At 54.3% G+C, this 69,485-nt stretch overlaps 2 protein-coding genes across 5 annotated transcripts in view; both read left to right on the forward strand.

Annotated features, from left to right (window-relative positions):
• Positions 1-29,322: 29,322 nt before the first annotated feature.
• FRMD6 (FERM domain containing 6) lies at positions 29,323-49,739 on the forward strand. Of its 3 annotated transcripts, none has more exons than XM_055790579.1 (14): positions 29,323-29,441; positions 38,538-38,713; positions 39,488-39,578; positions 39,848-39,990; positions 40,640-40,716; positions 41,419-41,605; positions 42,799-42,954; positions 43,765-43,830; positions 43,939-44,007; positions 44,189-44,363; positions 45,244-45,579; positions 45,696-45,821; positions 46,535-46,626; positions 46,747-49,739. In XM_055790579.1, the coding sequence occupies exons 2-14, from the start codon at positions 38,615-38,617 to the stop codon at positions 47,029-47,031; spliced, it is 1,902 nt and encodes a 633-aa protein (XP_055646554.1). In that variant the 5' UTR covers positions 29,323-29,441; positions 38,538-38,614; the 3' UTR covers positions 47,032-49,739. The 3 variants fall into 3 exon arrangements, with proteins under 3 accessions (XP_055646554.1, XP_055646572.1, XP_055646562.1); XM_055790597.1 differs by having other exon boundaries at positions 39,848-39,927; XM_055790587.1 differs by having other exon boundaries at positions 29,352-29,445.
• Positions 49,740-54,496: 4,757 nt separating this feature from the next.
• Positions 54,497-69,485, forward strand: part of GNG2 (G protein subunit gamma 2) — a 26,276-nt gene continuing 11,287 nt past the window's right edge. Inside the window, exon 1 of one of the 2 annotated variants that reach the window (XM_027794691.2) lies at positions 54,497-54,716. The gene's annotated coding sequence lies outside the window, so the exon portion shown is untranslated. Of the gene's footprint in view, positions 54,717-68,656; positions 68,805-69,485 lie in introns of those variants that run through there. The other variant, XM_027794694.2, reaches the window with a different exon arrangement.

Below are 69,485 nucleotides of genomic sequence, written 5' to 3' on the forward strand. Positions count from 1 at the left end.
CACGGCTTGGTTTTGCCAGCTGTCATAATGGGAGATATGCTTACAGTCACCATATCCTAGGTCTCTACCCCCACTGATGTGTTCCGTGGTGGCATTTCCCTGGAGAGCAAAACAGGGCAATACACCCTGAACAAACTGTTCATGAGTCAAAATAGTGAAGCATCTTCTGGGAAACATCTCCTCCTTCTGAAGAAGACCTTATTGGGAAGGCCCATCAGCCGTCACCAAAATGCTATTGCTCCTATGGGCAGCGTCTTTATTTTTAACATCATTAAGGACCATTGGGGTCCTTCAGCCATGCATGCCCAACGGGTAGGCGGCTTCCCGATGGACACGTGTCCAGGAGCCCTGCATGGGCAGAGGGGCTGAATGGCCGGTGTTCTGCAATCAATAAAAGCATCTGCTCTGCAACAGATGAGCGGGCTCTCTGCAATCAATAAAAGCATGAATATGTAAAGGAGGCAATGATGCAGAAAGAGGAACAAAACCAGACTCTGCGGGTTGATGAGACACTCAGGATTTCAGTGGGTCTTGCAGAGTTTGTTAATCGGGGTGATATTTTTCTATTAACATGAATGAGCAAAAGGATGTCAGAGAGGATGAAGTAATGGGGCAGATATGGATGCTTTTGGTGTAGGGGCCAAACCAGAAAACAGGGAGGGTGCTGGCGTAGGGGGTCCAAATCAACTATGCTTTAGAATTCTCAAAAAATCAGATTTTTGAGGGCTTTTTATTTCACTATTTTTAACAAAAGCTCTGAAAAACGCCTTGTCTGGACCCACCCAGAACTGCTCGTGGGACCAGTGCCGAGTTTATGCTTCTGGCGTCAGGCTCGCTGTCCCTTTTGTGCAGCAATTTTTCTTCCCACTGAGGTCAGCCACTGAACAGAAAGCTCTTGTTGTTTGGAAGCAGAAAGCTTCATGTAGCAAAACATCCAAATGAAATGTTTCAACACTGGGAAACCTTCCCTCCCACCCTGGCCTCGCTTGGTTCTCTGCGTGGAGCAACTCTGCTGCTCCCCAGCCCTGTCCCATTACAAACCCGCAGCTCATCCCTGTCCCCCTGCTCTGCTTGGGGCATGAGGAACTTTCCCACTGTGCAACCCTCTCGCCTAGTGCTCATCATGCCCCAGCCCTGCCACCCAGTGCTCCAGGGACAAGCACAGCCATGGCATGCCTTCCATCACGGAGACACCATGTTCAGTCACGGGTCAGCTCGCCAGGAAACCCAGTGGGGGTTTTTTTTGAAGTGAAGGCAGCACCCTGATTTTCCTTCCCAAGCTGAAAACAAGTTATCTGCCATGCTTGGCAGGTATCACAGAGGAAAACAAAGCCATCAGGCTGGAATTGCAACGGCTCAGGTAACACTGCACAGAAATTGTCTGTCCCCATGGAACGATACAGAGCAAACAATTCCCAGCCCATCTGTTCTCTGGATGGAGAGGAGATGGGTGGTGAGGAGCACAGTATGCCGGTGGGCTGACTGTGACGTTGGGAGCATGGCTCTGCTTGGGCTCTGCCAGGGCTGGGGACATCCTGACACACTGTGTGCGCATGGCTGTGTGCTCCTTGCCATCTGCTTGGCCACAGGACACAGTTTGCAGAGCCCCTCTCTGGGCACCTCCTCAGTCTGGAGTCTGTTACAGATGCAGGGGGAGCTGGTTTCCCACCTCTGCATCACTTTGTAGTTGTTCTTCTCCCTGGGTTGCATTTGCAGGTCACTGCTCAGCCTGGTGCAATCCTCCTAAACTGGTCTTGCTCCTTTCTCTGCTGGGACAGTCCCAGCTGATTGCAGGATTTCTCCTGGTGGGGCTGGACTTCGATGTTATGTTGCCATTACAGACCTCCTGGCTTCCTTTTCTCCAAACAGCAGTGGGCCATGGGAAGGACAAAGCTCCTGTGTGTTGGCATGCCCAAATCAACCCCTTATCTTCCCTTGATGCTCCCAAACCCAGAGTGGCTTTTCTGCCCCACACCTGGGCACTGCTGCTTCAAACACCATGCTGCTGGCTTGCCTCCTTCTCCTTGTCCTTGTCCTTCACAAGAAAGCAAAGGGAGGAGATGTCTCCTGGATGCATTGTCACCCTGCAGTGACTTGGACGTGGCAGGGCCACCAGCAGCCAAGATGGCTCGGCCAGGACGCGTGGGGCACTGCCCATGGCAATGAGCATGCCGGCAGCTCTGAGGCCAGCACAGACCCCTCCAGCAGCCAGAGAAGAGGCTGCAACATGAAAACTGGAGGCTGCTCCTCCACCTCCTGCAGTGTCCCATCACCCAGGGCTGCTGGTCCAATCCCAAGCAGTGCGGGTTGTTACCAGTGGGCTCCTGGCAGCACCGGAGGCTTGTAAGAGGCTTGAGAGCAGCAGAGAAAAGCACAGCATTAATGATGCTTTCCATGGAAATGGCAGCTTCATTCCCAAAGAGCATCTCCAGCCTCCAGCATGGCTCTGCCCAGCCACGTTTCCCAGACCACATGCTGCTTGGCATTCTGTAGTCCTCTGTAGTTTGCTTTTTCTTTTTAACTACTGCCTGTATCAGCCTATTTCAGTGTTTCAGCATCCCCAAGCTGAAACCTTCAGTGCTGCCTCTCCTCCCAGTCACAGCTGGAGCCACTGACCCTCTGTGAGCAGGATGGGTCCCTCTGTGCCACATGCCATTGCCCCATCATAAGCCAGAGCCATCTGGCAGAGGCTGCTGGGGCTCTCAGGATGCTGGGGAGCTCAGGATGCTGGGGCTCTCATGAGTCTCTTCTGATCTCCTGGACAAACACAAACCAAGGAGCTCATCCTTCCTGAAGCCCTCCATCTCCATCCTGTGGCATGTGCCACTTCTCATAGTACATGCCATGTAGTACATCTCTTCTGTGAAATACATGCCACGATCTCACAGGAAACCTGAAAACCAGACAGAAATATTTAGGGAAAAACTACCTTGGAATGATCCCCTTGATTGCATCTCCATCATCCTCCCATACCAGCTGCAATCCAAAGGAGGGGAGATGTAATAAACTGTTTAAAAAGCCATATTTCAAGTTAACTACCCTTTTCTGATGCTCCAGAACAGCCTGTGCTGGGCTGAGGACGGAGTCTTGGAAGAAAAGTGAAGGGTTGTTCTAGCTTGGTCTGAACTGGTTTGTTGAGTCATCCTCTTAGTTAATACCTGGCAGCAGCACAGCACACAGTCCTGCTGGAGGGGAAAAAATCACTCAGGGAAAGTTCAAGCCGTTTGCACTCCTCCGAACGGGGGGAACAGACAACGACTTTTTGTTTCGCAGGCAGGGGACAGAAGTGAGGGAGAGGCAGACGAGTAAGGGTGAGGGATGGTGGGCCTGGGCTGTTGGCTCGGGCTGGAGAGGAGGTGGATTCGGGATGCCTGCCTGCGGTGTACTGCTCGCTCAGCCCCAGCCAGCTGGGATGCATTTTTGCAATGCTTGAGCTGTGTCAGGAAGAGGCATTCCCCATGCCAGAGGGGTGAAAGCCTGGATGAGGCAAGATGAGACAAAGCGTACGTGTTGGTGGGATGGGAAGAGCAGGGTTTGGGGAGGGACGTTGGGTCCCTGGAGAAGAGCCCATCAGTGGTGCTGTAAGCGGGGAGAAGCTGGGATGGGAAAAGGGTGCTCAGTGCACTGGAGGCGGACACTGGGCAGCCAGGTCCATGGATGCTTCGTTGGTACAATGGCTCCAAGCCAAGCAGAGACTGGTGTCCCTGCAGAGCAGACACAAAGCACTTCCCCTGCGAAAATACTGCAGGGACCCTGTGTGGAAGGCTCCCAGCACCCTCTGCTTGCCTGGAGAGCCCCTTCCACCTGCCCCATCCCATGCAGGAAGAGGTGGTGGGAGAGGAGCAGCCGCTGAAGGACCCATGCCCACAGCACATGCTCCCATGCTGACCCGAGCTCAGGCACAGCGTGAGGTCTCAGTAGGTCGGGGCTGCAATGAGACACGCGTGGCAGGGCATCAGGCAGGCCAGCCTCCTCCTCCTCACCTCCACTCCTATTATCAAAGGGTGGCAGCTAGGTAAACGCCTCCTGCTCTGCTGGCTGACTTCTAGGGCTCTGTTAGGAAGGCAAAACTGGTTTAATTAGGGTTGCCTTCAAGCTGGCCATCAAGCAAGATGTTGGTGGGTCTCCAGGAAAGATTTATTAACTTGTACTATGGAGCATCACATAAACTGTTAGCCAAATGTGATCTAATAACCAAATAAATAATCTGCAAATCAACTGTAGCACTGGCAAGTTCCTGCACTTACCCATTGCCCTGGAACTGTTCAAGGCAGCGAGGTTGGGTAATTTCTCTTGCCTCAAATTGAAACCAGTATTGCCATATGAGGAACAAATCTGCAAAAGCCGTGGGAGAAAGGGGAATGGCTCTGTGAGCAGAGCATCGTACCAGCAGTTCTCCTGGTCACCCCATGCTGTTGCCCTTCGGCCCCTCAGGCTTCTGGTGAAAGGCACATATTGATGACCAGCTCTTGTCCTCTGCTCTAGCCCACTCCCTTCAGCACAACTGTACCCCGTGGGATAAACACAGCAAACCATGGGTGAACTCTGGCTGGGCAGGGACTAATATAAATTAGCCCATAAAATCATGCCACTGCATCTTATATTATCTTTACACCTCTATTGTCCCTCTCATCCCAATGTCACTAATCATCTGAGTCAAAGACTGCAACAACTTCTAGATCAGGTTGGAGACAGAGTGAATCATAAAAGTCGTTTTGCATTGGCTCGCTCCTTGCATATTACTAACCTTAAATCCTTGCTCAGCTTTAAGCAGGGTTTCCACATTTAAAAGGGGTGTTCTCTTCTTATCCCAGTATGCTTCCCAAGAAAACCTTCCCCAGTTGCCTCTGTTGGGAATTGGGGCCGTTGTGTGGCTCTGAGCATGTGCCCAAATCATGTCCACAACAGGCTTTGCATTTAATGACTGATAGAAAAAAGGAAGAACAAAGTGAAAGCTGTTCCCTTGGAAAATGGAAAGTCAATTCCAAGGCAATCCAGGGAGTGATGATCCAGTTGTGGTGGGAACAGAAGATGACCATGAAGCCATCAGAGTTGCACAGGGACATCAGGACAGCTTCGATTGCTCTGCAGAAACAGTCTGCCTGGTGCATCTTGGCGTGTCTGCTTGGGGAGGGCCAGTCAATAACAGAGATTTTCCCTGTGTGGAGATTAATTACAGCCTCAGCAGCCAGCCCTGCATTTTGGAATGGGCATCGTCTTGGCGGAGAAGTGATTATCCCTGAGGCAGGAAGGCTGTGCTGGGGGGACACGCTGTGATGTGTGGGACCACTGGGTTTGACTTCCAGCTTTGGGGCTGCCGTGGGGTGACGCTGAACACGTTGCTTAAGGCTCAGCCAGTTGGTGTTGCGTATGGGGGGGAATGTCACCCTGCCAAATAACCCCCTTTGGCAGGGTTATTCATCTGAACAGTTGGCTGGATAGATGACAGATCCTCCTGTTAATCCATTGTTTTCTTTAAATTTGTATCATTTAGGCTTCCTACCAAAACATCCTCCCACTGGTGTGGGTGCGTTCCGTTGCATGCATGGGGGATGCCGCACATCATTTCCTAGCGGTGATTTTGCAGCCATCTCCAGATTACAGGTGGAAAGGCTGACTGACAGCTGGCTCGGTGCCTGGCCCGGCGAACATCCCCCCCTGAAGCAACGTTCCACTTCATGGAGGCTTTTTGGCGGACAACTGCCTCCTGGGATCTCCTCACTAGTTCTTAATCCTTTCATGTGGGCTTTATTGATGCTCTATAGAGCTTAGGTTTTAATGGTGCATTGAGGAGCATGTCCCTGCTTTTGTTACAGCAATGTCACACCTGTCCCTCCTGGTGCTGGCAGGTAGGATCAGGGGTTGGCTCCTCTTTCCCTGCCCACCAGAGCTTATGCCCTTCTTGCTTTTGCCAGTTTTCTCTTTTTTTGTGGTTACTGGCTGGCTCCGTGGAATGGTCCAGCTGGACAAAGCCCCACTAAAAGGGGAAAACATTATCCAGCAACTCCCACCTGCAAGGCATTGGGTTTCCTGGGGCCTTTTGCGTAGCTAAACATGAGACTCCAATGCACTTTACAGCAAGGAGTGACACAAAGCAGGTTCTTCTGGTTAATTAAATGGCTGCTTTCCTGGGCTTTCTCTGAAGTGAAAATTGCAACCTGCTGCATTGCAACGCTTGGTCATCTATGGTGCGAGTCACTGGCCAGCTGCAGTGGGGTTTGCAAGGAATTCCAGGGTGTCAGCTTCCTTCTGTCCTTCGGGACAGCCCTTCCTGCAGTTTGCCAGGCTGTTCCTTGGACTTTGGGGCAATTTGGCAGCAAAATGGGTATAAAGAGCTCCTGATGTATCTGTGTTGCTCTCCTTGCACTGCGCTCCTCTCCTTGCGTGCAAGGAAGCCAAGTAGCTGTGACTGGCTTGCAAAGGAGGGTTTTGGTTTCTCTTTTTTTAGATCAGGGTCAGCACTAGGCATGATCCTCACGAGCTGTGGGGTGGGAGCCCCTGTTACAGCCACCAAAGCCTCCTGGGATGACAGCAGAGGACACCACCCCAAACGATGGAGCCATGGAGGGAGATCAGCCACCCCTGGGAGAAATTCTCTCCCTCTTGCCCCAGGGTGGCTTAATTATAACCTCACTTTAGTAGCTATGGGGCCCTTTGATGTGGGGAGCACCCCAGACCTCATGCAGGTATCTTGGAGAGGAGATGTCTCCACATCAGCCAGCCGTCTAGACTCCCTGTGCAGAGAGGACCAGCTGGGAGGGTGTGATTCAGCTCAGTTCGCAGCCAATGTCTGCATCCCACCCAAGGTGACTCTTAATAAACTAAGTGGCGATGAAATTGCAGCCCTGAATGGCAGCCATCCGGCTGTGAGACGCACCCAGGAACCCATCTGTGCCCCAGGCATGGGGCGACCTGCTCCGCACAGGCAGAGCTGGCAGTTTGCGCTGCCTTCGACAGCTGTTCCTGCTCCATGAACGCTTCCATAGGCTCCCAAATTCACTGCATGGGCGGTTGTCCCTATATCCCACATTATCCCTTTGCATCATCTGTAATGATCAGCGATACCCCCACAGCACTGTCCAAAGGGGGATTTGTCCCCCAGTTCCCCACACTGAATGTGACCTTTGAGCTCTGCCAGCCAGGGAGAAGCCATGCCAAGGTTCTGCACAATTTGGGGTGAAACCAAGACTTAATTTGAGCATGGGTGTCACCAGAATAGCTGTTGGCAGGCAGTCAGACTAATTAAAGTCCATTTAGGGGAAGGAGCTGTCTTTCCAATGGCAGGAGGCAGCAGCTTCACGCGCTCAGATAAAGTCAGGGAGGGTGGCATGGATGTGGCCACAGATACGGGGACACTGCTCGTTAGGTGCCTTTGAAAAAGGAACCATTGTTTGCTCAAGTAACTGGAAATAAAGGACCATTTCCCAGCTCACAGCAGGGAGAAGTGAGCTGATGGCATCACTGGTCTGTAAGGACATCAGCTGTGTGGTCAGCAGAGCTCCTCTGGCAGTGAGCAGGGAGGAGCTCTGCCAGCACTGGCAAGGGTGTCCCATACAGGGCCATGATGGCAAATACAAAATAAATGAATAAACTCTGTCCTGACCAAGGTCCCAGTTAGGACATGCATTTTCTCTGTGTGCTGCAGTGGCCCCAGCACACTGCATCCTTGCAAGGTCTCCCATGACCTGGGAGAGTGGTCCTGCATCCTTGGGTACCTCCTTTTTGGCTTTCCCAGCTCCACAAACCCCTGGCTTTGGGCATCTCTGCCAGTGTCTGGTAGCCACAGTGTCTCTGGGCAGTGGATGAGCCATGCAAATTCCCTGCCCATCTGGGTGCTGCTCCCCTGAAAGGACTCAAAGGCAGAACAGGACACCCCACCAAGCTCCTGGGTGGGCAGAGAGGCGCTTGCAAAGAGCACAGGGCTACCAGGGCTTGTTTTGATGTTCTCCATGCTCTCTGGGTGAGTGTCCAGGATTTTTTTCCAGACTGTGGTGATGTGGAGAGCTGTTGTGGGGGCCAGCCATAAACTTCACTGGTACCAGGCTGGGTTTCCTGGAGATAGGGTCCCTGGGGAGATCTGAGTATCCAGAAGATGAAGTCAAATTTGGTGGGTCCAGGGCCAAGAGGCAGAGGATCTTTGGTGGTCTTCCCTTTCTTGCCATGCACCCACACCCTCAGACCTGTTGGACATGAAAAGTACACCTGACCTAGGTCTAATGTTGATGGTGTCCTCCCCAACATCTCAGGCTGGTGTAGTACCCCTCCATGGCCATCACCATGCCAGGGGATGCTTTGGAGGTCCCTGTTTCTCAGCAGAGCCTGCTGCACCGTCTGCAGAGCCTTGCTTTCCTGCCCGTCGCTGCAGTGCTGGCACAGGAGGATGTGATGCGCTGGGGACTCTTCCACTCCAGCACTGTTTCTGCAACAATCTGAGGCCACCTGAGAAATTCCATGGATGCACAGGGGTGAAGCAAACATGGGACCACAGGTCCTGCAAAGCCAGGGAGGGGAGGCAGAGGAAGGGCTGGTAATTTGGCCAGTGGCAAAAGCCATGTTTCCTAAATCCAGAAAAGAGGCAGACTAGAGCCTCTCTACAGCTGGCTCCTGCACTCGGCAATACCTTCTCCACTTGCTTGGTGCTTTTCCCACTTTTGATCTTCAGAGGCAAACAAAAACACCCAACAAGCAAATGACACCATTCCCTCCCAGCCGTTCCCCACCATCTGCAGCATGTCCAGGGCATGTAACCGCTCCCCTCCAGGTGCTGCACCCATGACCTTTGGGAAATTGCCATGGCTGGAGGCAAAGAGGGAGGCTGAGCAGCAATTTCTTCCCCCAGTCTCCGTGGGCTTTGGGTCTGGTGTCCCTCGGCCACATGCCTTCCGCAGACCAGCCATGCAGGAGAGACCAAAACAAAGCAAATTCTGGCTTTCTAGAGCTGCCAGCCTTTTCCTGGGGAAAGGGCTCCTTTTTCCCCCCATCCTGCCCTCAAAGGGTTGGCTTAACCCAGATCCTGATTTCTGTCTCCCACCACCCGCCACTCCCCAGATAAAAAGCCACGTGAAATTTATCTTGCCATCTTTCATTAAAATAAACCAATTAGGCAATGCTCAGGAACCTCGATCTGGGCCAGCTCGGTCAGCCAGCATATCCGTGTTTCCAAAGCATCTTCTTGCTCTGGTTACCCTCACATCAAAGCAAGCCGGGGAGCAGCCCCATCCTTGGAGCGCTTCGGCAAAGTATGTCAAGAGATTTGGGAAACAGCTGATTTAATGCCGAGGAAATTAGTAACCAAATGAGTTCCTAGCCAAACGGCTCCTCTTCTTGATCTTGGGAAAAGTGGTGTTTAAATTCTCTATCTCATGGTTTTAGACTCAGGAAATGTGATTACACATCTGTCATTATTTTACTCTTCTGTGTTGATGGCTCATATTAAACAAACCACATTCCTGCATTGCTTAGTAATCTCTGCTGTTCTCTTTCCTTGCTGAGGAGACAAGTCCCAGCTTGACATCAGTATACCTTGTTGATCAGAGCTCCACTGTTAACCAACCAGCAGAGCTGTGTAGACACCAGATGCGGGGAGCGTTCACACCACCGGCCTCTTTTCTCCAGCTTGCTGCAACTTTGCATCCCCCCTTTTTCCTAACCCTCTTCTGGCCGAAGAGCAGGAGGAGCCAAGTGAGATCCACACCCTGCTGAGACCCATGTATTTCTTGGAAAGGTGCTCAAGCCTTCCCCCGTCTTCCACCGAGCAGGTAAGAACATGCGCTTTAGGGTTGGATACCAGTCAAAAAAGGGTAGGTCCCTCCAAAGGGAGCACAATTCCCAGGGAGCCTGTGCCTCACCAGCCCAGGAGGACGTGGAGAGCCCCACAGTCCCACCGGCTCCCACGGGATGGCCTCCCGCTGGCTGCGCAGGAGGAACCTGCCTTGAAGGGTCCCACCTCTGCAGGGACACTGAGCTTTTCTCTTGGTGGCTTTGCTTTCCAGCTCTGCTGAGATAACACTATGGAGCTGCTGGAGGAACCCGACTCGTAGATGTTCCCAGCACCAGGTAGGAAAATGAATACTGGTTTTTAATGGCATTGGGCTGCAGAAGGGAAAGGAAAGGTGGTGCAGATGATGACTTGGTGCTGGAGGGGCCATCTTAGCTGGCTCCCAGCAGAGACGCAGGGCTGCGAAGCTGTCTGAGAAGTGCCTGTCCGTCTGGTACCTGTGGCTTGTGAACGGTTGTAAATGCTTTCCTGCTGCTGGAAACTCAGCAGAGGATCTCAGGGCAGTGATGGTGTTATCAAGCTTTATCTTCTCCTGGTGAGGACACAGTTGGCCCAGCATTGGCAGCCGTGCTCCTTCAGGCCGTGGTTTCCTTTATCACAGCATGACAGGAATGGCGCAGGTCCCCGGGGATGCTTGTGGAGGATAGTGCTGCCTCGGGAAAACCCCGAGCTCCCAGTGCAATGCCACTCAGCTGGATCCACTCAGTTTTCCCTCGGTTTTGTTTGCATGATCTCCAGTGATTGCCTACACCAAGCCCTGGATTTCTCCTGTCCTGGCAGCTGCTGGAGGGGGAAGAGATGGGGTGGAGGGGATGTGCCCCCGGCCACAAGCCGTCACCTTTGTGCCGGGACTGCTTTCTATGGGAGAAGTGAGGCTGAGCAAGGTGCCTCACAGATTAAGCCATTTGGTTTAAAATAATTCCTTTTCTTCTCCGCCATGTGAGGTCCTGGAGCATTTTTTTTTTCCATTGATGCCAACAGAACAAGGGAAGGTCCCAGTTAAGGGGAACTGAAATGAAATGGCGGGGCATGGGAGGACAAGGCTTGGTGTGGGCAGTGGGACCACTCCTTGCCATGGGAGGCCAGGCAGAGGGCCTGGGGGCCACTGGAGAATTGCCATCCCTGGGCACCTCCACTGCCACCCACTGCACACCAGCAGCCAGGAGGATGCCGGTTCGTTTGGCGCAGGGCACCAAAGGCTTGCTCTTCCCCACCCACCCATCCAAGGGTGCTTTGGGGAGTGGGTGCAGCGCCCTGCCCTAGGGGCAGGGTGGGAGAGGTGGCAGGTCCCTGGTGCTGGTTGCTGCTGACAGCTCATGCATGCACCATAACCTGAGAGATGAGCTGGGGGTGCAGATTGCTGGACTATTAAGCTGCCTGTAGCTTTGGGGGTTTTTATATATACAGGAATCATGCCTTGGGTGATTTCGGCAGGCATCCTCTCTGGATTGCCCAAACCATCGTGACATGGAGAGCTGATGCTTGGGCTTACCGCTGGCCATGGGTATCAGCAGACTGGGTGTTTTGCTGACTATGCCATTGCAGTTTCAATCCCTCCTTGAAAGCCTGGTGGCAATGGAGGATCCTTCTAGCTGTCCCATGGGGACACTGCTCCCCTGGGCAGGGGGCTTGCCCAGACATAGTGCTGGGGCTAGGGCAGAGGATGGGGCACCCAATGGCAATCCAACGGTGGCAACGAGGGATGCCCATGGTGCAGAACTGACTCACTCTCTGGTCATGGCTGCCCGGGAGCCAGTGCCACATTGTGCTGGACCCAGGGCAGGATGAGGTCTTCCTCGAGCTCTTGGGTCACCTGGAAAGAGCCTGCATAAGGTGCTCTTCTTTTCAGACTGGTTTCATCCAGGGTCCCCATGGAACTGCCTACAGAGCCCTGATCACTCCCTGGGGAGGAGGCAGTGGCATGTTACTGAGTCCGTTCAGTTGCCCAATTTGGGGTCAGGGGTTTAGGAACACTTTACATCTCACTGCTGACCTTTGTTTCCTCGCAAGCACCTGCAAGGTGCAGGACTGGCACTGATGCTGGCAAACTCCTCCGGACCTGGTGAAACACGGGGTTGATCGCTCTCAGTGGGTAGAGCAGCTTGGAAAGAACTCTCTTTTAAACAATCAAGAGCTTCTCCAGCTCATTTCCTTCCATGCCCTCGCAGAGGAAATCAGCTTAATTAGCAGTCTTAGTGAATAATTAATTTTCTCAAGTTTTTTTGATAGCTTCTTTAAAGTGAGAGGAGAGCCCGAGCTGCTGTGGTAAGGCACCAGCTGCCACCGAGCAGCTCCTGGCACCGCAACGGCTCTGCCCATGAGCCAGTGCCCACAGACCCTGAGACACACTTGCTCTCTCATGGGTGCTGGAAATGGCTGAAAAATGGGGTGAGAAGTGACCAGTGGCACAGAGCTGTTTTCCTAGCAGTTTTCCATCCTCAGCATCCCAAGGAGATAACTGTTGCATATCAACGCCCTAGCACAGCATGGACATGTGGCCCTAAATCCTGCTGCCCCTCTTGATTAGCCAGCTTCTAGAGAGGGGGTTGAGGCTCCCTAGCCACAAAAATCAGGTTTTATTTTCAGCTTTGCCTCTCTGCTTTTAATAACAGGAGGGTCTGCTGTTGTTTAAATCTGAGCAGAGAGACTTTAATTACTACTTCTGTGCTGAGAAGGATGTAAATATGGACTCGGGGAAGCAGTGAGGGTTATTAAAGCGAAAAGGCTGTAATTGCTGTGCCCCTCCCTCTCCATCAGATTTTCCTCTCTCTCCGGTTTGGAGAGGACTGGCTGATCCAGTCAGGCTGTCTCTGGCCATGGGTTGCAGGCTTTCCCCGGGGAGCCCGCTTGCCGGGAGGTGACATATCCAGCCAGCACCCACCCAAGTTAGGGCTTCTATCAGCCCAGCACACAGCAAGGAGGGAAGCACCTTTACCCAGGCAGGAAAACACTGTAGGATCCCCAGGTTTTGGCATGGCCACCCAGAGATGTTTGCAGTTTGAGGAACAGGGCAAGCATTTGGGGTGGGTTTTCCTTGGGCAGATCCTTTTGCAGTTAAAGAAATTCCCAGCCCAGCTGTAAACAGCCTCTCTTGGATGCAAACAGTCTCATGTCTTTTTTTTTTAAACTTGTATCTTTGATTTCGTTTAATAATGGATGAATTATCAGAAATATGTGCTGGCAGGGAGCCCGGGTTTTGTCAGGAGGTGAAAGACTTCAGTAACACATTGGTTGAAAATATTTAAAGAAAAAAAAAGCGAGCAAGAACAAATAAAATAAAAGTTTGTGCCAAAGCCTCCAGGGGTGGGAAAAAACCAACTCAGCTGCAGAACTTTTTTTCTTTCTCTTGTTCTTCGTGCCTGTGTAGAGGGTAGGATGTCTCTTACCTAGCTCAGCTGTCTCAAACAGCAGTGCCAGCTAAGCCTGGTCCCTGGCGGGTCAGAGGGGGAAGATGGGAGCTATGCCCCTATGCACCCCACCACCCCCTGCCTGGAGGAGCCCCATCTCCTCCAAAACCTCAGGCACAGCCCCTCGGAAATGGGGGTGCAGAGAGGTGATGACCCCAGCCTTGAACAATGCTCTTGACTGCATCTAAACCTGCACCCCTCTCCTTGCCACACACCCTGTGGTCCCCCTGCAGCAGCACCCCAGGGAGCAGGGAACGGGTGGCGAGGGGGACCTTCACCCCATGGCCAGAGCCTGTGGGGTGAAGCAATCGCACCCAGTCATCAGGCAGGAATGAGGCGAAGCCAGGGTGCGCGGGAGCAGAGGGGAAGGCAGCACCTCCCCGCGAGCATGCACCGACACGCCAGGTGGCACGGCTGGTGGCACCGGCACTGCCTCCCTGCCAGGGTCCCTGCTTGGTAAGGCAGGCAAGGTTCAGTCCATCCCTTCAAAGCCACCTCTTTGGTCATCCCACTGGCTCTGGACATGTTTGCCGGCTTTAGGCTTAGTGTTTGGGATCCCTGCACTGGTGGTAACACCTTCTCCTCCCACAGCTGCCGTGGCTTTGGCTGTGCAGAGGGGGATTTCCCACCCACCCTGCACTTAGCCAGTTTTATGGTGAAAACAGGGAGACAGGGAGTTGCATCCAAAAGGCCTGGCTCCATCCAAGCTGCTTGCTCCCGCCGGCGAATCTGGCTTCGTTTCCCTCAAGAAAGCGATTTCCCTCCTGCAAAGCAAGCGGTGCCTGCGCAAAGCAGGTCCCTGCGGGGATGCTCGGGCCCCGGCAGGTCTGGGTTCGGTGCCTGCAGCCCGGCCGCGTGGCCGGGGCAGGAGATGCACCCGCGCCAGCTTTCAACCCACTCTTTGCAGACTGAGTCAGAGTGAGTCAGCCCACTGGATTGGATTGCTCTCCTGCTGCCCCCGAGCCAACCCAGCACATTCATTAGTTAATTAGTTTTCATTTCCTCCTCCTCTCTTTCCTTCCCTTTACAAAGAGCCCTCTCCCCATCTCACCTGCCCCTCTCGAAAACAGGCAAAGCATACCCCGGTGCTCCGGGGCCCTCCACCCCATAAGCACCCCCAGCACCCTCTCCCAAAAGCATCACCCTCGGGCTCAGCTTCCCACAGAGAGGCCCTGGGACACCAGCTTGTGGTCCCCTGTCCATGTAGTGGGCAGCAGAAGGGACCTGTGCTGCTCCTAGCAGGAGATCCTGGGGTCTCTGCCAGTCTTTTTCCCCCCTCAGACCCACTTTTGGCCTTTCAAAGAAGCCCAGCAATGTCGGGTTTTAACTTGTTTTTCTGGCCATTCTTTTCTGGCCCTTCTCAGCATGCTCATAGTCCAGCACGAGGCTGCTGGCCGAGGAGCCGGTGTGCCCTGTGATGCAGGAAGGGTGCACACTGTTATTCTGGCATCCCAACAAGTTATTAGCAAAGACAGACGAACGTTAAGGATTGCAGGGAAGAGGGGGAGTGCTCAGTGGTGTTGCAAACAGCTTGTTCCCAGAGCTGGTTTTGTTCTTTCCATTCAGGAGGTTTTCCCCCTGGGGAAGTGGCCAAGCGGGGCTGTCACCCATGTGCTGGGTCCCACAGACAGGGTAGGTGCCTGGCTGAGCCCTGCGCATCGACCACCCTTGTCCTACCTGCGAAAACCTGGCCTTTAGCTAAAAAAACAGATAAAAACCAGGGTTGGCTGCAGAACCTCTCACTCCGGCTGCTGGAGGAGAGGGTCTGTCCCCCCCAGGAAGGAGGATGGGGAAGGAGATTGGGACAGGCACAGGGGCAGGGATGGGGATGGAGATGGGAACAGGGGTAGGGGATGGGGATGGGGATGGGGATAGGGATGGGGAAAGGGAGCACCCTCCTGCCCTCGGTGCATAGGCTGCCTGCCATCCTGCCTGCTCACTGGCTCATCCAGCTCAGCTAATAAGCAGGTTAGCTGTGCCTCAGCTTCCCTGCTTGGGTGGGGAGGATTTTTCTAGCACTGAGGGTTTGCAACTGAGGCACAAGAAAGCAGACAGGAACAAGCAGGTAGTTTTTATCCCCATGAAGTAAGCAATGTCATTTCATTTGGAAAATGCACGAATTTTCCTGCTGTTTCCCGCCATTCTTTGCTCTTTGTCATAGTGTTTCAGACATGAGGGAAGGTGAGACCTGCAGGAGCTGGGGAGTTTTAATGGGGCATGTTTGGTCTGATAGGTAATCGGGTCTCTCTATATCTCTGCTGGAAAAAAAACTCAATTTCTTTGGCTTTGCTGATTAAAGTTTAATTACTTTGAATGCAAACAATTTAAGAAAGGAACACAGATTCTTTTCTTTAAGAAGTTCACGCATAGCCTGGGAAGCAAAGTGTTTATCGAGCTGTTCCTCTGAGGAGGGTCTGCTCAGTGTAAGGCAGAATGCTTGGGCAGAGCCAGGGAAAAAATTACCTTTGCTTTTTTCCCAGACTTCCCACCCTGTGAAAGATCTCCCTGAGCACTTGACAGCATCATGCAGCCAATTTTACAAGTGACTTACATTTTCCTGGTCTCCAGCTTTGCAAACTTATTGCTGGGAATTGCCCAGACCGGGGGAAAATGGGGCCTATGCTGGTTTTCCATGTTCATTGTGTAAGTTCATATGCTGGGAGATCTGATTGCAAAACCAGTCCCAGAGTCAGGGAGACAAAAATGCAGGTGTTCACACTGCACTCGGCATGCCTTTTTTTTTTTTTTTCTTTTTTTTTGGGTGGTGGTGGTGGTATTTGATTGCTTTGTCTTGCTTATCTTTCTTAAAGATGCCTCTTTAAGCCCTGAGCAAGACTTGCTGGGCAACCAGCAGCATTAGTATGGCTGATGTGAACTATCTGCTCCCCTAAAATTAAAGGGAATGGCAATGTAGGAACTCAGCTTTGAGCATATGAAAGTAGACTGTGCTACAAAAAAGCACCTCAGCTTTGTGTCCCAATGAATTTAAAGAAGCGAAATGGCAGAGCATTGCTGGGCAGTGGTCATTACCACCATGGCTTTTACTTACTGCAAGCCCAGGGGATCCCAGTGCCACAGCTGGTCCTGCTGTGACAAAGCTTTGAAGATGGAGTGGAAAGGATCACGCTGCACAGTTCTCCCCATTAAAGCCCCTAGAAATAGAAAACAAAATAAGTGACGCTGTGTTTCCTGTCCCTCCCAAAACCCCCATGTGCAGCATTTCCAAAGCTGCCACAGGACTGTGGGTTGCCCCGGACCAGTTGCCCAACTTGTCTCCAGCCTCTTGCAGATGGGCGCAGGTAGGAGATGCCCAGGGACAGCCAAACCTTGCTGCTAACCCCAACCCAGGAACGTGGGCAGTAGACGTGGCTCACCCCCAGCCCCAGCACAAGGGCATGGCACCAACCAGGTGAGGGGCAGCCAGGCAGTGCGCCGCCCCCCCCCCCCCCTCCCCGCCTTGAGGAACCAGACGCTCCCAACAGCAGATAAAAAGGATCATGCTGGCTACCTGCCGGTGGAAAGTCCCAGCTCGCTCACCACCCAGTCTTCTCACCTCGAGCTGTTTGCAGTTGTCTTCTCCCCAATTAGCATAAGCAAAGCTAAGCTGGCTGGATGCTGTCTGCAAACTCTTTTTTCGATTGCACTAAGCTGTTGCTCCTATTGGTATTGGAGGCTATTTTTATGCTCTTTCCTGCTCCGCCATGCCACCTAAAGCATTAACCAGCAGTGACGAGGCCAGCCCGGCATGTCTTGGCTGCCTGCATGGGCAGACAGACGCGTCCCGGTGGCTTTTCATCAGCCAGGCAGTGGCAGCGGTGGCAGCATCGCTGCCAGCAGGCTCAGCCCTGCCTCACAGCCATCGCCCAGTGCTGGGTCAGCTGTGGAAATTCCCGTGCCAGCAATCCCCTGGGCTGTGGACTCACGCTAGGTGCTGCGGGAAGGATTACCTGCTTTTGCATCCCCAAACATGCACCTTTCTAGCTCGTAGTAAAATAAAATATAATCCAAGCCCCAAAACACCACTGTACTGTGAAGTAAATGTAAAGGCATTAAAAAAAAAAAAAATCGATCTGAATAACATGCATAATCCATTTGTATGATGCAAAGATATTATTAATTGCCTATTAGTTGTCAAACAGGACTAATGGCACCCGGCACAGATAGAGCGAATGCAGCCTGCCCTCTGCAACTGGAAAAACACCCAGTGCAGTGTAATTAAATGTCTCCTCCATGCTCACCCCACCCGGCTGGCCTGGGCACTGCTGCGGGAAGCTTCCCACGCTGCTGGGATGGGGCAGTGCTGGGATGGGACCACGCTGGGATGGGATGCTGCTGGTCCCACAGATGCGTTATCCCTTCCCCGTGTCACTGGGATGGTCGGGGATGAATGCGTCTCTCCATCGCCTGCATTGAGCAAGCTGGTGTGGGTCAGAAAGGAACAGCACAAGCCCCGGTGCCGGCAGAAGAGCTTTGAGCAATTGCTTTGGAGGGGAATTGGGGTGTCTGATGGACAGGGGCAGGAGGAAGGATGGTATCAGCTTAGGCTGGGTGTGAAACCCAACACAAAAGAGGGCAGGCCTGGTATTTTTCATGCAACAGCTTAAGATCCAGCCCTGTCATAAACACAAACAGGGGAATGTGAGAAAGCATCTGATCCTGCTCCACAGGTAGTGTTGTTTGCTGAGCTCAGTGATGGAGAAATGGAAAAGGCCTTTTCTGCCTTGGAAACTGGCCTGATTATACCTGAAAAATAGGAATTTATACTTAGAAAAATACATTGTAAGCATTATTTTCTCTACTTTGTTTATCTGATCACCTACTACGATCACTGGCTGGGCAGGTACATGTCTGTAGCAACATCCTATAGTCCTGAAAAGCTAAGAAAGCCTCAGCTAAGGGACATATCGCTTCTTGGCCATGCTGTAAAAAGGGGGAAATCCCCTACTGAGGGATTTTTTGGGTGCAGCAGCCAGGGGGTCCCACTGTGGGAGGAACTGTCCTGCCCCAGCTCCCTGCACTGGTACCAGCATAAAAAGGCTCTTCTTGAAACCTGGCAGCTGGCGGGGGGTCTCTGATGGGGCTGACGGAGCCTGGCCAAGGACACCCACAGCCTCTCGGCATCAGCACATCCCACTGGCCCAGCTGGTCGGATGAGGGGGTGGCGGGGAGGGGCACCTTCACCCCAGGGACAGCCACCCTGGCAGAGCCAGCAGCCGCCGGTGCAGCCCAGGGGTCCAGCCTGTGCCAGGCACAGGGGTCCCGGCGGCTCCAGGGAATGATGCTGTTACTGTTTCCTTGCCTACAGAGCATATAATTTGGGTGTTTCTGATGTTTTAGGTTTATTTTGAGAGGCTTTTTTGTTTGTGGGTGGTGAGCCAGAGTGGCTGATGTCAGGGTAGCCCCAAGGACCCCCAGGCTCGCAGGAGCACTGTGGTACTGGTTAGTACCATCTGGTACTGGTTAGAACATCATGACCTGCTCCCACAGACCAAATCCTTCCCTTCTGTGGGGTTAATCATGGAAAAGGGAGGGGAAGGCCGAACTGGGAGAGGGGTTGTGCACAGGACAGCTGCCCTACTGTGCCGAGGGAGGAGGGTCCATCCCAGCAACCATGTGCAGGGGTGCTGGACCCTGCTGCATCCCACTGCAGGGAACCAGTGCCCATCCACTTAAGCTAGCAAGGGCCAACCTAAACCACAGACTAAAGGGCCAAAGGAGATGCTATTTCACATAACATGGCTGCAAGCTGCAGGATGCTCAGGCGTGTGCAGGCTCCTAGCCCACCTCCAGCCCTTCACAGGGGCAAGATGCCACATCCCACCGGCACTGCTGCCTGATGCTGGAGGGTCAGGATGCCCCAGCCACAGGAATGCGAAGCCACTCGCTGACAGCCAGATCCGGGGCTTGCAGACAGCCTGCTGCCGGCATCGGCAGCGCAGCTTCAGTTCCACAGATGCAAAGTGCCAGGTCAGCACAGAGTTCCCATAATTAATTATGCTACAGGGCAATGCAGAATCTGTCTAATCACCGGTGACATAAAAAATGTCACTCTGCCAGCCACAAGTTTGTGCTGAAGGGTCTGTGTAAATCAGGGGAGCAGGATGCGCTGCTTTGCCAAATGCAATGCAGGAGAGGTGTAAATCAGGGGGAGCTGGCGTAGGGGGCTCTGTTAGCCAGGACAGCTGTGCTTGAGGGTACCCCCTTCTCCTGCAAAGCACCAAAATGAATGAACCCCATCAGTGTGGGTCTAGGGGCTCTGTTTGCACAAGAGTGGGTGCAAAAAACTGCAAAGAGGGTGCCCTATGCCAGAGACAAGCGTGGCTGGACGTGAAGGAGGCATCTGCATCTGGGCTTTGGAGCAGGATGGGGGGTGTAGGTCAGCCAGGATGGGGGTTATTGGGTGGGATAATGCAACAGGACCCTGGTTGCTCTGCCCTGCACTGGAGGGGACAGCACTGAGATGGTGGAGGGGGAGCACCAGGAGAGCTGAGCCCACCTGCAGGGGTACGCACCCACAGCCTAGGCAGGTTCCCAGTAGATTTTAGGAGCCTGCCCAGCTGAGACAGAAAAGCTGCAATATTTCACAGCTGCAAGAGGGCAGGTGCTGGGGCAGAGCTGGTGTCCCAGCTGGGGTGCCCAGGTCCCTGCAGTGCCACTCTCGGCCAGCTCAGCCCTGGGGTCAAGCAGCACTGGGGGAGCAAACAGCAGCTTTGCTGCAGCCTGGGGTGCAAAGGACAGGGGGGATATCAGCTTAATGCTGAATATTTCTATATTTCAGCATGCTTTCCCCTGCCAGGCCAGAGCCCCTAGCCTGGCTTGGTGGCAGCAAACCCCATCCTGTGTTTGCTCCCTGAGGGTGTCCCTGGCCCCAGGGTGTGGCTTCAGTGACTGGCCACCCTCACCCCAGCATAGCAGGGTTACCCCTGCTTTAACTTTCCCCTCCCGCTCACAGCTCCAAAGTTGACTGCACTTCTCCAAAAGCCAAAAAGAGCAAAAATACACTAATCCTAAACACAGCAAGTGCTCACAGAGCAATCTGAGCTGGCAATAGTGCTGAAAGCAGGGGTGCAGTGAGGGTGACAATACTATTTCCCAGCCCTTTCCTGGGATGCCTGCAGCATCCTTCACCCCTTCACCTTTGTTTGGGTAAGGCCTTGGGCAAAGAAATGTTGGCACAGGGCAGTGTTGTGCAAACATGAGCCATGGCAGGGCCAAAGGAGAAACACCTGGGGTTTCTCCTCTGCTGCCCATCACTGGTTTCCAGGTGCTTTATTTTTACTATTCTCTTTAAAAAAAAGTTAATTGGAAATCAGGATCCTGGGGCATGGAGGCTCTGTGCACACTGACATGGTGGGAACTGCCGCAATCCCCATCCCTTCCTCCAGTTCCTGGAATGGATGAGAGTCAAGGGCATTGCATTTCATGCCCCTGCATTAACAGGTGTCAGCGCTCTACTCTAAACCAGTATTTCCCAGTACTTTATATCTGGATCATAAAAATCCAGAGGAGAGGGAAGGAAAAAAAAAAAAGAACCATGTAAAAGGAGGTAGTAGCCACAGCTGCTTTTGCTTTACTGTGCTCACATAGCTCATAAACAGCTTGGTTTTGCAAAGTGGAGAGTGCCCGGACCAGTGGTGTGGTGCTGGCTCCTGCCATGGCTGTAGGGTGTTTGTGGTGGGAACCCAGCTATGGGCAGCACCCCCAAAGCCTCCCAGGGATTTTTAGGGTGTCATGAAAATGTAAGTACACATGAGAGCGGATTGGGGTGTTGCTGATCAGGGCTTGCACCGATAACGCCCTGCCCGGAGGCACAGGTGCTGCAGTGCAAATACCCGCTCCGCCAGGCACGTAGGCGAGCGCTGCAGCACCCACTGTTGGGGTGGGAGCCCAAAAAAGGCATAGGGGGCTTGCTGGGGTGGTGAGGGGCTGGGGCATTTTTGGTGTGGTCCAGGTGGGTCCCCAGAGCAGTGGTACCTCCCTCCTGCCCCGCACTGGCTCCCAAACACAGCCTTGGGGAAGGGTGAGCCAGCTCTTTCCCTCCCAGTTTGCTTTGGCAAAACCAGAGTCTGGGCTCCCGCTGAGCAACCCGGCGTCCTCCAGCCCAGGGGTGACTGGGGAGCCCGAGGAGGGAGGTAAGGAGGTTGTCAGGAGTCTGAAAACAGAGAAAACTCCCTCCTGGAGATGTAGGACCCTAGGCTGATCAGCACTGGGTCCACTCCTCCATCTGCAGGATGCCAGGGGGACCCACAGCACCTGGTGGGTGGCCTGGGCACTGCGTTCACCCTGGGGCCTCCCATCCATGTCAGCCCATCCTGAAGGAATCCGGGACAGAAACCATCTGCTCCTCCCCAAGCAGGCTGGTCCCCGGCACATCCCCAAGCCTGACGCAGCCTCAGTATCCCCCTGACCTATCTGGGTACCCTGCACATTCCAGATGCAAGTGGAGATGATGGCATTGCAGGGGCTTGTTTTCCAGCAGTTTATAAATCCAGTGATGCTCTGAGAAGCGGTGCTCTGCCCGAGCCCGGCCTGCCCGGCCTATCCTGCCTTCCCCCATCTTGCTGCAGGGGCTTCACTGGCTTCCCAAGGGGTATGTGCTTTTCAGGGCAGAATAACCACACTGGGTGGAAAGCTGGGGTTGATCATGTTGGAGTGGGGCCATGCCTGCGCCTGACTCACCAGTTAAACATGTTCTTTTCTTTGTGCGATTAATTGGGAGTTGCATGTGCGAGCTGGCAGGGGAAACCCACAGCCGGCCGGAGACGGCACAGCTGCTGCTTCCCGGGGAAATGGCGTGTCTGGGAAATGTTTCCACTGAAAATTGCCCTTCAAACCAAAACAACACGGTGTGTTTCTCTGCTGGTGGTGCTGCAGAGAAAGGAGGGAAGGGCAGTGGGTGCTGGAAGCGCTGCTCTGATCTCAGGCACCCTCTGCCTTCGTGTCAGGGGATGGTCTGGCACCAGCATCACACCCAGTAATTTGGCAGCCAGTAATTGGAAGAGCAAGGCTGCCATCCTCCAGCAGTGCCACTTATCTCTGCCAGGGCGGCAAGCCCCCCTTGCACTCCAAAGCTGCCCTTGCACTGCTAAAGCAAAGCTGGGTCTTGGGGAGCCTGTGGGCTGGGAGAGCTTGGCTGGTGGTGGCAGGGTTCCCGGCACGCTGGCATGAGCTGCTTGCAAAACCAAGAGATGGGGGCATTGGCAGGGGAGATCGCAGCTGCAGATGCTGGAGAAATGCTGGGTTCCCTGGGTTTTATGTAATGTGTGCATATGTATATATGTGTATACACAAACACACAGGCATTCCCTGCGAAAGGAACAACCCAAAATACTGCCTTGGCAAATGCACTGAAATAATGCAGCATGGTTTTGCAATCCCTCAAATGTATTTGCTCACTTGTCAAAGGTTTACAAGCATGCTCAAGCCTCCCGTATTAATTCACAGCTAAATAATTTTAAAAAATAGATAAATAAAGCGTTTGCTGCAACAGTAGTGGGATATTTGCAATCAGTACCTAAAACCATGGGGCTTCAAACCTTTTGGGGGTTGGGGGGACAGACACGGAGCCCCCCCTTCAGCCTCCCCTGTGGGTGCCAGAGCACTTGGTGGTGACACCTCTCTGGTGAGATGTTCCAGGGAACCGGAGCCGGGTGCAGCTCAGCCCAAGCCCGTGGCTGTTTCTGTGCTGGTGCCTGGCACTGGTTCACCACACAGCCCCACAAATGGCTTTTTTAGCCCCAAGGGGTGATGGATCAGAGGGGGATCTCCTTGGGTTGCAGGTGGGGGTGGGATGGAGGCGGGGGGCGGGGAGAGTCGCCAGGTAGAGTGGGGAGAAAAAAGGAGGTGGCCAGAGCAAAGGGCTGCGGGGACCCCAGCAACATGCCTAGGGAGCTTGCCTGCAGCCGGCTGGTTCCCTCTACATCCTACATCTACAGTCCCTAATACAAAGGGATTAATAAGCTATTCATGGGAGTCCATTAGATAAATATTAGCCAAGCTATGGATCTTCGCACAGGCCTGCTCAATCCATTTCTTAAAAATCAATTTGTACTTGGCCAAGCATTTAAAGGATGCTGTGGCTGCTTCAAAAAGCAGAGTAATTGCACCAATCCTGCCCTGCACTGCCGGCACCTTTAGAACCCTTTGTGCGAGATGCTGGCTACGGTCCAGCCCCAACACGCCAGTGCCAGCACAGCAGGGATGGTTTGAGGCTGTGCTGGCCGCTGTGTCGGTGACACCGGCGAGGAGTGGTTCCCAGCTGCTGTCTCCAAAAGGGGGTTTTCATCCCCACCGTGATGCAAACCCTGATGAGGGCTCTTTGCCCCAGCCCAGTAACCCCTCGGGGTGTAAGAGTGGGGTTAGGTGGATGTCCCTGGCTGCCTTGGGGTCCTCAAGCACAACGGGAGGAGGGATACCTGGGATGAGCCCGTTGTGCCGGTGGGGTGTGAGGAGGTTCTGCTTTGACCCTGTTTCATGCCCACCGGCAGCATGCAGGTTCCCAGACACTCACCCCCGTGGCGTCCGCCTGTCCCTGAGCCAAGCTGAGCACTGACCTTGGCTGGGGCCACTGGGAAGCCCCGGCAGCACAAATAGCACTTCACAGCGGCAGTAAATCATTGATAGATGGGTGATGGATACATCAGGCCATGGCCAAGCTCCTCGCTGCCTCGGGCTCCCTGGGGTGCTTTGTCCCTGGGGCTTCTGGAGGGGACATGGGTGGCCTGGGCTGGCTTTTCCCTGCTGCAGTCCTGTGTAGTTATAAAGCACGAGGCCAAAGCCCTGTTTCCCTGGACAAAGAGGTGCCTGCCTGCACCCCCAGCTGCCCGCCCTCCCTTGGGGATACAAACAGCATCATTCACCTTGCAAAGCGTGCCTTAAACCTGCGCTAGCAACAGGCAGCTGTGGGTTGTTTTAAACCACGCTGTGCAAAGAAAAGCATCTCCATGAAATGCCAGGGCAGCCCCAGGGCACGGTGCTGGGAATGGAGGTGATGCCCAGCCCACGATGCCCCATATAATGGGGCCTTTCATGTCCTCTTGCTCTGGAGTTGTGATTTAAATATATTTATGGCAAGAGCCTAATCTAACTGGCTTTGGGCATGAGGGTGCAACTGGAGTTGCTCTGGCAAAGGAAGCGCGTTTTCAGTTTCCCCAGTGTGAATGGAGGCTGGTCCATGACCCCTCGTGCACAATTCATTCCTGATGTTGCTGCAGTTTGCACAGGGACAGAGCAAATCCAGCCCAGCTTAGCGCTGGCCCCTTACCCCAGTTTTATCCCAGCACGATGCTTCCCCCTTCCCGGGGAACCTCCAGATCAGATTTGCAGAGAAGCATGCAGCTTCATAACTCCATTCCCAGAGTTCACCCTGCAGAGAGGTTAGCTGGCTTCTGCAAGCTTGTAATCAAAACCCGCTGGCTCAGGGCTGTGACGGGACGCACGTGCATGCCGGCAAGCGCTGAGCAAGGAGCCGGATCGCTGGGCTGCCGGGGGTGGGATGCGCCTCCCGCACCTCCTTCCTCTACAGGACCTCAGGGTGCCCTGGGCCTCTGCAGGTTTTCATCACCCCAAGGGCATGAAATGCAATTATTTTTCAGCTGAGAAATTCACAGAGCAGTTTTCCTCCCACCCCACCACGCTGGTGTGGATTCTCTGATGTCTTGTAGCATTGGGGCTGCTGGTGACCCCCCTGGGAAGGGGCCCTTCCTAGGGTTTCACTCATGTTTCAGGGGACAGGAGCAGCCCTGAGACATCTGCCCCTCCATCAGATGCGTTTGAAGTCAGCCAAGCAGCTCTGAGGCTCGCTGAGGGAAGCCAGTGAGCAGGCACACAGACAGGCTAAAAATATTCCCGCACTTCTGTGATCTTCCGTCTGCCCCTCCCCGCCGGCCGCTGCCTTTCCTGCTTTATAACACTTTTCCATGGGCTTTTCAGTCTGGCAGGCTGAGAGCAAACCCTGGGACTAACCCCCAGGCCCAGAGGCCCAAAATGCCCCTTTAGGGCCCCAGAAAAGGGAATAGATGGGGGTGCAGGGACAGGGTGGGGGGCTTGGGCAGCCTGTGTTTGGCCATGCAATGGGCTGGAGGGGCTGCAGCAAAGCCACACCTACCCCTTGGCAAGTCCCTGCCCATCTCACCTCAGGTTTATCAATAACTTGGTAATAAAACACAGCTCGGGGTCCCAGGGTGGGCAAGGAGCCAGGGGTCTGGCAGGGGGAGGCAATCCCGCTTTTCCATCCGGCCATCCCAAGGAATCTCACAGGCTCTAATCGCATCCGGCTGCTGCAACTTGATGTTAAAGAGAATCCTGGTTATAGGCAGCTGTAAATACTGCAGGGTAGATTAGCAGAATATACTGGATCAGCACTACCAGCAGAGTGGCGAGCATGGGGGGATGCCTCCCTGCCGGGATGCACGCTTAGATTTTCTTGATGTTTCCAATACTTGTGTATTCAGCCTGGATTTTCTCTTTTTCCAGCCCCATTTGACTTAGATCTCATGAAACCACTTTTTATTTTCATTGTTGCTGACTTCCCGGGCAAAGAGAGAGGAGAACAGGGTAAATAGAGAGAGATTTGGGGTTCCATACTAACACACACTCCCTTGGCCAAATCCTGACAGCAGCACCGTCTGTGAGCATCCCCCGGGTCCCCGGGATACACCGGATGGCCAGGGAGCCAGGGGTGGTTCTGCATTGCTGGCATTCCTGCTCTGGCTCCAATGGCTGTGTGCCACCACCAGCTGCCCCAGCATGCTCAGCCAGCCATCCCACTCCTGTTCCTGGTCACCACCCAGCTATGGAGCTGGGGTGTCCCCGGGCCACTCCCCGCCCCCCCCCCCGCCCCCCCCCAGGAAGATGCTCCTTTCCCTAGGGCCAGCTGGGGATGCTCAGCACCGTTCAGGGCTGGGTCCTGCGTGCTGGTTACTGGCTTTCCCAGCTCGCTGGCTGTTCAGCTGGGATGGACTGGGATGAATGGAGTTGAGGCTGTCAGAGAGTTGCTGCCCCAGGGAGTCACACCCAGGCAAATAGCAAAGTGGGGCAACACCGGGGCAAAAACCCCAAGGAGGGGTCCCGATGTGTGCCCAGGCATTTCATCATAAACCTAATTAAAGCAGATGCTTGATTATGTCTTTGTAAAGTGGGTATTTCTAGCCAAAAATCAGACTGGCATTCTCCTAAAGGGCCCAGAAAACGCCAGAGGAAGCACCCACTCCCCGGAACGCAGCTTGGGTCCCTCGGTCCCAGTTGCTGCTGAGCCGGGGTGGGGGGACGTGTCTGCCCCAGCCTGGATGGGGCGGGAGGAAAAGCTTCCTTGGAAATCCCCCGTGAAATGCAAGAAATGGCGCAAGGTCCAGCTCCTCGCTGGAGTTTATAGCAACGCGCCGGCTGTTGTGGCTCTGTGCCGGGGGTTATTTATTTATTTTCTTCCCCTTATGGGCTAAGAAACCATTCCCAGCCTGAGCACAGCCCGTTCACAGTAGCTGGGATTTGTTTTCCTATCTGCTCTAGGGAAGAATTTCTAAATCTCAAGCTGTAGCCAGAGCCGGGGCCCTGATGCCATGCCAGGCATCGTCGAACAGCAGTGACAACCCTGTCCCCGAATGCACCCCACAAGGCTGGTTGGCTGCCTTCCCAAAAGCCAAGCATCACGGGCAGATGCTGAGGTCCCCATGCTGCTGGTCCAGGGTAAATTTTCCCAGCAGGAAATCCTAAAAACCCCTCGGGTGGATGCTGAGCACCAACAGCAGCACACCATGGGTCAGCACAGCCCCAGGGCATCTGCAAAGAGCATCAGCCCTTGGGAAAGGGAGCGGGATGCTGAGATCCAGAGGGATTTAGTTGTTACTCTGTTACTTTGTTTATAATTTTTATCCCATTAGCAAAATCGTAGGGAAACTATGTATGAGATAAGAGAGTGCGCGCATTGGTGCAACCATCCCTGCCACTAACAATGCTGTTATTGAAATGCAGGAATGGAAGATACTCGGCTGGTGATAATGCAGGATCACAGTGAACAGCTGCTATTTCCCGTCCTCTTAATATAAATATATCTAGTGTGAGAAAAATCTGTATATTTTATGTGAATGGTATTTTCAGTCATAACCACAACACCTTTTTTTTTTTTTCCTGAGATATGCCTAGCAATGCAATTAGCTCAGTTAAACCTTGTCAAAAAAAAAAAAAAAAAAGAAGTGCATTTATTACATTTTCCATCTGTGTTTCCGCTTCTTGGGACTCTGAGCAAGATTAATCCCAGAATTGTTGAAGAGAAATGTCACCAGAGTCTTTGGGCTTTTCCTTTCACAGAGAGGCAGACCAGACACTGGCTAATGTCCATCTTTCCGAGCTCTCCCCACGTTGGAGCCTGGGGCAGCTCATGCCAAGCGTGGCTTTTCCCAGAGACTCTCCTCTGGCCATGGGAGCATCTCACGTCGACATGAGACACGGCATTTCTCTTAGGCTATATAACAGCATTAGCATACGTGCCATCCACGTACATGTTTATATATCGCCTTGCTGGTATCCAAGAGCTCTTCCTGCTGCTTTATTTAGCCTCTGCGGCAAAGCAGGCGCTGTGTTACTGTATTTCTGTATTACATGAGGCTGTGGGGGTGCGAGCGATGGGGCAGGGACAGTGTAGGACATGCTCAGCAGGACTGACTCATCCTCCTCAGCGACACACAAAGTGACAGGGCCATGTCCTGCTTGTGCCCTCCCCAACCTCTAATATGTTTTATGAGTTGGACTAAACAAGCCAAATGGCATCTCTGCCACATGCCTGGCCCCTACCTGGCTATCCCCCTGCATTCTCTGCAGGAGGGGTCTTTCCGGAGTGAATTCTGTGGGACAAAAAGAGATTTTTGGCTGGCCTTGGTGGTCCCTACTCAGCTGTGATGCTGCCTCTGCCCTCGGCCGTGGTGGCATTCGGCACGAGTGGCTTCACAGGGACTCAGCATGACATAAGCAGGGGCGAGCTGCTGGGTGGAAATACTCTCCAAATTGCTCATGGCATGGATAAGAGCACAAGAGCAAGCCCAAAGCTAAGGGTTTTCCAGCCCTGGCTCTGCCAAAAGCCAGGCTGTTTTTTTCCATGAGGAGAGCAGCACTTTGGATTCCCACTGCCGGTACCGTGCACTCGCATAATGTAATTACCCGGCACGATCTGTTGAGCTGCAAACAGATTTCAGAAAGGAGTGTCAGGGTATTTGCAGCAGAGCTGCTCTTTATTTAGGTCTGGGAACAAGCGGCTGTTCTCTCCTGGAGCCTCGTAGAGACTGTGGGGGCAAAGCCGGCCTCGCAGGTCATCCCGAAAAATGCCTATAGACACTTAAAAGTGAGGAATAAATAACTACTCCAAAAACAATCTCACCAGATGGCACTTCTGAAGAAGGAGTGGCTCAGAGATGCTTTGCTGCCAATTTATGGTGCTGCTGCTGCTGCTGTTGCTGCTCTTCCCATCCTGGGTCACCTATGGAGAGACCCGTGTGCACATTAGCTCTGCTATGTGTGCTGGGTGGTGGCTGGCCCTCGCCCGAATGAGCCCAAGTCACCTTTGATCCAGCTGCCAGCACGTCAGTAGAGGCTTTAATGGGAACAGGATTTAGCCCTAATTCTGCTCCTGCCTCAACCCAGCTCTTAAGTACTGGCTTAATATACCAGTGGCACAGCCAGGGCTGGGGATACTGGGCTGGGTGCTGCAGGTGCTCTGGCTGCCCTCCCCAGGGATGCTCAGGTCCCCACAGGGGCCATGTGGGGAGATGCGAGGGACCCGCAGGAGGGAGCTCAGCTCCTCTCCCTGGGTGAGTCTGGGTGGCTGTATTCTCTGGGGAGGCTTTGGGCCCCCTCCCGGGAAATGCGCACGTCCCCCAGGGAGGGTGCCCGCGCCCCTTCCAGAACAGGTTCGTGTTCACCGCGGGGAACGCGGAACCCCCGGGACCGGGGGCTGCCCGACCACCCGCGGCCCCTCCGGGGCAAATGCTGGCCGGGGTTGGGGGACAGGTGCTCGGCCGTCGCCCCCGGGGCTGCCCGGGTCCCCTGGCCGGGGCTGCCCGGTGCCCCCACGCTGTCCCGGAGCCCGCGCTCAGGCGGGAGGCGGTGCCGGTGCCGCTCGGGGCGGTGCGGCCCGGAAAGGGGCGGGGGCGGCGGGCTGGGCTGGGCTGGGCTGGGCACGGCTCCGCTAGGCTCGGCTCGGCTCGGCGCGGCTCGGCTCGGCTCGGCTCGGCACGGCTCGGCAGGCAGCGCGGTCCCCGGAGCCGCAGGTAGGTGCGTGCCCGGCGCCGCGCACCGCGCTCCCGGCCCGGCTTTGCCCGGCCCGGCTTTGCCCGGCCCGGTTTAGCCCGGCTCGGCTCGGCTCGGCTCGGGGGAGCCGCCGCGCTCTCGGCCCGGCGTGCCCCCCCCCCCGGGGTCTGCCGCGGGTGGGCCCGGCGTGGGGTGGCGTGGGGCCGGCGCGGCTGCTTGTTGCGCTTGGGGGATGAGTTGGTGCCGGAGAAGTGCGAGAGGCTCCGGCTGCAGGAATGCGAGTCATTTCCTCCGCCCGCCCGCGGGGAGGTGAAGGCGAACAGCGGCCGGGGCTGCTCCGCCGGACCCGCCCGCCACGGCCCCGGCCCCGGCCCCGGCACGGCCCCGCCGGCTGGGTGCGCCCCCGGCGCCCTCGCCCGCGGGTCCCCTCGCTGGTGGGTCACGCTCGCCCCCAGATCCCCTCGCCTGCCGCACCCCTCGCCCAGGGGTCACGCTCACCCGCGGGCCCTCGAGCCTGCCGGACCCCTCGCCCCGGGTGGCACTCACCCACCGGTCCCCTTGCCCGTGGGACCCCTTGTGCATGAGTCACACTCGCCCACAGGTCTCCTTGCGCGTGGGTCGCACTCACCCACTAATGCCCTCGTCTGCAGGACCTCTCGCCTGAGGGTCGCACTTGCCTGAGGGTTCCCTCGCCTTTGGGCTCCCTTGCGCATGGGTCACACTCGCCCACGGGTCCCCTCACCTGTGGGAGCCCTTGTTTGTTGGTCACGCTCACCCACAAACCCTGTTGCCTGTGGGACTCCTTGCCCCTGGGTCACATTCACCCACAGGTCCCCTCACTTTTGGGTCACACTCACCGACAAATCCCCTCGTCTATGGGACCACTCACCTCAGGATCACATTTGCCTGAGGGTCCCCTCACCTGTGGGCCCTCTTGTGCATGGGTCACATTCACCCACAGGTCCCCTTGCCCATGGGATCCCTTGCCTCTGGGTCACATTTGCCTGTGAGCCCCCTTGCCCATGGGTCCCCTCAGCTATGGGACCCCTCACCCATGGGTCACACTCACGCATCCCCTTGTCCCTGGGTCACACATGCCCGCAGACCCCCTTGCCCGTGGGTCTCGCTCACCCACAGATCCCCTTGCCTGTGGGATCCTGTGTTTGTGCATCACACTCGCTCACAAACCCCTTCACCCCTGGGTCATGCTCACCCACAGATCCCCTCACCCCAGCGTCACACTTGCCTGTGAGTCCCCTTGCCCATGGGACCCCTTGTTCATGGGTCACACTCACCCACGGGTCCCCTTGCCAATGGGGTTCCTCACCCCTGGGTCACACTAGCCTGCGATCCCCTTGCCCATGGGTCCCCTCACCCCTGGGTCACACTCACCGACGCATTCCCTTATCTGTGGGTCACTTGCCCACAGCTCCCCTCACCCATGGGTCACACTCAGCTGTGGGTTGCCTTGCGCATGGGTCCCCTCACCTGTGGATAACACTTGCCCATGGGTGACATTCACCCTGAGGTCACACTCACCCATGGGACCTCTTGCCTGTGGGCCACACTCACCAGTGGGTCCTTTTGCCCATGGGCCACCCTCACCTGTGGGTCCCCTCATCCGTGGGACCTCTTTGTCTGCAAGCCCTCTTTTCTGTGGGTTGCATTCACCCATGGGTCCCCTTGCCCATGGATGCCATCATCTGTTGGTCCCCTCACCCGTGGGTCCTCTCATCCATAGATCCTCCTGTTCCTGGGTCACAGTCAGCCGTGGGACCCCATTGCCCATGGACCCCACTCACGTACGGGTGCCCCCACCCACGGCTCAGCCGGGGGGGGTCGGTGGCTCGGGGCGCGGGCTGCAGCCTGGCAGTGCCACTAATGGTCTTCTCCGGGTTTCCCACCAGGGATGCGAATCCCCGCCAGGTTCTGGAAGTGGTGAGGACAAACCCACGCAGCTCTTAAACAGGGCTTTAACTGACATCGTGCCCTCGTGGCAGGGAGGAAATCGGGGCCGAGGTTTCCCAGGTCGGAGCTGAGCTTTCTCAGGACCGTGCTCCGTGTTCCCATGTCCTTTAACTGGTACATGGAGGAAGGTGGTGCCCAGTCCCACTGTACCCCCTGGCCCCCTGCCACCTTAGCTGTCGCCTTGCAGTCCTGAATCAGTTTTTTTCTGCTCACAGCCAATGTGTTTCTGGTCAGGAGGATGTTTTTCCCTCTGAGCCCAACTCTGCTTTTCCCGGTGATGCTTCGGCGTGGCGTTGATGGAGCTGAGCATGCGGAGCTTTGCTGCTCTGCCTAATTCCCGGGCTGGTTTGTGGTGGTGTTTTTCCACGGGGCTCGTTTGCCCTCTCCGATTCTTGGGTAGAGCAGGGATTAATTCAAGCTCTCTTGCTTGAAAGCGATGTTGTTTTGTTTAAAATTCCCAGTCCTGAAGGCGTATTGGGGTTTGGTTATAGGTACTGGCTTTTCACTATCATTTTGTAAAGGGGTTTCTTTTTTTAAACTGAGTTTATTCAGGCTCTTTAAACCCAGAGTCTGTAAGCAATTATTCCATTACATGAAAGTCAGTACGCTGAAAAAGATTAATTCAGACCAGATGTAAAAATAAATGTGAATTTCAAATTAAGATGATGTCAGCTCCCTCCTGCTAAAAAAAAAAAAAAAAAAAAAGCAGCCTTTGGACTCCAGATGGAGTACACAAATGATGGCGGTGGTTAAAATATCTGCCTGCTTCTTAATTGAGTTTTATGCTTTTTTTTTTTTCTCCCCTTGTCTGAAAAGTGTGCTTAGGATATTTTTCAAAGCAGGGAGGGGAAAAAAAAAAGCTTTTCCCCATTGCTGCTGGGGCAGAAGTTTATGGAAGCTCTGGCGGAGGAGCAATCCCAGACAGAGAGCAGCACTGCCGGGGGGGAAGACAGATCCCCCTCTGCCCGCTCCAGGATTAAAAAATGTAACTTGGTTTGGTTTCGTTTTGCCAGATTAGGAGGTGGAAACGAGGCTGCCGTGGACTGCGGTGGGGGCAGAGCGGGCTCTGGATAGTCCCGGTGCTGTTATGTGCGTTTTGGCATAAAATGGAGCTGGTTTTCGGGCTCTTGGCTGTTTGCAGAGTGCTTCGCACCCTTTATTTTTTTACTTTCCCCATGTGCACAAAGCACTGCATGTTCCCCAGAGCAGGGAGGGGTTGGGGCACTGATCCCCTGTATGGGAGTGTGCCCTGTAGCGGGGTGCCAGGGATGGGGCTTCCCAAAAATGCTTTCTCCCGGGAAGGAAGGGTTTGCCCAGGGCTGGAGCATCCTGGCAAGGTTATTAAATAGGGAGGTCCATGGTTTGGAAACCTGGGGCTGTGCTCTCTGTGGCGTGTGGGGATGCAGGATGGTGCCACTGGCCCTTGCAGCTGCTTTGTGGTCCAGGGATCCTGCAGCAAAGGCCCGGAGCGAAATCCAAAGGGGTTTAGGGATGCTGCTGCTAGTGTGGGCTGCAGCCTGCCTGCGGAGCGGGGAGCAAAGGCAGTGCTTCATGTCCACATGCATCCTTCACAGTGATGTTGGTGGTCCGGGAAGCAGCATCTGAGCTCTGGGAGGTTTGGGCTTGTTGCTGATGACACTGGGAGATGGTTCATAAAGCCCCCAAGAACATTGTGGGGGACAGGATTCAGAGCTGGATGGGGGAAGCTGGGGTGTCCTGAGCAAGACCTACCCCAACCCAGTCTTGATGTAACTGGATGCTCTTTGCAGATATTTCTCTAATCCCAAAGGCTCAAGGCAAAGTTTTCCGGAAGGAAATAAAGTGTAAGGGGCCGGTTCAATAGCAGAAGAGGGAAGAGGAAGAGCAGGCGCCGTCCCTCCCTTGCTGGAGCCTGTGCCAGGCGAAATCCATTTCTGTGTGCATCCTCAGCAGAGGCCAGGCTGCTTTATTTATATTTTAGTGCGCCAAAGTAAGGGAATGAAGAGGCCTGGGCTGGCTCAGCTGTGGATTGCAGGCAGGTGGTAAATCAGCACTTCCACACCAGATTGGGCTCCGTGTGTGCCGAAGAACGGGCAGGGGGAGCGGTTTCCCGAGTTGCTGTGGTTCGGCCTGTGTTTGTCCGTGCCCTGATGTGATGTCCCATGGGGCTCATCCCCAGCACTGGCTGCGATTGCAGCTGGAATGCACATAGGAGGAGACAGAGGAGCCATTATCCCGTCTTTGGGACGATGCCCTTGGCTCAGCCCTTTGCGACTGTCCCTGGATGTCCCCAGCATCCGCTCTGCCCCTTGCTGTTGTCCCATTGCAGTAGCCAAAGGGGGGACGGGGGAGGAGGAGGAGGAGGAGGAGGAGGAGGAGGAGGAGTGTTGCAGAGGTGGGGACAGGCGAGCTCCTGGGGGAACCTTCCTTGCAGAGGCTTTTTGGATGCCTCCAGCACTCAGGGGTATCTGCTGGGGCTGGTGGGGCTGGCCCCCGGCTGCCCAGGCTGTTTCCAGCATCCAAATAGCTTTTGTGGTGGATGAAGTAATGTAATATTTATAACCGAGTCCTTTTTCCCAGTGAAGGTCTCTTTCATCTGCCTCTCTTCATTAGGAGGAAACTGTTGAGTTCATGAAGAATTGGAGACGATTTTAATTATGGGGCAACCACAAGCAGGAATTAATCTAGCTTTTGGGTTAGTAGAAGCTGCATTAAGTGTTGGCCTTAAAACTTGTAATAACAGCTCGCGCATACCTGCGCCCTGTGATGTGGGGTAAAACCGACTCTAAACTCTTAAAAACAAGAAATTCCTGCCCCGTGAATTCATCTTCCCACCTCGCTCTGCACTTTGGGTAGCCTCTCGCTGCAGGACAGCCTGTGCCTACATGTGGGTCCTGTGCTGAATCCCTTCTCTCGCCCCTGTTGTGGCTCAGCAGCGCTAGAACTAAAGCCTGGTGATGGGTTAAATATCTGATACGACAGAATTTAAAAAAAAAACAAATGGATATTTTGGCAAGGAGGAGATGAATCTGGGTGATGGAGAAATGGGCTGGGTCTGTCTAGGGGCTGCAGACTGGGGCTGGGTGGAGTGGTCAGCGCTGGGATGGTCTGGTGGGTACCACGGGGCTATGAGCTGGAGCCAAGACCGTGGGCATTGAGGCTGAGACACATCTTTTAAATGTAATGAAATAACGTGTGTGTGGGGGGGGAAGAAATGGTGCACATGCAAACCAGCCTCACTTCTCATGCACAGAAGCTGCACGCTTGCTTCTTTGGAAGCAAAACCCATCTCAGCCGGCAAGTTCAAGCGATGTTAAATCCCTGACACTGGAATTGCATCCAAATTTATATTTCCTATGAGAGCCTGGCACGCTGCTCCGGCACCTCGGCCTGAAGCGGGCCGTGTTTGCAAGACCTCGTGCTGAGTAAATCCCCCGCCGAGTCAGCAGCGACAGCCCGAGCTGCTTTTCCAAGCTGCGCCGGCCGGCAGGTTTATTGCGTGATGTTTTCTTTCCAGCAAAGCTTTGCAATGGGGTTTATCCCGTGGCGTTGGTATGAGGGAGGAAGATGGTATTCCAGCAGCCTGGCTGTGAAAAACACGGCGGATCAGGGAATTTTCTGCACATAGCCCGGGAGTTACAAGGCACACAAGGCACTTGCAGTGCCTTCCTATGGAGGTTTAACGCTCTTTTCCCTATGGCAGGGAAAATGTGGCTGGAAGACCTGGATCTCCTGGTGCTGTGGGGGCTGATCCGTGCCCAAGTCCTCATTCCCAGTGTTTTTTCCAGCTGTCTTTGCTCTCCCTATAGAAAACCCCTTGCAAAACTCCCAGGGTGGAGGTTCCCACTCGGGCTGCGGGGCGACCTGCGTCACCCCCCTGGCATGGTATTCCTGGGGGGCTCTCCCTGCAATCCAGGCTCTTTCCAGCTCAGAGCTGGGCATGTTCCTGCCTCATTGTCAGTGCTTGCACCAGAGCAGAAGCGACTCGGTGAGGGCAGCAGCGCGGGGTCCCAGGGAATCAAAGCTGACATTGTAGGAATGAGCAGCAGATGCTCGGAAAGAATTTGCCGGCGTCTGGCTGAGGCTGCTGGAGGCACATCGCCCTGGAAAGGGCTTTTTGTGCCCACTTGCTAAATCTGCAACAGCTCACAGAGATCTGGTAGAGCCCCAGGGGCAGCTCCTGGAGCTCAGGAGGGTCGCGCAAAGCTGCTGGCCACCCCTCTAGTGCTTTGTGTGTCATCTGATGGGGTGTTATATCATTCAGCAGCCAGAACTGGAGCATTTTCTATACAAATACCAAAATATATGAGGTTGTGGGTTTTTTTCCTCTGGTGTTTTGCTTGCTCTCAGAGGTAGGGTCCTGCAGAGCTGCTGCTGGGGGAGATGTTTTCTTTGGCTCCGGTGGTGCAGTCCCCACCGAGCCACACCATGCCCATGCTCTGCTGACGCCAGCTCATGTGCTTTAATCCCCGATGCTCAGGGACTGATTCACACTGCAGAAAGAGGAGTAAATATACAGACCGGCATGGGGATGAACAGCCCCAGGATGCCAAGAGCAGCATGGTACCACAGGGAAGCTCTCCTGGGGGACACACAAGCTGCACGGTGGGGCCTGATGCCTGGCCTCTGCCTGGTTTTTGAAGACAGCGAGGTGATAAGCTGTGACATTGGGGTCTTTGCCAGTGCCCTGAAGACTTGGTTTCATTTTCAAGTGCTCTTAAGAAGGGGTTTTCCTCGGGGACCCTGCTGCAAGCAGGGCTTGGTGCAGAGGCTGTGGTGGAGGAGGGACCCGTTCCCGATGCTCGCTGCTGCAGCAGGGGTGCTGCAGGGCCCTGGGTGTGCAGGGCCAATGCTGTGGTGCTGACAGCACAGAATAACCTCCGGGTGACGGGTTTACCAAGAAATCCAAGGTGGGTTGTGCCTGTGGCTGTAGTTCTGAGCCAGCTGTAGCCCACAGGGCTGCGCTGGGAAGATGCTGTCATGCACGCGTTGGGGCTGCAGGAGACTTCTGGGTGGGAGCGGGGTGCAGAGTGTGCTGGATGGTGCTCCAGGGCATGGGTGCTTTGCTGGGGATGCAGCACCCTCCCTGTCAGGGCCCACGCAAGTCACTTCACGCCCAGCCCTGTGTCGGTGCACCAGAGCTGCCGGGCACCCGGCCGGGGTGAGGATGTTTGCCAAATACCTTCAGCCCCATTTTGTTCACTGCTGTGATTTGTAATGAACCTTGAAACCGACCCATCCACTGCGCTGTTTGCTCCCAGTGGGGATCAATCATGTCTGGGCATGGCTGCTATGCATAGCCGTGATGCATGGATGCAATGCGCAAATGCAGTGCACGGCCACAATGAACAAATGCAATGCATGGCCGCAATGCGTGGGCACAATGCACAGTTGCAATGCAAAGCTGCAATGCATAGCCACAGTGCACCATCACAACGCATAGATGCAAAGCATGGCCATGTTGCATGTCTATGATACACACATGCGATGCATGGCCACAATGCACGTCTATGATACATAGATGCAATGCATAGCCAAGATGCAGTGCCAGAATGCATGGGTGCAAGGCACACAGCCATGATGCATGGATGCAATACCTGGCCATGATTAACAGATGCAATGCACAGCTGCGATATGTGGTTGTGATGCACAGGTGCAATACCTGTCCATGATACACCACCACAATGCAGGGATGCAATGCATGCCTATGATGCACATCTGTGATACATGGATGCAATGCATGGCCATGAGGCACTGCCACAATGCACAGCCATGATGCACGGATGCAATACCTGGCCATGATGCTCAGATGCAATGTACAGCTGCAATGCATGGTGGCAATGCATGGGCACAATGCACAGATGCAAAACCTGGCCATGATGCACAGCTGCAGTGCATGGCCATGATGCACATGCAGGGATGCAATGCGTGGCTATGATGCAGGGATCCAATGCATGGTTATGATGCACGTCTGTGATGCATGGATGCAATGCATGGCCATGAGGCACTGCCACAATGCATGGCCGCAAGGCACAGCCATGATGCAAGGATGCAACGCACAGATGCAATACCTGGCCATGATGCACTGATGCAATGCACAGCTGCAATGCTGGCCGCAATGCATCACCACAGTGGAAGGACGCAGCGCATGGCCGTGTGGCATGTCTGTGATACACAGGTGCAACGCGCAGGCATGATGCACAGCTGTGCAAGGTCTTGGTGGTGCAAACCCAGAGTGGTGAGGCCAGAAAGCATCACCTCTGGATTTCCCAACTTCTGCAAAACCTCAGTAACTACCTAACAAAAAGTTACCTCGGGGCACTTTTTTCCCTGCTGTACAAATATGCAAGTTAAACTGTTTTGGAAGCCAAAGGCATTTTTATGTAGACCAAAGCAAATATTTGGTGAAGAGGGAGACGCTACACTGTCCTCGGTGCCAACATAAATCTATGGGTTAGAAAAAGGGTGAACTAGTTTAAGGATCCTTTTTTATGGTGTCATGTGTGCGTTTGTGCCCCTGGGGATGGTCAAGGGCTAAAAAATGCTTAAGGAATATTTGCCTGTGAGAATAAGAATTGCCTGGGGTTAATGCTAGAATGGATTCACCTGCTCGGCCCTGGTATGGATTTAGGCAAACACTGGGAAATGGCAAGAGATGATAATTCCCATCTCCAAATCACTGCTAGTGTGTGGGTTGTTTTATTTAACCCCCATAAAGAGCTGGAGCTGGGGGGAACGATGTTGGAAGGGACATGGGGGTAATGCCATAGGACCTGCCACCAGCCCCTTGCCTTTCTGTTGCTGACAGCAAAACCTCCCACACTGCCACACCGCTCCTCCCCAGCACAGCCGAGTTTGTTCCCAGCAGATAGACTTTTTTTTTTTTTTTTTAATTATGCCAGGAAAGCCTTTCCTGAGGTTTTTACGAACCCAAGCTGGGAGAATAAAACTGCTGGGTCAGGTTTTTTGGGCTCGGCTGCGATCCTGCACTGCCCTAACCACGGCGCCGGGGTTGGGATGTGCAGTGGCTGTGGTGGGGTGCGCTTTGGGGGGTTTGGGGGACACCCGGCTTCTGAGGGGACGTGGCGATGGGTGGGAAGGATGCCTGCATTGGGGTGTGGGAAGCTGGGGGTGCTGTGTGGAGGGCTCAGCACCCTTCTAACCCACAGGGATGGCGCCCACGGGGACTGAGGCCGCCCTGGCCCACTGGTGAGGTGCCTGCCGCCTGCCCCGAGCCCGGACCACGATGAACAAACTGACCTTCCACAACAACAGAGTCATGCAGGACCGCCGCAGCGTTTGCATCTTCCTCCCCAATGACGACTCCCTCAACATCATCATCAATGTAAGGCAGCGCAGGGGCCAGGGAAACCCCCTGAGCACCAATGTTTTCATCACGCCAGGGGCTTGCCACCAGCTGCATTTGCAAGCTCTGGTTTTGCTTCTGGTTTTAATTTTGAGCCTGCCTGCTCTCCCCCTGCCAGAGAAATGCACACAAGTTATTCCCCCTGAAGGCTGCGGCAGTGTTTTACTCCCTCTTGCTTCTTCGTGACTCGATGTGCTGCTGGCAGTGCTGTGGTTTTCGGCAGGTGACCTGCTGCATGCCATCCCACAGGGCAGCACCACGAGTTGCGGGCAGTCCCTCCTCCTTTAGTCCTCACTCCACGCATCCATTGTGGGTGGCAATTCAGCCTCATGTACCCCAGCAAATAAACAGGAGGGGGTCTGGCTCTGATTCGGATGTAGTATTGAATGTGGAAATTCCCTTGCTTTTTATGTTTTTTAATTCACCACCAGCCAATATTCTGTTCTTTGTCCCCAAAGCCATCTCCCTGGTGCCAGGCTGGTTTGCGGTGAGCTCTCTACCACCGCACTGTTCTGGAGCTGCCCCGTGGTCCCCTGTGTATCCCATCCCTGGGAGAGCTCTGGTCCTGCACCCCAGGGGGGACCCTGCTTTTGGGGACTTCTGTGTTGGCCCCATGGAAAAATGAGCCTCACAGCCCAGCCTGTCACACCCGTGGTCCTGCCTGGGGACCCTGTGTGGGGGGTTTGGTGCCACCTGCCCAGCTCAGCTGGGAACAGATGGAGCAGGTGCCATGTGTGGGGGTTTTTTTTGCAGGTGAAAATTTTGTGCCATGAGTTACTGGTGCAGGTGTGTGACCTCCTGAGGCTGAAGGACTGTCACCTCTTCGGGCTCAGCGTCATCCAGAGTAAGTCAGGGGCTTACACTGTGGGTTCAGTGCCTGTGGCTGGTCCAGCCTGATGCCATCATGGCTCAGCAAGGTGCAGTGCCACCAGGGATGTGTGTTTGCCCAAAGGGGGGTATAGATTTACCCAGCCCTTTGGTGGCCTCTCATTAGGTGACAAGGTTATGGGCCCCCATGCACTACCCACTGATGGGTTGTGGGGGCCAAGGCAGGGCTTGGCAGGATGCAGGGGACACGCAGGGGGATGCTGATGCCACCTTTGTCCCATCCAGACAATGAGCACGTGTACATGGACCTGGCCCAGAAACTCTACAAGTACTGCCCCAAGGAGTGGAAGAAGGAGGCCAGCAAGGTCAGCGGTGAGGTCTTGCATGGAGAGCTGACGGCAGTAAGGCCACCTCTGTCCCCGTCGCAGGTCACTTCCAGGACATGGGAACGCAGCTGAGGGGCGGCGGGGTGGGGCACTTGGCTGTTAGCCTGCGCGGAGCGGTGGGGCGGGTGTGCAAAGTGAATGAAACCTGGATGATGCTTGACGGCTGTCACCCCATGTGCCACCAGGTGCCCCAGCTGGGGATGCATCCTCCACACTCCCCACCCTGGAGCTGTGGGTTTTTTCCTCCCTTATTTCCTTGTTTTTCAGGAGAATTTTTGAGGTGTCCCTTCTTCCAGTTTCTAAAAATCAAGATTTGGGTTTTTTTCCCTCCAAAGCACCTTTTAATTCTTTCAATGCAATGTACCAAGAGGGTTGGTGTGATGGCTCCTGTGCTGGTGCTGAGATGGGGACTAGTGGGTGATGAGGTGGGAGAGCGACAGCAGCAGTGGTGGGGGGCTGCTGGCCCCCTGATGGTCTTGAGCCCAACCACTTGCTTCTTTACATCTAAATCCCCTTCATGTTTCAGCATATTGAGGGGAAAAAATGAGTGTCAAACTCTTAATTCAGAAAAAAATGCCATGGTGGGGCAAGGGGTGGTGGTGACAGACCTGCCCCTGGGTGAGCCGAGGTGAGGGGCCGGGGTACGCTGCTGGGGTCTCTGCAGAAGCCCTGAAAATCTCCTCCGTTCCAGGGGATCGACCAGTTTGGCCCCCCGATGATCATCCACTTCCGAGTGCAGTACTATGTGGAAAACGGCAGGCTGATCAGGTAGGGCGCACCCACCCATCCCCACCATGGGGGCACCCCCCGGGCTCGGCTGGGGCAGGTGGCTGGCAGGGGAGCACCCTGGGGTGCCCCTGGCTGGGGGGCTGCTTACTGCAGCTGCACAGCCTCGGGATGCCGCGGGATGCTGCCTGCGTCCCAAAAGCTGGGGCTGTTTGTGGCTGGGTGCTGCCTGCTCCCTGCCACCTGCTGTGCAGGGGCAGGAGGGGACACTGCTCCCCGCCAGCGATGACAAAGCCTTTTAGGGGGCTGAGGATATCGTATTTAGGGGTTTATCAGAGCTTAACCCAGGGAACAGCCTGATATAAATTCACGTATGTGCCTGTGGCCGGGTGGGAGCTTCAGGTCCTGTTTCAGGGACAAAAAGATTTTCAGGGTGTGGGGGGTGTGGGGAGACGGTGACGTCTGCAGCCCCATAGGGATGCTCTCAGGGCGGGTTGTTCCACCTGCGGGAGGCACCAGCTGGAAATTTCAGCTCAGCAAAGCGGCTGTGGTTTTGCAGCGCCTAGTGGGAGCCCCGGCTTTAATGAAGGGGGAAAAAGGGAGCAAACGCCTGAGCAGCCAGCCCTGCTCCCTCTCTAAGAGCTTCCCGCTGGGAGGAAGGTGTGAGATTGTCTCCCACCCCCTGGTCTGGGTCACGGGTGGGTGACTGCCCTTTCCTCCCCTCTCTTCTCTGCTCCCTCACAGCGACCGGACCGCACGCTACTACTACTACTGGCACCTGCGGAAGCAAGTGCTGCACTCGCAGTGCGTGCTGCGCGAGGAAGCCTATTTTCTCCTCACCGCCTTTGCTCTCCAAGCTGACCTGGGCGACTTCAAGCGCAACAAGCACTATGGGAAGTACTTTGAGCCTGAAGCCTATTTCCCTGCCTGGGTAAGCGCACTGTGACGGGATCCCCACTCTGAGCTCATGTGAACCCCCATGAGGCTGCTGATGCTGGGCTGCTTGGAGGCTTCCCGGGTGGATGGTGTTCCTGCTGCCTCCCTATCTCTGGCTTAGTCCCAGTTATTAATAACCTCTGACAACTGGAGGGCTGCAAATAGCTGCAGGCAGGGAGGGTTGGAGGCGGTGTGGTGGCTGGAGCAGCTCATATCGCTGGTGGGGATTTCCCTGTGTGCTGCAGGGATGCTCATGGGGGCTTCCCTGCATGCCACGTGCCATCAGGGTTTCATCCCACCATCATCCAGTGCACCCCCTCAGGCCTCTGGGAATTGGTGTCCTCTCTACTGGCAGCAGCCATGGGTGTAGGCAGCTCCTGGCATAATCCTGGAGGGAAACTGCGGCAGGGCACAGGGTGACATGCAGCCCCAGGTCACCTCGGACTGGCAGCAGAGCTGGGGCAATACCATCCTAATGATTTTGCGCAGGAATGGGGTAGGGAACAATCCTGTATGGCATGGCAGCAGCATAGACAGCTCCTGGCTGGGACCCCTTGCAGCAGGGCCACCCCTCCTCATGGCGAGGGCACGTCCCCAGACTCAGCAGGGTACCCAAAAACAAGCCCAATTATTACCAGACGGGTAAATACTAGTTAGTGGGGAGCAATGAGGGGCTGCATGGCCACATGTGATGTGCCCTTGGACCCCAAACAGGCGAACCTCCCCAGTGGCTCCCCACAGCCGGGACTGCCAGCAGATGCTGGCAAGGGGAAGATTAATAAAAATGCTGGGCACCATTGCTCACTTTATGTGTTTTCTGGGTTTTGCCCCAAAATCTGCCAGTTTCTTGCTTTTTTCACACATGTCACTGTGGAGCGCTAGCCCAGCGTTGGTGTCCCCAGCCACGCAGGGACCCCGTGCATGGTTCTGCCTGCCCCGGCATGGGTGTCACCAGTGGCACGAGCTCCCCGAGACGGGCACACAGAGCAAACATGTGCTTCCCAGTGGGAAATCCTGCTGATGAGAAGTTGTTGGCTGCCGTATCTAATTCATTTTTGCTTGTAGCTCTCTATAACGGAGCATATTGCTCCCATTTCCCTTTTCCCTTGAAATCACCGGGGCTGGTGTCTGGCCCCAAGCAAGCATGGAGCAGTTCCCCCAGACAAGCTTCTCCTCTCCTCCAAACAGGTGGTTGCAAAAAGGGGCAAGGACTACATCCTGAAGCACGTCCCGAACATGCACAAAGATCAGTTTGCCCTGACGGCCTCCGAAGCCCATCTTAAGTACATCAAGGAGGCTGTCCGGCTGGACGACGTGGCGGTGCACTACTACAGGTTGTACAAGGTGAGCCCTGGCCACAAGCCCAGGCTAGGCTTTGGATTCAGGGATGCTTTTTATTGAAAGGAACAACTGCCAAGTGATTTCTAAGGTATTTTGGGAAGAGCTGTGGTTGAATTGGCACTCGCTGGCTGGAGCAGAGCAGTCTCGAGGGCAGTGCTTTGCTCCCAGAGGCAACTTTTTATACTTCTGCTATTTTCTACAAGTGAAGGAGAGGCAAGAGGTTGGCCAGGGTGTGGGGAGGCAGCTGTGAGGTTTCTGGGATCTTATTTTTTTGGCATCCTAAGAAATATCTGCTGGGTTTTTCTCCTGGGCACAAAGCACTTTGTTCGCTGGGAGGTGGTGCTTCACAGACCACTTTGTAGCATCCTTAAGTTAAAGAGGAGAAGCCTTTGGGAGAGCACAGAGTGCCAGTGTAGCAACAGGTTGTTCTCAGGCATAGAAGTGCCCCAGCTCTGTTTCCGAAGGTTCTTCCAATTTTTCTGAGGTTAAACTGCTTTTCCAGACCCTTAAGCCAGGGTGTTTCTGGGTGGAGAGGTGGGTGGCAGGCGCCTGGGGGATGAGACTCAGAGGATGTTAGAGGATGTGACTGGGCAGTGTGTGTGCATCATTAATTAAATGGTTGGACTCAGTGATCTTAAGGGTCTTCTCCAACCTAAATGATTCTGTGATTAACACAGCACCTACCGCATGTGGCCGTTGCTGCTGCGTGGGAGATGAGGTGACTACAGGAGGATACCTGGGCTGGGAGGGCAGATTTATCCACTTCATGTTGCAAATTGTGTGTTTAAAAGCATCTGATTTTTCCTCCCTTAGGACAAAAGGGAGATAGAAGCCTCCCTGACACTGGGGCTGACGACGCGGGGCATCCAGATCTTCCAGGTAGGTGGCTGAGCAAGGGCGATGGCTCGGCTCCGTGCCCGCTGCCAGGCCGGCATGGGCAGCCCCTGCTGGCATCCTCAGCCATGTCCACCTCTCCTCTTTTTGCAGAACTTGGATGAAGAAAAGCAGCTGCTCTATGACTTCCCCTGGACAAATGTGGGGAAACTGGTGTTCGTGGTGAGTGCCGCCATCGCCAGGCAGAGCATCCCTGCCCGTGTCGCTCCTGGGCTCTGCCGTGGGCATGGGGTGTTGTTGCACAGACCTCAGGTGGGGTGGTTAATAGGTGGACAGTGGCAGGACTGGGAAACAATTAGGGTATTTTTCTCTCTGGGGCTGCTGTCCCCCCTCTCCCACGCAGGGCAAGAAGTTTGAGATCCTGCCGGATGGGCTGCCCTCAGCCAGAAAGCTCATCTACTACACGGGCTGCCCGCTGCGCTCCCGCCACCTCCTGCAGCTGCTCAGCAGCAGCCACCGGCTCTACATGAACCTGCAGCCCGTCCTGCGCCAGGTCCGCAAGCTGGAGGAGAACGAGGGTAGGTGCCCCCCAGGGCGTAAATCCCACCAGTGCCGGGCTCCCATCCAGCTTTTCTGCCCATACAAGCGCCTGGTCCTTGTGCCAGCCCCATGGCTGGGGGCATGTTGGGGGTGGCTGTCCCTACATCCCTCTTGACCGTGCATCGGCACACCCTGGACTTGCCTGATGGGCAGACCTCTCCTGGCTGGGCTGAGTGCCCACAGACACCCCTCCCCGCAGCTGCTTAATCCAGCACAAGCCTTGCTGTGGTCCCTGGTGGCCCAGTTCCTCCCAGTGCCTCAGTGCAGCACTTCCCAGTGCCCCACACCCCATCTCCAAGCTCAAAAAGCCCTTGTGCAAGTGTAAGGTCTTCCTCTTTCTCCTCTTTCCCTTCCTCATCTTCCTTTTCTCTTCCTTATCTTCTTCCTGCCCCTCCTCATCCTCCTCCTTGACCTCCTCTTACTCTTCCTCCTCATCCTCCTCCTTGACCTCCTCTTATTCTTCCTCCTCATCCTCCTCCTTTTCTCTCTCCTCTTCTACCTCATCTTCTTCCTCTTCTTCCTCCTCCTTGTCCTCCTCAACTTCTTCCTGCTCATTGTCCCTCCTCCTCCTTTTCTTTCTCCTCCTCCTCTTCCTCCTTCTCTTCTTCCTCTCCTCCTCTTTCTCCTTTGGAGGGACAGCACAGCACAGAGCACAGCAAGTTTGAGGCCCCCTACTCCACCATCCCCATATGCCACCGGGACAGGGCTGGCTCCTGGTGTGCCACCGTGACTGGGCTTTGGTGACAGTGCCCCTAGGTGCTGGGGGAGGGGCCATGCCCCATCCCAGGGGGGCCAGGGCACCTGGAGGGGTTGGGGTGCAGGCTGCTGTGTGCCAACGGTGTGCCGCTGGCCTTGCAGAGAAGAAGCAGTACCGCGAGTCGTACATCAGTGACACCCTTGATCTGGACATGGAGCAGCTGGAGAAGCGGTCGCGGGCCAGCGGCAGCAGTGCCGGCAGCATCCGGCACAAGCGCCTCTCCCGGCACTCCACCGCCAGCCACAGCAGCTCCCACACCTCGGGCATCGAGACCGACCCCAAACCCAGGGAAATGGGCCCTGAGGACGGCTTCTCAGGGGCCGGTGCCCACCGCAAGCTGAAGACGTGCAGCTCCATGACTAGCCATGGCAGCTCCCACACCTCCGGGGTGGAGAGCGGCGGGAAGGACCGACTGGAGGAGGACTCCCAGGATGATGGTGAGACACCAGTTGAGCATGGGCTTTCCAGCTTGGGTCTCACCAGGTGAATTGGGGTTGGAGGGTGCTCTGAAGGTGCACATCAGTGACTTGTCCCACCTCCTCCTCGCCTGCAGAAATCGAGATGCTGGTGGATGACCCCCGGGAGCTGGAGCAGGCTGGTGAGATGGAGGTGAGCCCTGACATGTGCGTCTACATCACGGAGGACATGCTGCTGTCACGCAAGTTCAACGGGCACTCCGGTAAGGTGGCAGCCACTTTTCTTTCCAAGTCTCCAATTCAAGTCACACCTTTGGTGTTCAGCAGAACAAAATTAGCCCAAGGCGTCTGTTTGGGATGCTGGGAAAAGCCATTTGCCCCATGGGTCAAAGGAGAAATGGGATAAATTTGGTGAAACTATAAAGAGAAGGGGTTGCCCGGGAAAGGTGCAGGTTTTACTCTGAGCAGGACTGATGCTCCATGTAGCCGCCCCGTGGCACAGAGGTGTACGCCCAGGCATGCTGGCTTATTTGGAGATACCAGGGCCCGGGGGCAATGGACATAATTTCAGCAATGTTCTCAGTTGCTGTGGCCCACTTTCAGTTTCTTCACAACGCCTCGCTTGTTCCCATGAGCATGGGTGCTGTTATCACATGTACGAGCCAGGCTTCTCCAGAGCCGTGCCTGCACCCAAAGAGTCGTCTGCATTTCCAGCTCTGTGCTGGGAGCTACTGGGAGGTCTCTGGGTGCCAGGCTCCCTGGTGATGGCTTTGGATGCTGTTTTGTTGCAAATTTGGGATGCTTTGTAGGTAACTCTGGTTGCAAGTGGAGCCATTGGGGTGGGTGATGCCACCCCATTGCGCTGAGGGTGCCTTTGCCCAAAAGCAAGGGCAAGCCGCCAGGGGCAGCAGGCATGGAGAGCTGAGAAGCCTTGAAAGAACCTTCACACTCTCCTCTTCCTCCCTCTCTGGCGCAGGGCTTATCGTGAAAGAGATCAGCTCCTCCACCTCCAGCTCCTCGGAGACAGTGGTGAAGCTGCGGGGGCAGAGCACCGACTCCTTACCCCAGGTACGTGGTGTTGGGGGGGCTTTGGGGAAACCCGGAGCTCTGCTGGCACTGGCATTTTGGGTTTCCCAGACCCCCTTGGCTCCCCGGCAGGTCCTGAGCCTCCTCTCTGCTTTGTCCTAGACGACATGCAGGAAACCGAAGACATCAACGGACCGGCACAGCCTTAGCCTGGATGACATTCGGCTCTACCAGAAGGACTTCTTACAGCTGGCCAACCTCTGCCAGGACACGGCCCAGAGCTACACCTTCGGCTGCGCCCATGGACTGGAGGAGGAAGGGCTCTACTGCAATGGCTGCTTGGCCCAGCAGTGCATCAACATCCAAGAGACCTTCCCCGTCAAAAGAACCAGTAAATACTTCTCGTTGGATCTCACCCATGACGAAGTCCCCGAGTTTGTCGTCTGAGCACCGCGGGGGGGCAGGACTGGCTGCCCGCCCTCGGGGGGAGGCTGGGGCTCCCTGCCCTGCACTGGGGGCTGTCAGCGCTGCCTTTCCCCGGCCCTGCACCGCTCCCTGCAAACCGGGGCCGTGGAAACCATGGCACTCACAGGGTCGCTCTGACGGCGGGTGGGATGGAGGCCCCCGGGCATGGCGGAGTCCCACCGGTGGTCCCCCAGCATTCTTTCTCCTCTGGATGAGTTTGTGCCGAACACAAGTTGTTTTATTTCGACTGGGAGAAGCACAACTTGTTTGAGCTAGCAGAAGCCAACCCATGTTTTCTCATCACCTCATGGTGAGGTGGCCTCTTCTCCTCCTTGCCCCCATCTTCAGTGCTGCCAGCAGCTCCAGCAGTGGCTTGGTAGCAGCCGATGATGGAGAGAAAGTGCCAGAATGTTGTGTTCAAGTCAAGCCAAAGAAATGTAAATACCCTAAAGGCCAGTATGGGGAGGGAGAATTAAGCAATAACCAGCCAAGGATCTTTGGGCACTGGTGATGTACCGTGGAGGAAGGCATGACCAGCGGCTGCTGGGGCAGAGCATCAACCCAGTTCTTCCAAAAACACATGATGGAGGTCAGACCAGAGCAGTCCTGGTGAGGCAGCTGGCAGCTGGGAGGTCTCAGAGCCGTTTGCAGCTTGTTTTTTCTCTTTTTTTTCTTTTTTTTTTTGAGGAAAAAAACCCAAAACCAAAAAACAAAACACCCAACCCAAGAAAACAGCAAGCAGAGGAGGATGGAAAAGAATAAGTCACCTGTAAGGATATTGCAATAACGCATCCCAGACTTTGAATATATAGAGATTACATATATAAATATATTGAGGTATGTATGTTTATATATGTCTGGATCTTATAGACCCATTTGCATTTTACTTCTGCTCTAAAATACCTTTTATACAAAGGATCTGCCTCTCCTTTAATGAACTGTATAAACACTCATATTTTTTTCTAAGCACTAAGGTGAGAGAATAGACTTTCCTCTCGAGAAGAATATGTATGCAACCATGTTGTAAGTGTGGCTCTTCCCGGCGCAGTCTCCGTTGTATTTTACCAAGGCTTTTCATGCGTCTTTAGGTCACTTACAGTTTGAATAGTTCTGCTAAAGGATGATGGTGATGTGCTAGAAAAACCCAAGGGCAGCTTCTGAGTGTGTCCTAGGGAAGCCAGCCTGTCCAGGTGTAATATTTCCCATCGGTACCGGAGGGTAAAGCATTACAGCAGCTAATATTCACAGCACAATGCCTTTTTAGTCGATATTTTTAATTAGAGTTTAGTGATTGACAGCCAAAGTTTTGCCATATTTTGATATACCACCTTTTTTTTAACTGGAAACTTTTCTTAAAAAAAATTAATATTATTTTATAAACAAGCACAATCTTATTTTTATAAGAAATGTTGGGGAAGGGGGCCAAGAAAGGGGAGCTGGTACCAAAAGAAGTGGAGCGTAGCTATTGGCACAGTGTAAAAAACCTCAGCATTACTGATGCGGGAGCTGGTAGGGGAGAGCTTTGGGTGCTGCCACAGCTCTGCACAGTGTGACTGTGGCACTGGCACAGTGTGTCCCCACCCCAGAGCTTGGTCTCGCCTGGCATGAGGGATATTATGGGAAAATAATATAGACAGCCAAATGCTGGCAGGGCAAGCTGGAGGACGGTGGCCTCTAAAGGCTCTCTTTGTCTCCCCTAGAGCTGTCCAGGCAGCCAGAGGGATGCTGCCTGGGGGCTCAGAGCTATGTGCCCTGCTCTGGTTTTGGGGGGAACCCCAGCAAACCCCCCAAAAGCCTCTCTTGTGAGCACTGTGTCCCAGGCTGGGATGCTAGGGTTTGCTAGCAGCGGCATCCCATCCATGGCTGCGTTTGCAGTGTGCAGCAGGATTGGTGTGCACCAGCAACATGTGTCTGCCCTGCTGGAACTGCGTGGGCTGGTACAGGCAGGAAAATCCCCTAAAATCATCCCCAGCCTCTTTTTTTTTCTCCTCTGCCAGCCCCTGTGAGGCAGCAGGGCTGCAGCACCCAGCTGAGGCGTCTTGCTGGCAGCCCCTCTGCCAGACAGCCCCAGGTGCCCTCCATGGGACCCTCAGCCACTGCTCTGCCAAAACACATAGCTGGAGGGAGAAAAAAGGGTAAATTGTGTAAAGAAATGCTTGACGCTGGTCAGAAAGCATTGCAGGGTGGGGGGCAGCTAGACCAGGGCCTCTCTGTTTCTTCCCCCACCCTGTTATCCTGCAGCTGAACCCGGACCGAAGTGTCCTAGCCAGGGTTGGAGTGATGTCGGGGGCTGCAATGGAGCTCACCCCTGGGCAAGCAGGAGCAGTGCCCTGCGAGCCAGCGGGGGCGTGCCAGGGAGCAGGGGGACACAGAGGTGCCCTTTAATTGCATAGGTGGCCAGGGTGGCTGCACAGGTCCTGTGGGGGACAAGGGTGGCCGTGCTCGCCTGCCCTTCCTGCCTCTCCCCCTGCAATAATGAGCTATCTGTCTGCACGAATGAAATAGTCCTTTCTGTGAAAGGATCTTCCCGTCGGGGCGATGGGAGAGCCAGTGACTGTGCTGCAAAAGAAAAAACACACGGAAAACTCTACTAAAACCCCGCAGCAAAATTATTTTGTACCAATGAAGTTTGTTGTGTGCCTTTTGCGGTACAGCTGGAAATGACAATAAAGTGACAGTTGTTTGCATTACTTTGACTCTTGGCAGTTTAAAACTTAAGGGTGGTCAAGCGTTGGAAGAGGCTGCCCAGGGAGGTCGTGGAATCACCATCCCTGGGGGTGTTTGAAAGACGTGTAGATGCGGTGCCTAGAGAATGAGTTACTCGTGGGCTTGGCAACGCTGGGTTAATGGTTGGACTGGATGTCAAAGGTCTTTTCCAAACTAAATGATTCTGTGAGAATGCTCCCAGGCTTAAGTGAAGGATGAAACACTTAGGAATTTCACGAACACATAACATTTATTGTGCTCTCCACTCCATCATCGCCCTGCTGCAGAGAACCAGTTAAGGCAACTCCAGCCGTGGGCAGAGGGATGGATGGGCTGATCCTTTCACTCCTGTTTTTTTGATGATTTCTATAAAAATAGCATCCACTTCCAGCACTCACTCCCATGTTGGGAGGAGGTGTGGGGGGACCTGCAGGAGCTCCTGATAGCAGTGAGGGCACAGGGGTGTCCATAGGAGGGGTTGCAGATGGGAATGCCTGCTCTCCTTGCAGCTGTGCTACGTCGATGGCTCTTGCCACACATCCCAGTGAGCCCCCCGTGTGGGCTGCTCAGGGGGTCCCCAACCTGTAAGAGCTGGAGCAGGGCTCTGCTCTGGGATCAAGGGCTGAGCCCCTCCTTGGTGGCTGCCATCGTGGGGCTGGGTGGCCCCAGCAGTCCCAGTGGGAAGTACTGGGGGGTCAGCAGGTTCCAGTGTCCCCATGGGCCAGTAGCCCACAGCTCACTGTGTCCCCATGCTGGCCCCGGCCAGGGTGCTGAGCAATATGTGATTTGCTTTTTTCCTAATGATTCCCCTCAAAAATACTCCCCTGTTTCCAGAGCAGAGAAGCTCAGCAGGGGCATCACCCCTTAGCCTGGGTGGGTGGCGGTGACAGCAGAGCCCTGGGGTGCAGGGACCCCGCGGGCTAGGGGGGGCATAAGCCTATCCCCAGCCCCACTGCCCCTCAGCCCAGCCAGCAGGGCTGAGCAGCAGCATTCGCTGCCATCCTGGGGCTGGGGGAAGCTGGCAGCCATTGCTCAGATCCCCACCTCAGGCAGCAGTCACCAGTGTGATGAGCAAGACCATCCTCCGCCTGCCATGCTCCATCCCTTTAGTCCCCCTTTCTCCCTCCTCTGCTTGGACCATGCTCTGCTTAGAGGGGGTGGGATGAGTAGCTGGGAGAAGATGCTCTGCTGTGTTAGTGGAAGGTGTGATCCTGAGCCTCGGGCCGAGTGCAGGGATGCTGGCAGAGCTGCCACCTCCTCTCACGGTGCCTGCTGGGGACTTCCTGAGGCCCCGCTCTCTGCAGGCATGTGGGCAGGGGAGACTCATTTTCTCTTTCCCGAGCTGATGTTTTTGGGTGAACCAGTATCTGATAGAGGCTTTGTGCTGCAGCCATCCTCTCTCCAAAACCCAGGGCCACCCTTCCATCTCCCATGCCACCAGCATTGATTAAACTCCTCAGAACATTATTAGCCAGTTCTTTTCTTCTTGATTTTGCCAGGCTTGCTGATCCTGGCACCTACTTCCTTCAGCCAAGGAAAGGAGGTACTAATAACCACAGTCTTTCCATGTCCCCCTTCCCAGCTACCCAAGCAGCTCTCGATCCTCAGCCTGTTTATCCTCTCACACCCAATACAAGTGGTAGAGAAGGAAGATAAGGGCTGTCTGCTCGGTCTGATGTGGTGAGTTCACCATTATTACCAGCAAAATCCTGATTTCCTGCAGGAGATGGAGATGTGAAGGTAGATGAAGAGCCTGTTCTCCCACAGGGAAGCAGCATCAGTAAAGTTTGCTGAGTGGTTTCTCCCAGCACATGCCACCATCCTGCAGGCCTGGAGGTGACCATGTGCCACGCTAATGCTGGGACCAACAGGGCTACCGCCACCCCCCAGGAGCCTGGGGCGTCCCTGCACCCTGCACTGGAGCCTGCCTGCCTTTGCCATCCATCCCTCCTCCAAACACCTTGGGAGAGGGGCGGGGATGGAGACGTGGGGCTGTGCCCCTCTGGCGTGGGATACCCTCACCGTCCCCCACTCCTGGCACCCTCGGCACCTGTGGTGGAGCGGTGCCAGGTCATCCTGTGCCTTTTCTACAGGCTCCGAAAATAATTGCATGTTACCAGCGATTTCCCTTTGTCCTTTAAAAATAGTCCTTGCCCTCAGCGAGGCAGGCGCTGACCTTCGGATGGCCGTGAGTCTTGGTGCCTAATTGCTGATTGCTGCTAATGTTGGGCATTTTTGGGGCAGCTAATTGCCTCACGCAGGAGGGAGGAGCACAAGGGAGCGAGCAACTTCTGGGAGGGGGACTGCATTGTCTGTACTAAGAATAGCCTCCAGATTTCATCCTTGGCCTATAAAACCCCTACATTTTCCTAAAACCAGATGTTGAATGGGTTTTTTTGCAGGCTCTCGCAGAGCAAGCCAGCCCTGCCACCGAGGGGGGGAGAGGGAGGAGGCTCTCCCCTCCCCGTAGGCTGTGTTTAGCAAAGCCTAGTACCTCCAGCTATGTTTTTAAATTAATTCCCCTCCATTTGAAGACATACGATGGCTTGGCCTCCGTTGCTCCTTCATCTCACCGCGGGACAGGTCCCCAGGGGGAAAGGTCCTCCAGTTCCCATCCCGGCATGTCCCCAGGCAGCCTTGCACCCGTACTGGCCTTTTCCCTGAGATGCTCCCCAGTGCCGGTAGCCTTTCTGCTGCTCTGCATTACCGTTTCATGAATTTAAGCTCTCACAAAAAGGCTGCTCTCAGGCCATTTCATCTCCAGTTGCTTCACTTCCAGATTTTTGCATCTCCTGTCACCTTTCCATGGCAGCACAAGAGGTTGAAGACTTGGGATTTTGTAGGGCGACCACATGCAAATGCCAATTTTATGGAGCCAACTGCGAAATGTACTTTAAAAAAGGGAAATGTAGCAGTATCCTTATTTATGTTTTTTTTTTAATTTTGCCTCCAGATCAAAGCAGGCGGTGCTTTCTCCTGCCTTGAAGTAGCAACAGCTGTCCCCAGGTGGGTGCCTCGCAGAGCATCCTCTTTTTATCAGCCCTTCCAAAACATCGCTGGACATACCCTTTGACATCACCCAGTCAGGCACCACCAACTAATTGGTGATAATTGCAAAAATACCCCATGTGTTGGTGTCTCTTTCAGCTGGGGACTTTCTGCACCCTGAAATTATCTTTGGCTGCAACACTTCTATTTAAAGCAGCATCACACATACCCTGCGCTGCATTTGGGGTCAGTGGCTCAATGTCTATAGGGTGGGGGGACCCTGCCACCCCCAGCCCCATGTGGGTGCTGCCCAGGGGGGTGCCAAGGCCCCGGGGGCAGCTGCGGGTGGGCTCTGCGGGTGTCAGGGTGGCATGTTAGGGCTGAGCTCCTGTGCCCCGCTTATAGGGCAGTGAAGGAAATCAGTCATCGAGTGTTGCTGTGGAAACAGGAGGGGAAACCCGGTTTATGGCAGCCAGCATCTCTCTGCCAGGAACCCTGCAGAGCTTGGGCAGCGGAGGGGGGACACGCAGCCCCCCATGCCCACTGCTGCCAGCCCCAGGGGGCTCCCGCTGCCACCCTTTGTGGGATGCCCATGCCTACCAATTGCGGGGAGCTGCATCCCATTGTGCTGCTGCTGCTGTGGGCACTGGCACGGCTTACAGTGCCCTGTTCTGGGGGCCTGAGCTGCACCCCAACCCTGCTCTGCCCCCTGCCCCAGCCCAGCCCGGGGTCGATGTATACACGTACCGTGGGGCTGTTGAGCCTTCCAGAGACCTGCCAGTTAGCAGCTTCAGCACCTGAAATTTCTTAATTCGAAATACATTTATTTTAACAAGGTACAGCCATGAGCACACAGCCGGGCTGGCTGTGGATGTTTTGGGGTGCAGATGGGGTGAAAGGAAAAGGTCACCCTATAAAAGCCCAACCAGTGCTCACCAGCTCACTTGTGCCTCCGAAATCTTCCATCTGAAATCCTAAAAACTAGGCATATGGGCTCACATTGATTAAAAAGAAAATACAAAATTCTGAGTGCTGGGTGTTGTGCCGAGCAGGGCTCTGGTGGGACAGGCAGAGGGGTTCAGATGGGAGCTTGTGAGCTTGGAAGGGCTCGAGGGGGCCAGGAGGGGGCTAGGGGTGCCAGGGGGCTGGGGGCTGGGTCAGTCAGAGCAGAGGTGTGAGTACTGGAGGGTTTGGGGGGCTTGGGGGACAGAAGAGAGGAGCCAGGCATGGGGTGTTTGGAGCTGTGAAGTGGGTGTGGGTGTGTGAAAAAGGGCAGGGATGGGAGCAGGGGGGCTGTGGATGCAGCGGTGGGTGGGTGGGGTGTAGGGGGTGTGGTGGATGCAAGGGGCGTGGGGTGCAGGATGGAGGTACAGTGCGGGGGTGAGGCTTGTGGGACCGGTGGGTAGCATGTGTGGGGTGCAGGGTCGGGGGGGGTAAGTGGTGGGGACAGGGACAAGGGGCCGTGGAAGGGGTCGGGGATAGAGACCAAGACAGGGACACGGGGAGGGTAGACACAGGGAGTGGGCCTGAGGCAGGGTGAGGGGCAGGGGCAGGAGACAGTGAGGTCTGGAGAAAAGCGAGCTGCAAAACCCGGGGAATCGGAGAGGAGAGCAGGAGGAGGAGAAGGAGGAGAAGGAGGAAAAGGAGGAGGAAGAGGAGGAGGAGGAGGAGGTGGAGGAGGAGGAGGAGGAGGAGGAGGAGGAAGTCGGGGCCGAGCCGCTTCCTGTAGGCAGAGGGATGAGCGCAGACAAAGCTGGGTGGGGACTCGCCGCTCGGGGCTGCTGCTGACCACCCTCCTCCTGCCTCCGGCTCGCATCCCTCCTCCCGCTGCCCCTCCACCCCTCCCACCCTCCCTCCATCCATCTCGCCATCCATTCATCCATCCATCTCGCCATCCATCCATCCATCCGTCCCTCCGTCCCGCCGCCGCCGCCCGCCCCGCGGGGACTCGGGGCAGGACCGCCCGCCTCCAGGTACCGCCGGGCACACGGGGGAAGCCGGGGCTGGGGGCACTGGGAGCACTGGGAGGACTGAGACTGGCAGCCCTGGGGCACACTGGGGTTGGGCAGGGCGGTCCCGAGCCCCGGCCACCCGCTGCCAGCGGGCCCCGAACCGCTCCACAACCAGCAGAAAATCCCCATCCCAAATAGCCCAGGGGGTCAATCCACCCACCCCACCCCCGCTGCCCCACGGGGACCTCCAGTCCCGGGTGGCGATGGCACCTGCGGGGGCGCGGGGTCCCCGTCCCGCGGGGCGGGCGGCTGCGGGGCTGGGCGCAGGGGAGAGGTACCTCGGTACCTCGCACGAAGAGTTCAGGCTCCCCAACAAAGGTTGGATTTAGAGGGTTTGATCCTCAGTTAATCAACTGATTTGCCATCACAGGAAAGGCTTTTTCCGTGGATGAATGAGACGTAGTGTTCTTTCTTTCTCTTTTTTTTTTTCCTTCCCTGGGAAGGCAGGGTGAGACTTTCCCAACCCCAAATCCCCACGGCAGCCTCAGTAGGGATGGATCTGACCCAGCCTGGCTTAGGGGGGGCGATTTGGGGGTGATGGCCGTGCAGGCAGAGGGGCACCCCACCCCGCCATCCCCACAGCGGTAGCCCTCTCATCGTTTCCATGAAAATCCTGATTTTTCCCAGCGGTGGTTTGTGGGGTGAGTGGTTCAGGTAAAGTAATCCTGGGAAAATCGTCGGTCAGCTGGGAAGATGTGCTGGGGGAAAGCCAGGCTAGGGCTCGCTTGTGCCATCAGGAGAGGAATTTGGCAAAAAACTTTTGCCTTCTTGCCTCCTCGATGGAAAATTAATTTATATTTAAGGAAAATCTCGAAGCAGAGTGACCCCCCGCCCATTACTAATGAGTTACTAATGAACTTAAAGCATGCTACCCCCGAAGGGTAGTGACTCAGAGCATGTATTATCTGCCACTGCTGTTGTACCTGCTCCCTGCAGGTTTTTTTATTTCCCTTTTTCCCCGAATTACCAACCAGCCAGCGCCCCGCCAGCAAGCCCATGCTCCCCGGCCACCAGAGGGAAAGGGGTGGCAGCGGCACGTACTCTGGCAGCAGGCTGGGGCCAGGCACAGAGGATTTTTCCTTATAACTGGATTTCCCTGAATGCAGCTGGAGCATGCGATTTTAATCCTCTTTTCTACCATATGGCCGCTGGCTGGATTTAAATATGACTCAATTAATTATTGCCAGGAAAGCCCTGGGGCGAAGCCTTTCTCTGGGAGGATGTTTTGAGATGTACCCAGGGTTATAATGGGGCTTTTCTCACCCCATGCTGTGGGGTACGGGGACACGTGGCTCAGCCCCATCCTGCCCCAGCTCCTGTGTTGGCCCCGCCAGGCCAGGCATCAGCCATGCTGCTCCCTCAGTACCAGTTTTGGTGCTTTTTTTGGCTTTTTCAGCCTTGCGTTTGTTTGCAAGAGGAAGCAAGGGCTGCTGCTGGCACCACGTGCTGCTGGCTGTTCACCTGTGACACGAGTTTGGCAGTCTCAGCATTGCCTGGATGACAGCTGGAGTCAGCCTCACATCTGAAACAGGGTATCCCTAGCTTGGGGGTACCCACAGGTCCCCCCACCGCTAGCATGACACCCTTGTGCACCCATCCTCTCTCCCACATTCCCTGGGAGCTGCAAGCTTTGCTCCCAGCAGTGCATGTACTGGCATGAAGGATGCTCATTGCATTTTCTCCTGGCTCCTTGTAGTCATGAGCTGGTGTTGGCCCTGTGTGGGGCATGGTTTGCATGTGGGCTTGGACGAGTGGCCATACCGTGGCATGGCTGGCGCCAGAGGAGATGATAACTGTGGTGCATCAGCACCTGGCACAGGGCTGCCACGCGGCATGGGGGTTATCGAGACCACGAGCAGGCAATTGCAGTGTGGTGCCCGATGGGTTTCCCATGGGTAGATGGCTGCGAGCTGGTGACGAAGCTCAATTACTATTATTTTTAATCTGCAAGGTAACCTGCTGCTTTGCCACCCTGTGACAGGGTGTCTGTGAGTGGAAGATGTGATAAAAAGGCAAACTTTGCAAGGGTGGGCAATGCTTTCCCACCTGGTGGCCCTGCAGTTGCAATGTGCCCACTAGGCTTCCAGTGCTTTGGCCTCCGAACAGTGGTGGCTGAGGCTCCACTTCTTTTGAAACCCAGTGAGTCATCAAAGGAGGACAGCCAGGCACCGGTGCAGGCTGTTACCATAGTAATTAGGGCTGGTGAGCCAGCATCAGTGCCCTGCAGACCCCCCACACCCCAGAAAAGCGCTGCCCGGGGGTGGCCATGCCTCTCCGTCCTGCACATCGGTGCCAGGATGCTGGAAGCTGGTACGCTTGTGACGCGTATGCTGCTGCTGGGGACCACAGGGCTGCACCGCCTGCTCCCTGCCGCAAGCCCATTGCCCCGGTTTGGGTTGGGAATAAGGGGTTTGCCCCAGGAAAGAACAGTTTTCAGCATGAGTTGCATCAGTTCTCAGCGTGACTTCTCCAAGTGTTTCATTCCTGTGCCTGGAATGGGATGCGGGAGTAGGATATGGCCGTGTGCATTCACAGCCGGCGCAGAAGTGGGAGGAACAAGCAAGGGGTTTAGGGTGGGTTTTCAATTTTTCTGTCTTTTCAGGCTCTTTTCTCATTGTTTCTTCCTCTCTAGTTTCTTGCTCAGCTGTTCGTTGGGAGCTGCTGGGAGGGGGGATGGGATGAAAGGCAGAGGGAGATGCTACTGCAGGGCTGGGTGTGGGGTGCAGCATGGCTCATTGGCAAGGGGATTTTTGTGCTTGTCCTTGTACAGTTTTATTGCTTGCTCACCTCCAGTGGGGCTTCAGCCCTTCCTCACGCATATTTTTTTCTTCTGCGTGCAACATGCATGGTGCAAACACCCCCAAACCTGGTCCTTTTAAAGCAGAGGATCAAACTTGCTCCCCCCCAAACTCATGGGAAGAAGTGAAAGGGGGGGGCTGCTTCTGCTGCTCGTGGGGGAGCGCGTTGATGGCTGCGGGGGAACGCAGTCTGTCTCTTCTGGCTTTCCACACATGCTTGGCACAAGCCGTTTGGCACTCACCCTGTTCAGAGGCAGGTCTGAGCTGGGGAGAAGGACAGGCTCCAACTGCTGGGACAACACAGATTTGGCTCTGCAGAGAAGTAGGACATGCTCCAAACCCCATCCGAAGTCACTGGGATGGTGTCCGTTGAGCCTGGGCTTTGGGTCAGGCCAGTGATTAATTAACAATGGCTTTGATCAGAGCTGTGCAGGTGAATCACCAGGGCTTTGCAGGCTGGGAGGCAGCTGGAGCTGAATACAGCCAGCCCCTGGGCTGGGCGAGGATGTGCAAGGTTGCGGCCGTACTAAGGCTGAAGTCTAAAATCATGCACCTCTTGCATTTCATGTAGGTATGATGGACTAAAAAGCACCAAACCCAATTTTTCAGAGGCTCAGCGGGGAAAAAAATCCCTGAAATGGCATCATACCAAACCTTAAAAAAATTGTCACCTTGATATTTGCATATAGTTGAGAAACCCTCAACAATTCCTGGGCAGCAGCTGTACCAGGACCTGCATATCCACCAAACATAATTAGTTTTCACCTTATCTCATCCTTCCCTTGCTTTTTACACAACTGTTTTCTTCCCCTGTTGTCTGTTGTCATCATTGTAACTCGGGCTAATCAGTTTATCCAAGGGAAGGTCCAGGCGCTGCTCTGTTGTGGTCAGCGCGTAACGGCATGGTGAGGAGGTCTCTGGTGGTGGCTGATGCTTTCATCTGGCAGCCAAAAGCCAGCTGAGCTGTGGGTTGGTTACTCTCAGGGTGCTGCTGTGAACCCCGAAGTGCTGTACCTGGCACGGTGTGGAGGTGCTGCCATGGTGGATAACCTCCTTTGGCTGAGTTGGTGCCTTGGTTTAACAGGGTTGTCATCCTGCTCTTGCTTGCACTCCCAAGGGCTTTGGGAGGGAATGTTGGCTCTGTCCCTCTCATGATGCTCCCTATGAGTGGCTCTCCTGGCCAGGAAGGTCCTGGCTGGGCAGCTGGGTTTGTAAGAGGGAGCAACTTGGGTGGGAAGGAGCAGCGTTGCTTGAGCCTTGGGGCTCATCAGGGATCCCAAGCATCAGTGCTCCTTCCTGGACCGCATAAGATTGTACCAAAGGGGAAAAATCCCTGGCACAGCATGGGATATTCCCACTGTAAACTGCTGTGTTGCTGGTTTTACCCCATGCCGCACTGCTCAGCATCCCTCCTCCTGCTGCCTACAGCATCCCGCCTCTACCCCGGGGCGGCTAAACCCCAGCCCCAAAACCTGGCCGCTGCCTGCTGTGGCCTGAGCTGCCTCCCTGCCCTGCCTGTGCCCATCCCTGTGGGCAGAGCCGCCAGCTGCAGCGGGGGACCGCAGGGACATCGGTGCCCCATGCCACCGCCGGTGCCTTTGCGCAGAGACACAGACCTAATTATGGAAGATGCCCGGAGTAAGTCGGTGCTGAGAAACCCTGTTCCTCCACCTGCCCACACAGGAGCAGCTCAGCAGCCATGGCGCTTCCCTAGCTGGCACCTTGGGGAAAATAGTGATGCTTTTTGGGTGGGTTTGTGCACTAATTATATTTGGGTCATTTCAGTGCTACCATGCCTCTCTGTGTCAGCCCTGCTGTCTCAGGAAACCTGTGCTCCCCTGGCAATGGGCTGGGTATGGGCTGGGTCCTGCAGCCAGATTGGTCCCTGCAGCATCCCTGGCATGAGGCTGTCCCGGTCCTGCACCTCCTCGGGGCTCTGAAACCACTGTAGAGTGGGAACTGGGGAGGGTTTCACCAGTGGTTTGGGTTTTATGCTAAGTCACAGTGAATGCCAGCATCACTCCAGCTCTGGGCTTGTGCAAGGGCAGGATATGTGCTAACACTGACACCCAAGTTTGCTGATTCTCTTAATAAAAATTTTTATTGGCTTATTTGCCAATAAGCAAACATGGTCTTGGGTCCTTGCAGCCAGGGAAAAGCATCAGGGACAGGAGCACTTACAGCTCCCCGAGCCTGGGGACAGGCAGGGTATCCCTGTGCACCCATCAGCACCTGCAGGGATGCAGAGAAGCCGTGTTTTCTCTCTCTTGCCTTCTCCCATCTGAGCTGTGTCCCAGAGGAGACCAGGAGCTGAAGCTGGATGAAGTGCAGGAGCATTTAACCTGTTGCAGCATCCCCCTGGGATGGTACGGGGAGCACTGCCAGGCATCTGAGACTCCCAAGCCTGAGGTCTGATCCCCTTAAGGGGGATGCTGAAGGGATGCTTCCAGCTTCAGTCATCTTAAAACCTTCCCTGTAGCCATGAATTCTTGCAGATTGGGTGTGTTGTGCTAACTGTGCGTTGGGAGGAGTTGTGCTTTTTGGACCATTTTGGGTGAGGAAGCACCAGCCACCAGCAGATGCAAGATGCTCGGTATTGATTTAATTCCTTTTTGGTCCCATTGTTTTTGGTTTTGCTTTGGAGTAGGTACAGTGAAGGGAGGGAAGCAGGATAAAGAAGGTGTTGAGAGTCAGAGAATGGATCTCAAAGGCAACAGGGGTCTCAGAAACATGTTTTCACAATCCCATAATCAGCAGGGGATGCCAGGACAATGCCAGTGTGTCTCTGCCTGTAGCAGGTGTCATTGTCAGGGCTTTGTTGTGTTTACAACCGAGATGCCCGGTTTGGGGTAGAGGTGGAGTGAGGATCACCAACGAGATGAGCTTTGGGCTCTGGGCTTGTCGCTCTCCTTCCTTGGCACCATCAGATGGGTTTGTGTTTTCCAAGGGCTGAACCCAAACTGAAGAGCTGTGGCATGGCTTCCTTGGCCTTAGCCTTGCCATGGGGCTGGGCTGGATTGCCTCAAACCCTCCGCGGTGAGTGATCCATCACCCATGGCAGGGTGGAGAAGAGTGGGATGGTGATCACCAGCCAAGTTGGGGTGGGGGGCCAGGCTCCAGCTTGCTCTCCCCACTGCTGTCAGCAGGAGGAAGGCAACACGTGAGCTCTTTCAAGGCAGAAATCACCTTGCAAGAGTTTATTCTCCATTTCGATGTGTTCCTCCTCAAGCAGACCTTGGGAGGAACAGGTGGGTATTGGGGGTGCAGGAGAGTAAATAATTCATCCATCATCTGCTGGCTCCGGGGAGACCTGACAGCACCTGCCAGTACCCAAAGGGGCCGACAGGGAAGCTGGGGAGGGGCTTTTTACAGGGGCCTGGAGTGGCAGGACAAGGGGGAATGGCTTTAAACTGAAAGAGGACAGATATAGATGAGATACGAAGAAAACATTTTCTACTGTGAGGGTGGCGAGGCGCTGGCACAGGCTGCCCAGAGCAGCTGTGGATGCCCCATCCCTGGGAGTGCTCAGGGCCAGGCTGGATGGGGCTGGGAGCAACCTGGGCTGGTGGGAGGTGTCCCTGCCCGTGGCAGGGGGCTGGAACTGGATGGTCTTTAAGGTCCCTTCCAACCCAGACCAGTCGATGATTGTATGATTTTTCTAAGACATTATGGGGGCATGGGCAGCCCTAGTGCTAGTACCTGCTGGGAGGGGGATTATCACAAGTGTTTCCTCTCTGTAGCCTTGGAAAGCCCTGAAGTGTGGCCTGAATGTACCGTGAGCTGCACAAAGCTCATTATTCACCCTTGAGGTGAGCTGACTCAATCTTTAGCTGCTTGGTTGTAAACTTCATAACATTTCCTGCTCGCTCTTCTTATCTGACAAAACCAGACCTCTCGTGATCTCCATAAAGTTTCTCTTGAGCAGAGCTGTGCTCTGTGCTGCTCCAACCACAGCTGCTCATGGAAAGTGTCTTGGGCTGGTGCTTCCTCCCCACCCCACAACGTGGTTCTCATGAGCCCTGAGCTGCTGCAGGACAGCAGATCCTTTATAGGATGCCTCCTGGTTCCTAGGGCCCAGCGGGTGTGCAGAAAGCATCTGACCATCACATTTGCACAGCAGAGACTTCCTCACCCATGGCCACTCATGTGCAAAGAGGATGGGTTTTGTCCTTACAGTTGGGTTTTGGCTTCCTTAGCTGCTCTGGAGAATGCTCCATCAGCACATCGTGTGGTTTTATCTCACTTGCATTATGGTTGCTTTGGCTCCAAGGGCTCCTTTGCTTGTGTCGGCTCTTGAGTTTGACTCATTTTGGCAGGAGCTGGATGAAGGATGTGGGGAGATGGTTACCTCTCTGTGACATCTTGAGCAGGGATAAAGGAGTGGGATGGCTGGTTTTGCAGATGGAGTTCAGGCTGTTGATTGCCTATACTGGGAAGGTGTGTTATGGAAAAAGTCTCCAGCTATGTTTTTGGCTGTCACCAAGCAGGGATGTGTTAGTCCTGAGAGTTGGTGGCCATGGGGAGAGCTGCCCAGGGATTTGTGCCACCTCCCTTCATTTTCCTGTTGTTTTCTGGATCTTCAGGGTCTTTCCAGTGAGCAAACAGGGGTTTTGGTAACAAACCAGCATGGTCAATGGCTCGTTTAGGTTGGAGGGGGCCTCAGGAGGTCTTTGGTCTCACCTCCACGTCAGAGCAGGGCCAACATCATGGGCAGATCAGTGCTGTCCCCATGGGCATCATATGAGCCCATGTGGGTCCAGGTGCCCCCAGGGTGTCCTTCCTACTCCCTCGCTGGGTCTGCAGTGGTTTGGGGCCCTTAGAGGGGGTCATCAGCCACTCACAACCTGTAAATTTGTTTGGACCTCTTCTAATCAGTCTTGAGGAGTGTGTGTCTGCTGATGGAGTAGCTCCGCTCCAGCTGGCAAGCGCCCAAGCAGAGGTCTCTCACCTTGGATGGGAAAGTGTTGAGTGGTGACCAGGTCTTGTGGAGTCCATCAGTTTGTGTAGGACCTGACAAAGATGCCATGGTCTGGTGGCTGTTCCGTGGGGCCAGAGCTCCAGCGTGCCCCGAGGACAGCATTTCAGAAGGGCTTTAGGTTCAATTATTCAAGTCACGCTGACCTGATTGCGCTTCATCCCTTGTATTTTTAATATCATGGAGACGTGATGGTGTTTGTGCAGTGCTTGCAGGGCTGGTACCATCAAAATACATTGCATTATTTATCAGCTGATTTAATATAATTGCTGCTCAGCCTCACATCCTCGCTTGGGGGGTTTGTATTCGTGTCCGGTGCTTCCCTCGCTCCCCAGCTAATGCTGGCAGGGGGGACCCTGCTTCCTCCCTCCACACTGCGCGAAAGGGGAATAAAAAGATTATTTTAATGCAGCAGCCCAGGCTTATGGAGAGATATAAGCAACAAATAAGGGTGGCACTGATTTTGATTTTTCTTTTTTAAGCCTAAATCTAAGCCCTGTGTAAGTGTTTCCATTAATTGATGTAAAAGTTAGGCTGGCTTTGAATTGATGCTGCTCCTCCATCCTACCTAGAACCAAAAGCTGGCCCTGCAAAGAGCAGCTGCCTCCACTGATTTTCATAGCTCACGCTGGGAAAAATACAGAAATCAACTGCACAGCCCCACGCTGAGGTCTCCCAGCAGCCAGGTAGGCAGGGAAAAGCACTTGCCCTTGTGAAAGCAGCTCGCAGAGCAGCGGGGCCAAAACACAGCGGCTCCAGCGTATTTTGCAGGATTAAAGACCCGGGAGCAGGCGTAGGGGGGATAAATGAAGCCCGTGGGGCCCATGGCACAGCCAGGATGGATTGTTCGCCGGCACAGGAGGTATCAATGCATGGGTAGGGAGGGTGAGCCGGCAGGGGCAACGCCGTCTTGTGCTGCTTAATCTGGGGTTTGCACAGTTTCTTTAGCTTTAAATTCCCCCCCCCCTTTTTTTTTTTTCCCAATGCTTGATATTGCAAGTGTGAAAACACCACCCAGCCTAGCAGCTCTGGGGTGGCTTTCTCCTCCCGTCTGCGTAATATCAGTGTTTGCTGGGCATGTGTCATTTCACGATACAGCCAGAATAATGTGTGGTGGTAAAAGCAGGGCCGTTGACTCAGCAGGAGGAGTGGCAGGGATGCTTTGCCTGCATTTTAAGGGGAAAACAGGCTGGTTCAGGGATTTTGGGCTCCGTGGGAAAAGCAAGATGATGTGTGCGGAGGTTAGTATTCAATGAGTGTGCCAGAGAGGGGGTGAGGATGGAGACGGGCTCAGCAAGCCAGGGGAATAGCATGAAAAAGGCTGTGAGGGCACAGCTCTGGAGAGAAAAGCGAATTTTGCTGTTTTGCCAGAGCTTGTTGTGGTCAACAGAAACGCAGGTGGATCACAACTTGGGCAATGGGAAGCTGCCAAGCCCACGGCCACAGTGCTACCGACTCCCAATCTCCCTCCGTGTCCCTGTCCCAGTTCTGCTGTGGTAGCCGTGCCCTCCTCTCCTCATTGCATCGGGAGGGACCCAGGTGTACTCACTGCCTCCATAACTGGGTCCTACTTTAGACAGAAATTCATTAGGTTACAGGGGCAAAAAAAAAAGCAAAAAAAAAAAAAAAAAAAGCAGCAGCCGTGGGCCACAGAAGTTAAATTTAATTGAGATAATATGGGTCAACTCACCAACCGAGGACAGAGGAGTAACCTATTTCTCCCCAGCCAGCCCCAGCTAACCTGGTTTGCAGCACTGCCAGGGCTCTGCATCCCTGCCCGCATCCCTGCCGTGGACTGTCAGCTCGGAGAAACCCCCCTGGTAGCCTCAAGCTTGCCAGTGGGGAGATTGCAGGCCGTGCAATGCCGGAGCCAGTGCAAGCCGCAACAAATTACTTCTCAAAGTTATTGGTTGTTATTCTGTACTTTCACATAGGAAATTTTTTTTCAGTTTTGAGGTTTTTTTCCTTCCCCCCTACCCCCAGAAACCTGCTAAAATTGCCCACATTTAGTGGTGATCCTTCACCTGCAGCTTAAGATCCAGCCATCAGCATATGCTCTACTCATTTAACCAGGCATCTTAGTGATGCTGTAACACAAGAGCTTTGTAGTGAAACCTTTGCAGGGTAACTATAGCTGGAAGATACAAGGGGTTACTCCATAACCTGTGCCTAAAGCACACCAAATCTCAGACAGCAATTACAAAGCTCTCCTGTCTCCACGTGGTGCATCCACCATTTGAGTCATGGCTCTAAAGGCACCAGCTCTGGATGCTGTAAAAAAAAACTGAAAAAAAGAAAGAAAAGAAGGAATAAAAAGCTCTCAGCCTTGCTGCTTTGATGGCAGGGATGGGAAAAAAAACCCAACCAAACCAGGCAGCAGCTCCAAGGCTTTGCTCTACTACAGCAGATAGGCTGTGACCTGTTTGCTGTATTTGAAGCTTGAAATAGAGCCTTATGAGTAATGTGGTTCAGGTGCTTATCACTAATTAATTAATTCTTTTGTACAGTGGATACCTAATTAAAGCAGTCTAAGGTAATTCCTGGGGGGGCTTAAAAACTAATGGGATGGTTAAGGGGGTTGTTTCTTTGCTGATGTAAGTTGCTGGGTGATTCCCAGCGGCTGGGAAGGGTTATTAGGCTTCATGTGAGTGTTACTTAAAATAAAATTCTAATAAAGGTTTGATTTGGGTGAAATCACTGGAGAATGATTTCTCACTGCAGCGATTTCTGCAGCCGAGGACTTCACATGCTGGTGAAATTATTTGGGCAAAAAGGCGAGGCTGGTGCCTTGTCAGCCAAAGGAGCAGTTTGGGGTTTATTTTAGCTGGGATGAAAAATACTTTGCAGCAGGATAAGCCGAGCAGCCTGGCACCATGGCACGAGCTATAGCAAAACCCACGTGCTCCTTCCGAATTCCTGGGAAAGCCACAAGGAGGCTACCCCCTAAAATTGGGATGTTTTAGCCAAATCAGGGCAACAGAGTGGCTTGCCCCAGTTCCTTCGGGGTGGCTGTACCCCTGCGCTGGTGGGCAGGCAGTTGGTAAGTCACCGTGGCCTTGAATTCAGGGTGGCTTTGTGTGAGGCTCGGGGTGGGTTTGTCCCTTTGGGAGCAGTGTTGACACAGCCAAATAGCCAAATCGTTTCGCAAATGTGGTGCTGGGTGAAATGCCTCCGCCTTACAGCTTTTTCCCTTTGCTTTCAAACCTCGTTTTGCACCTTCCCCTAAAGGTCTTGTTCTTGACCCTGGCAAATACTTAAAAGCAGGATGTTAAAAACTGAAACCCAAGAATGGATCAGTTAATTAACATGAAATAATAGCTCTTGGCTGCTTCCCTTAATTAAGGGTCAGGAGTTCAAAGCTGTATGAACAGATGTTGAGCTCCTTTTCCTGGTACAGAAGCTCATTGCTTCCTTGGCGGCTTTAACCATCTCTCTTTTTCCTGGGACAAGCAGCAGCGAACAGGGATTTCTCAGCAAGGTGTGTACAAAGAATTTATTTCAGAGTCAATTTGAGTTGATTTGGGGAAAGAATCAAGAAGTGAAGGAATTGATAAGTCATAGGTACGATGATGCTTCTAATTAAAGGGTGATTTTGGTTTGCTAGAGGTGTCTCCATGGGGGAAAAGGAGCTTTTTTTTGAGAGTTTCTGCTCTTTTCTGGCTAGCTAGGAAGTGATGCATGTTCCCTAGACCTAAAGGCTCCTTTACAGCAGAAACTTCTGCCCTGTGAAGAAGTAAGGGACTACCCAGCGTGCTGCCACTTCATCGGTAGGGAACAGGTTTCAGGGCAGGGATTTTGGTAGTCAAGAGGCGATTGGGATTTCAATGGGAATTTTTTAATTGGCGAATTCATTCATTCTTTTACTGTTTAGCTGCTGCTCCACCGTTGCATGGGTGTTTGTAGTGCTGGGTTACCACCAGCTGCCCCTGACATGGTTATATCAGGGTCACTCCAGCCTGGGAAGAGTCATGCCCTTGGTATTTTGCCAAGTCAGCCTGGCATAATAATAATCCTAATAATTATTATTATATATTAATAGATAATATAATATCCTATATTATATAATGCTAATAATAATCAGGAATAATTCTAAAGGAAGGCTTTGCTGTGTTATATAGCATGGGTACAGTGCATTATAGAAGAGGAACTAGTCTTTTCCTTGGCCGTTCCTGCAGTAGAAATGCAAAATAATATACTCAAATATTTTCAAGGACATCTGCATAGTATTTTAACCGATGTTAAAAGGTGCATTGGCCAGGGCTGCAGGTAGTGCCATTATTCTTCAGCCTGGGCTGACACTGTGCAGGGAAGAGACCCTCGAGCACAGGAGAAACCTGCAGGCTTATGGTACCCCAGAGCTTAGCAGCCGCGTTTCCAAGGCTTCCATGGACCTGATGGGAAGAAATCTGGGTGTCTGACTTGTGGGAGGATGTGGGACCACAGAGGAGCCCCACACATGGTGGGGGGAGGAGGGCAAGTGAGATCTCTGTGCTGGGACAACAGGCATGTCGGAAGGGGAGGTGGGTGATGGTTGGGGGGCTCCCAAAACCACCTGCAGGACTGCAGGGCGAAGTGTGACCCATCCGTGTGTCCCTCCTCGGCACTTCTCCTCTCTGCCTGATTCCCTCCTTCTCTTTTCCGTCTTTCTTGGGCCATCTGTGTGCTGGAGACACTTTTGTCTATCCAGGGAACTTAAAAGATTGAGAGATGTCTCCATCTTCCAGCGTGACACAGAGGCTGGGGATGCCCTAGGCTGTGTGGGTGCTGCTTTGCAGGAGGTAACCAGTGCAGCATTTCTGAAAAACCCAGGTTTTCTGGGGAGCACCAGTGTTTGGGGGGAATTTCTGAAGCTGCATGTTCTCCTCTCGGGCAAGTTGCATAAAAATAAAATGCAACATGTTAGTGTTTTTTTAAAATATGGGCAGGATGAAGGCTAATTGCAGCTTGCACAGGGGGCAGCCATGTCGTTCACTTGCAGGGCAGGGGCTTGCTGTGTTCCCACTCCTCTGATCATGTGCACTGTAGCGAGCCTTCAGTTTTCTGCTGGCCTCTGTGTATGTTTTAAAGTTTTGTTAAAAAAAAAAAACACAAACCCAAAACAAAAAAAAACCCCACCTAACCCTTAAATCATTTTCATTTTCAGTGAAGTGCAGCGGTGGCATTGCTCAGCTCTGGTGGAAACCGCAGAAGTGTAGTCTGTGCTTCAACCTGCTGCTGCAGGAGAGCCTGACAGGCAGGGCTGGGGATGGTGTGACAGGATGTGTGCCCTTATCTGTCCCTTCTGGTGTGTCACACCAAAATGTGACAGCCAAGGCCTTTGTCTTTCCGTGCCGCAGCATAAGCAGATAGTGGGGAGCCAAGCAGGCATTGCCCCTGCTTGTCCCCAGGCAGCATCCCCGTGAGCCTGTGTGGGCTCTGAGAGCATGATGAGGGGCTGACCAGAGGTCAGAAGTGAGTCAGCGGAACAACGAGTGGTTTTAATCTGAATGAAAACTCAGGCTGTGGGAAGAAGGTGATGCTCAGCTGCAGCTTTACTTGCTTGGACCCCTGGACCACATATTTGGGCATCCTTATGCCCCAGTATATAGCCAAGCTCCCAGTTGCACCCATCCTCCCAGTGCCTGATCTGCGCACACTGCTGGGTTTGTCCCTCGTGCATTAAAAACAAATGCTTTTTCCCAGGGTTTTCCCCCAGATGATGGTGGGGCAGCTTTTCCTTCCCGGGGGTACGCCTGGGTACAGGGCGGGGTGGGGCATCGCACAGCTTTTTGGCATGCGCGAAATCTCCAGCTTTCTCAGCCAGGGTAACAATGCTGCTGTTAAACCCCTGACCTGCAGCACGAGGATCAGCAACCCTGGCACTGTTCCCCTGGTGCTGGAGCCCTGTGCCGACCCCGGAGCAGGCTGGTGCTCCCTCCCTGCGGTACCCAGCCGGAGAGAGACACTATTTCCTATGAATGATGGCAGGAGGCTCCAGAGCAGATGCCCCAGGCTGTGCTGTCTGGTGGCTGGCCCTTCACCCAAATAACCTCTTAAAAAAAATATGAAAAAAACCAAGCTAAAAAAAGGAAGTTGAGGTTGGTTCCTGTTTGCCTTCATTTTGAGCCGTTAGGATGCCTGTGAGAAAACAAAAAGCTGAGATTCTCACTTATGTGTGACACCCACGGCATGGTGACTTCTCCAGGCAAAAGGAACGGCCCTGCGAGACCCAAAATGTCCCCATAGGGCCAGAACTGCCTGGCTCCATCACAGCTGCCCCCCGCCACTCCTCTCCAGGTCTGTATGTGTCTCTTGGGAAGGAGGTTTCTCCTGGAGCCTCAGCCCAGGCGGGCTGTGCTGGGACACGCTCAGCTCTCCAGACAGATGCTAAAACCTTTACTGCTTGCAAACTTCATGGAAAAACATACTATTGACTGCAGATATTAATGAAGTCTGGGCTGCAGTTGCAGTTGGCTGCACCAGCACGAGGTGGATGGAGTGAACATCCCGAACCAGGCTCTCTGCAAAGCCAGCTCCAGCACCAAGCTCTTTTTTTAATGCCCCAGCAAAATCAGGGAAGAGGAAAATCTTTGCTGCAGCTCCCTCTCACTCCGTATGCTTTGCACTGCCTTGATAATGAGATTTGCCAGGGGAGCCAGGGCTGGCTGAGCCACCAGCGGGCTGGGTCTGACTCTGGTGCTGCTTTTGGGGTGAAATATGGCTGCATAAGGCTGCGCAAGGTTAAGACAGGCAACAGACTGGGCATCCTCCCCAACTGCCGCAGAAGCAGGGGGAGGTCAGGCACTGAAACCTGCTGACCTGGCCGAAACACTGGCATCAGGGCCAACATGGGCACCCATCCCACCTCGCCCCTCTTTGGCGGGAGAGATCGGATGCTGGTGTGATAACGAAGCTGTTCCCATGGAAACTGGCTCGTTTTCCACTCCAGTGTGTTCCAATTTATTTATTTATTGGCCA

The sequence above is a fragment of the Falco peregrinus genome, chromosome 1 (genome assembly GCF_023634155.1).
Source record: "Falco peregrinus isolate bFalPer1 chromosome 1, bFalPer1.pri, whole genome shotgun sequence".
Taxonomy (NCBI): domain Eukaryota; kingdom Metazoa; phylum Chordata; class Aves; order Falconiformes; family Falconidae; genus Falco; species Falco peregrinus.

Bases quoted from the DNA above. Each gene is read 5' to 3' on its own strand.
- FRMD6 (XM_055790579.1), top strand. From the start codon at position 38,615: ATGAACAAACTGACCTTCCACAACAACAGAGTCATGCAGGACCGCCGC. The intron at 44,008-44,188 runs GTGAGTGCCGCC...TCTCCCACGCAG, and splicing joins TGGGGAAACTGGTGTTCGTG to GGCAAGAAGTTTGAGATCCT. The intron at 45,580-45,695 runs GTGAGACACCAG...CCTCGCCTGCAG, and splicing joins GGAGGACTCCCAGGATGATG to AAATCGAGATGCTGGTGGAT.